Source organism: Hyperolius riggenbachi, chromosome 3, assembly GCF_040937935.1.
Source record: "Hyperolius riggenbachi isolate aHypRig1 chromosome 3, aHypRig1.pri, whole genome shotgun sequence".
Lineage (NCBI taxonomy): Eukaryota > Metazoa > Chordata > Amphibia > Anura > Hyperoliidae > Hyperolius > Hyperolius riggenbachi.
Window position 1 is genome coordinate 334,457,766 of NC_090648.1, and position 61,632 is coordinate 334,519,397.

Here is a 61,632-nt window from a genome sequence, read left to right on the forward strand (position 1 = left end):
AGCTGGCTTTTCTGAAAGTTGATGAGCCACCCGAATTCCCTCAATGTGTTAACAAGAATCTTTCTGTGAGCAATGCTTTGTTCTATCGAATTCGCTAACAGTAAAACATCGTCCAAGTAGTGGAATACTCTTATATTCTGTATTCTGAGCAATGCTATCACCTCCACTAATATCTTGGAAAAAGTTCTGGGTGCTGTACAAATGCCGAATGGGAGGCATACAAATTGGAAATGATTTTCTTGAACAGCGAAGCGTAGATATTTCTGGAAGCCGGGTTTTATAGGAACGTGCAAGTATGCGTCCTCTAGATCTATCGAGAGTAAGTAGTCCTGAGGCCGCACTATGGAAATAATGGTGTTGATTGACTCCATTTTGAATCTTTCTAGGAAAATGAATGAGTTCAGACTCTTCAGGTTGAGAACCGGTCTCCAGTCTCCCGTTTTCTTCTGAACAAAAAACAGCGTCGAATAGAACCGCGTTCCTTGATCCTGAAGGGGTACCGGCACAATTGCTTGTTTGTTTAAAAGTCCTGTCAGGTATTCTCTTAATATCTGTCTTTTCTCTGGACGAGTCGGCACTTTTGTGCGAATGAAGCGTGCAAGAGGAGGTTGTCTTACAAATGTCCAAGAGTGTCCTGTGGCAATTGTCCTCTTTACCCAGGATGATTGGACATTGTCCTTCCACATCTGTGCAAAGCTTTGTAGTCTTGAGCCGACAGGACAAAGTTGGACTCTGTAACTGTCAAAAATACTTTTTGACTGACTGTGGACCTGAGGCCGATTTCTGTTTCTGGGCCTTGTTAAAGGATGACTGTTCAGACTGCCAGTTCCTCCTATAGTTCTTTCCCGGCTTGTATGTCCTAGCATTCCTATATTTAAAAGACTGTGTTTGTGATTGACTGAAAGATGATTGCTTCCCTGGTCGTTTGTCCTGAGGTAATAAGCCGGACTTGCCTCCGGTAACTTTGCTAATGGCCGAATCCAGCTTCTCTCCGAATAGGGATTTCCCATCATACGGAATCTTGCACCATAATAACTTTGATGACGGATCTGCAACCCACGCCTTCAACCACAAGGCCCTCTTTGCTGTTACGGAATATAGCATTGACCTCGCCGAGGCCCGGAGAACATCAATGGCCGATTCTCCCACAAAATCTCCAGAGATCTTCAGATTAGAAAGAGCACAAGTAATAGTTTCTCTATCATCTTCTTCAATGGCCTGCTCCAGAGTCTCTAACCAACTTCGAATGGCCCGTCCTACCGACGTCAGGGCTATTGCCGGTTTACAGGAACCACCAGATATAGTATAGATCTTCTTTAGGTCGAAATCTACTTTCCTCTCCAGCGTGTCCTTAAATGAAATGGCGTCATCCTGAGGAAGCGTAACATGATTGGCAAGACGTATGAAAGATGTATCAACAGGCGGAGCTGTATCCAACGGTTTTGCATTTTCCACCGGAATTGGATACAACTTAGAAAATCTGTTCGTGAGGGGTAATTTTTTATCCAGTCTTGACCACTCATCTGTAATGACCGCCTGGATCTCTTCCATTACTGGAAAGGTAGATTTTTCCTTTTTCAAATGCTTATAGTACTGTTTTTTTAGTTTCTTCTTACTCTGCTCTACTTCATCCTCTGAGTCCTCCCATTCAATGGCCTCTCTGACTGATCTTATGAATGGTTCTACCAAGGCGAAATCGAACCTGATTTCATTGTCTTCCTCCACCATACTGGCCCCTAAAGAAACAACCTGGCTCTGGGCTGAAGTTGAAGACTGACACTGTTGCGGTGGCAAAGCCGCAACACAATTTTTAATAGATTCTTGTACTGCGTTCTGGATAAGTTCTGAAACATCCACAGGCTCCGACATTTCCTGCCTTCCTAACTCATGAAAACATTTCATGCAGACAGTCTTCCCGGGAGCGGCCTCCTGACCGCACCCCCAGCAGCTATTTTTATGTAGATCTGATGCATGATGTCGTGGAGATCTGGACCTAGATCTTTCTTTACGATGCTTTGATTTTCTTCTTCTCGATCTTTCCTGCGATCTGTCTCTCGAGGAACGTCTTCTCGGGGAACGTGACTTCGTTTTATGCTTCCTTCTGTGTCTGCAGGAAAAAATAGAAATGTCTGCAGCACATGCCTTTTAATCGTAAGCAGCTTTAGAGAGGAACCTACCTGACCCCCTCCTTACCTCTCTTCTTGATGCAGCTCTGAACGGGGCTTTCTGGCATCCATGCCTGGCCAACGCTTTGCAGAATCCATAGCTTGAAGGGGAAGAGTTAAATAGAATCAAAACCCACTTGGGTGTAACCAAATACTCCCCCCCCGCATTGTCCCCCCCCCTAGAGACCTGTCCAGTACCTGCCAAAGGGACTGTCGCCAGCCACACACTCCACGCCGCGCGCAACAGACACCTTGCCGGCCATAGCAACGCTCATTTAAAGATGTTGCCTGCAGCTGGTGGCGGAGATTGGGCCGTCCGAGGCCACGCTTCCGCTCTCCGCTCTCTCCCCCAATCAGCTGGCCAGGGCGGGCGAAAGTCGCATGACGTCATACGCTCCAGCTCGGCACGAAGGGGCGGAGCCAAGTACCGAATCCACTCGGCCGTAAAGCGCACGCCGAGAAGCCGTCCCGGCAGAAGAGGGGGACCCGGGGAGCCGACCAAGAGGAAGGCATGAGAATATTTACAGTGCAGTACAGTGCAGAAAAGAAGGATGCCGCCCCTAATCAAGCTTTTAGCCTGATACAATTTCAGGTAACAACAAGTGCCCAGCTCATATTTATGGCTTATGAGGCAATATATGTATACCTACTGGTGACATAACACCAGTACCCCCCTCAGAGACAGCAGAACGGGGGTTCGCCTATAAAAACTCATTTAGAGTTTGTGAGGCGTGGTACAGGACAAGGCTACCTGTACTTTAAAATAGACCACATTTTATGTGGCCAGGAGGGGGGTTATTAGAAAAAAAGTTGCGCAGGAACTAACCTGCAAGTCCTTATGAGGTGAGGACCGGAAAAGACACATGGAATGGGGAAGGGCAGACATTTATACATATTGGTCCTGTGGGGTATTGGGGGCGGGGCAATACCCGTAGTGCTGCCATGGAAGCTTGGGGAAACCATTTTTGTAACCACTGTGTTGTTATTATAAAGGCTCAATTACAATCACTGACAGAAGGTGATAAACTGGATTTTTTACTCTCCTGTAAAACTGCCAGCGTGTTAACCATATTGCCCATAAACATACACAGGGCTTTTAAAAGAATGCTACTTGCAGTGTGCATATTGCTGCAACCAACCGAGCTCAACTACGTAGTGTTTTTAGAGGAAATGCCTGGTTTACCCACCTCAGTGCCACCAACAACCAACTCAGCTTTTTTATAGGCATTTACTAAACTTTCCGTTTGAGCTAAAGCCTGGCAGTCTTTCTCCTGTCGTGCCCCAAACATAGATCCCTCTAGGATTGACATCACACCAGAGAGGGATCCATAATTGCCACACACTCAATTTTTAATAGATTTCAGATTTAAATTAATTAAAAAAAAATCAATTACCTCTGCTTCCCCAAGTGCTCCCCTGCTAATGCTGCTCTTCCCGGGGCCCTATGCAGAGTACTAGCGCAGTGAAGCACCCCGACACCTGTCCAGGCAGCACGCTCCTTTCATTTCATGATGTCTGTAGCAATCTTGGGGGGGGGGGGGAGGTGACAGACGCATCACTAGCACTAGGCTCCTGCATAGATACAGCCGCATCCCCACCAAAAACTGTCCTATTCTTTTGTTAGAAATCGATTGAACTTACGATCTAGGTGCATGTTGAGGCAACTGTCTTCAGCAGATTTAATCACAATGATGAAAGCTGCTGAGAAATGTCTCAGTGTATGGGCACCTTAACGTGTCCTGGTGCTTACCAATTCTGTCAAGTGCTATATGAAACATAATACTGATAAACCAGCTACCAACTTGCGAATGTGTGCGATAAAGTAATCAATTTACACTGGACCTGAACTCTTGCACAGGACAGTAGGAAACATAGAAATGCACCCTGCATGTATTTAGAGTTTAGCCTGTCTGATTCCCCCTCATCTGTGACTAATTACAAGCTGTAATTTGATCCCTCAGCTGTGTCAGCTGACTGCCACGGCAGGTAACTAAATGGTTAACACAGGAGGTTATCAATAGGTCTGCTTCTGTGAAAGCAGGAAGTAGACACACTACAGATTTATTGCAGCATTTGTATCAGCTGTAACAAATAAATATTTTTTTAAAGGTTATTATGCTGTTGCTTGCCTGTAGAGCAGAGAGGAAGTTAAGGTCAGCTTTAAAAAAAAAATTATATCTATCTATCTATATCAGATACTTACCTAAAGAGAGGGAAGGCTCTGGGTCCTATAAAGCCTTTCTGCTCCTCACATGGATCCCTCGTTCCAGCGCTGGTTCCCCCCGGCGCTTTCTGCCACTGAAGGAGGCTTCGGACATCTTCCTGAAAAACGAGCAGCTCCATACTGCGCCTGCACGAGCACGATCTCTCACACGCTCACGCAGGCACAGTACAGAGCCACTTAGCTCCCGAAGCCTGCTCCAGAGGGGGATTTTAACGGGGAGCCAACGCTGCAACGAGGGCACTGTGAGAGGAGTGGGAATGCTCTATAGGACCCAGAGCCAACTCTCTCCTTAGGCAACTATCTGGTTAATTTTTTTTTTGTTCTTTAATTCCCATTAGCTTTAAATAGTATAAATCTTTAGCCCAGCGAATAGCAGTTTCTGAAGATAAAGTTATTCCTGGGCTGCCATCTAGTGGACTAATAACATATTTTCACACAGAGGAAGAATGTAAAACAGAAACAGGGACTAGTGATGACAATTAAAATATTTGAATATAATTAGGCTAAAGGTTAAAAAAACACTAAACATAAGTCTGTACTTGTAGGTTTTACAGGTTATTCGAAGTAAGCAATAAGGCTTCTATGTGCCCATCAGCCAAATAGATCAAATTAAAATGGAAAGGGTGTTTAGTACAGGCAAGTAGAATACTATTGTAGGCAAAGTAGGGACATACATGCCAAAAGATGACTTAAGTGTCAGCATAAACAAGTTTTGCAATAGCTCACATTATAAATCTTTGTTTTTATACTTTGCTACAGTAAGAACCACAGCAAAAGTTGGTAGTTGCTCAGATCGGGGTAATAACCAACATGAGGAGGTCAGGGCAAAAACAGATCTGGGTAATAACCAACATGAGGAGGTCAGGGCAAAAACAGATCTGGGTAATAACCAACATGAGGAGGTCAGGGCAAAAACAGATCTGGGTAATAACCAACATGAGGAGGTCAGGGCAAAAACAGATCTGGGTAATAACCAACATGAGGAGGTCAGGGCAAAAACAAATGCAAGATTTAAAGGGTTCCTGAGCAGAGACATAAAATTAAAATCTGAACTTAACATGGAACTTCCAGCGCACCGCGAGGTCTTCCGGCATTCTCTGGCTTGTCATCATGCCTTACGCCGCAGGACTCTTAGAGCTCGTTTCCACCATAGCGAATCCGCATGCGGCGCCGACATGCGGATTCGCTTGGTACATTGAAGTGGCCGGGGCTGTTTCCATATGTGCGGCGTGCGGGAGCGATTTGGCGACGGGCCAAATCTGCACGACGGGACCCACAGAATTCGCCTGCGTCGGGAATCCATGCGAATCGCCGCTAATGTATTTAATAGGAAAAACGCATGCGTTTTTACATGCATTTTTACCCGCGATTCGCGTGCGATTTCGCACCTTTTTCAATGTTATTTTGCCCTGGCAGAGTCATGGTTAGAGATGTCGCGAACCTCCGATTTTCGGTTCGCGAACTGGGTTCGCAAACTTTCGCAGAAGGTTCGGTTCGCGGAAAAATTCGCGAACCGCAATAGACTTCAATGGGGAGGCGAACTTTGAAAAATAGAAAAAATTATGCTGGCCACAAAAGTGATGGAAAAGATGTTTCAAGGGGTCTAACACCTGGAGGGGGGCATGGCGGAGTGGGATACATGCCAAAAGTCCCGGGGAAAAATCTGGATGTGACGCAAAGCAGCGTTTTAAGGGCAGAAATCACATTGAATGCTAAATTGCAGGCCTAACGTGCTTCCAAACATCTTGCATGTGTATACATTAAACAGGGAGTGTAATTAGAGTACTGCTTCACACTGACACACCAAACTCACTGTGTAACGCACCGCAAACAGCTGTTTGTGTAGTGACGGCCATGCTGGACTACTGCGCAACATGGCGTGATTGCTCTTCCTCACTCAGTGATGTCAGGTAATGTGTGACTTCCTTCTCAACTTTCCATGGCATTGTTAAAAAGCTTACATTTTGTTTTTAATTTACATTTTCTACTTGCTGTGTACTTGTTCAGTACCGCTACAATGAGAATCCTGTGGAGGCGGGCAAGTCTGCCATTGTGACCCCGGGTAATGGCCGGGGAATGAGAGGTTTGAATCCGGTGTGGAGCATGAGCAACGGCTACCACTACACATCCAAGGAGGGCAGCGGGCAGGCATGCACGCCCGCCCGCCCCGAGGTAGTGACCAAAAATAACAATACAGGAGGAGGACTTTCGAGGCCCTGCTGTGTATTTGAATCGAATGTACTTTAAATCCTTTAACGAGAACCAGTTATGGCGGGCAAAGATGACACCACATTCCTTTCACGAGAATCATATGGAGGTGGGCAAGTCTGTCATTTGTGAACCCGGGTAATGGCCGGGGAATGAGGGATGGAATCCGGTGTGGAGCCTGAGAAACGGCTACCACTACACATCCAAGGAGGGCAGCAGGTAGGCATGCACGCCCGCCCCGAGGTAGTGACCAAAAATAACAATACAGGAGGCGGACTTTCGAGGCCCTGCTGTGTATTTGAAATGAATTAACTTTAAATCCTTTAACGGGAATCCGTTATGGAGGGCAAGTCTGCCATTGTCACCGCGGGGAATGAAGGTTGGATTGCGGCCCGAAGTGGGAGCCTGCTGAGACCCATGCTGTAGCTGCCCTGACCGTGCTTTGCAGACCAGGCATCTGTGGTCAGATGGACCCTTGAGCCAGCGGAAGACAAACCAAGTCGAAAGCATTTGCCAAGAATGTTTTACGGAGGGCAAGTTTTTTTGCCCTTTTTTTAATTTTTTTGAAAATGATAGATGGTTGTATTTTTAAATTGTTTGAAAGTTTAGATGGTTGTATTTTTAAATTGTTTAAAAGTGTATCCATTCTTCCTCCCCCCAGCCACGAACAATACCATGGGAACGTGGAGCAGCAGAAGCCCCCTGTGACGGCTGCCACGGTTGTTCTCCGCTGCTTGTCTTTTGAGGGGTGCTTCTTTTCCTCAGGTGTTTAATCTTGCCATAGCTGTTTGTGCCTTCTCTCCAGGTGCCTTCGTAAAGCACTTGTCCCTACATGACAGTTGGCCTTTCCATGGCTCAATTTTTGCTGGCAGAGACAACAGATGGCTTTGCTCCGATCTGAGACACACACGTGAAAAAATTTCCAAACCGCTGAGCACCCCTGGGGTGATGGCGCTACGGTGGCATCAGCAGCAGCTGACGTTGAAGGGCATGTGTGCTCCCTGGCCATAGCTGGCGATACATGGCACCGGACACTGCCCCCAGCTGTTTCTGAGGACGAGCTCCCTCTGCTTCTATCATGGAGTCGTCTCCTCCTACTCCTCTCTGACTCCTCCTCTGAACTGTCCCCCTGGTCATCTCCTCTATCGGGAACATATCTGGTATCCGTATAATCGTCATCATAATCCTCCTGGCCAGCTGCGCTTTCCTCAGACACCTCCTCAAGTGCACCAACTTCAGGTGGTCCATCATCCCCATCCACACACGTTAAGTCCATACTATCGCCACCTAACTCAGACGTATGAGGTGGTGTACCTGCGCCTTCTTGTTGTTGTTGCAGTAGTGGCTGGGAATCAGTGATTTCACCACCACCACCAAATAACTCCTGCGAAGTGTCTAATGCGGATGTGGTGCTTGTTGTAGCGCTGGTGGCTGCGGGAGATGAGGTGTTCTGTGTTAAATACTCAATCACCTCCTCACGATTTTGGGAAGTGATGGCACGTGCCTTCTTCTGAGCACTGTATTTTGGGGCAGGTCCGCATGAAATCACAGCAACACCACCTCGCACAGCCACAGACCTGCCGGTGCCTGGTGGCCTTCCTCTGGGTCTGCCTCTACCTCTTCCTCTACCTGGTTTGTCCATTTTGTCCATCTCGGGGGTATGCTAGCTATATGCAGTGAGGTGGGTTCTCACTCAACACAACAGGTAGTTAGATGCAGTGAGCTGGGTTCACTCAACAGTAAAGGTACTTAAGATGCAGTGAGGTGGGTTCTCACTCAACACAACAGGTAGTTAGATGCAGTGAGGTGGCCAGGTGGGTTCACACTCAACACAACAGGTAGTTAGATGCAGTGAGCTGGGTTCACTCAACAGTAAAGGTACTTAAGATGCAGTGAGGTGGGTTCTTACTCAACACAACAGGTAGTTAGATGCAGTGAGGTGGCCAGGTGGGTTCACACTCAACACAACAGGTAGTTAGATGCAGTGAGCTGGGTTCACTCAACAGTAAAGGTACTTAAGATGCAGTGAGGTGGGTTCTCACTCAACACAACAGGTAGTTAGATGCAGTGAGGTGGCCAGGTGCGTTCACACTCAACACAACAGGTAGTTAGATGCAGTGAGCTGGGTTCACTCAACACAAGGCTAGGTATATGCAGTGATGAGGTGGGTTAAGTAAACACAACAGGTACTGGGTAGTTAGATGCAGTGAGCTGGGTTCACTCAACAGTAAAGGTACTTAAGATGCAGTGAGGTGGGTTCTCACTCAACACAACAGGTAGTTAGATGCAGTGAGGTGGCCAGGTGGGTTCACACTCAACACAACAGGTAGTTAGATGCAGTGAGCTGGGTTCACTCAACAGTAAAGGTACTTAAGATGCAGTGAGGTGGGTTCTCACTCAACACAACAGGTAGTTAGATGCAGTGAGGTGGCCAGGTGGGTTCACACTCAACACAACAGGTAGTTAGATGCAGTGACCTGGGTTCACTCAACAGTAAAGGTACTTAAGATGCAGTGAGGTGGGTTCTCACTCAACACAACAGGTAGTTAGATGCAGTGAGGTGGCCAGGTGGGTTCACACTCAACACAACAGGTAGTTAGATGCAGTGAGCTGGGTTCACTCAACAGTAAAGGTACTTAAGATGCAGTGAGGTGGGTTCTCACTCAACACAACAGGTAGTTAGATGCAGTGAGGTGGCCAGGTGGGTTCACACTCAACACAACAGGTAGTTAGATGCAGTGAGCTGGGTTCACTCAACAGTAAAGGTACTTAAGATGCAGTGAGGTGGGTTCTCACTCAACACAACAGGTAGTTAGATGCAGTGAGGTGGCCAGGTGGGTTCACACTCAACACAACAGGTAGTTAGATGCAGTGAGCTGGGTTCACTCAACAGTAAAGGTACTTAAGATGCAGTGAGGTGGGTTCTCACTCAACACAACAGGTAGTTAGATGCAGTGAGGTGGCCAGGTGCGTTCACACTCAACACAACAGGTAGTTAGATGCAGTGAGCTGGGTTCACTCAACACAAGGCTAGGTATATGCAGTGATGAGGTGGGTTAAGTAAACACAACAGGTACTGGGTAGTTAGATGCAGTGAGCTGGGTTCACTCAACAGTAAAGGTACTTAAGATGCAGTGAGGTGGGTTCTCACTCAACACAACAGGTAGTTAGATGCAGTGAGGTGGCCAGGTGGGTTCACACTCAACACAACAGGTAGTTAGATGCAGTGAGCTGGGTTCACTCAACACAACGCTAGGTATATGCAGTGATGATGTGGGTTAAGTAAACACAACAGGTACTGGGTAGTTAGATGCAGTGAGCTGGGTTCACTGAACAGTATACAGTAAAGGTACTTAAGATGCAGTGAGGTGGGTTCTCACTCAACACAACAGGTAGTTAGACTTAGATGCAGTGAGCTGGGTTCACTCAACACAACGCTAGGTATATGCAGTGATGAGGTGGGTTAAGTAAACACAACAGGTACTGGGTAGTTAGATGCAGTGAGCTGGGTTCACTCAACACAAAGCTAGGTATATGCAGTGATGAGGTGGGTTAAGTAAACACAACAGGTACTGGGGTATATGCAGTACTGGGTAGTACAATGTGCAGCTCCCTGTCACACACACAGGCAGTCAGTCACTGAATGTGCTGGGCTGCTGGCAGTGGCACACACACTATCAATTAGCAAGGCTGTGCATGCAACAAAAGTGTCAGAAAAAAAAAATGTACAGGTTGAGCTCTGAAAAGAGCTGTTGCTGGGTGCTTTAAAAGCAATATTAATCAGTCAGGAACAAGCAAAGCAGCCTAGAACCTAACTAATCTGTCCCTAAGAGAAAAAGTCTGCAGCAGCTGTCCCTTTCCTCTCTCTAGTAGGCACACGAGTGACTGTAATGGCCGCCGGAGGCTGCCTTATATAAGGGGGGGTGGGGCTCCAGGGCTTACTGTAGCCTGAATGGCTACAATGTGCCTGCTGACTGTGATGCAGAGGGTCAAAGTTGACCCTCATAGTGCATTATGGGGCGAATCGAACTTCCGGAAAAGTTCACCTGGCGCAGGCGAACGCGAACCCCCAATGTTCGCCTGGAACCGTTCGCCGGCGAACCGTTCGGTACACCTCTAGTCATGGTTAATTTCGCATGGCACCCTGCCATGCGAAATCGCACGCGAAATCGCGGGTAAAAACGCATGCGGAAACGCATCCGCATGCGTTTTTACAAGCGTCGGGATGCCGGCGAAATCGCGTCGCAACAGTGGAAACGGGCCCTTACTTACGACTTGGGGGAAGCCCCAAGTATGTATACATTTTTGCTTTACATTCGTCTCAGGTACACTTTAAGCTGGGTTTGCAGCTGGTAACAACTAATACATTATAACTGTTCAGTAGTTCTGCACCTTGGCCTAAATTCACTAAGGGCAGTTTGGTAAAATAATTTAGGCCTTTTTCCCACCAGGACGCAACGTCCCCTAAAACGCAACGTTAGTTAGTTACTATAGGTCGCATAACGTGGTGTTATAACGCCTGGTGGTGTTGGAGGAGGACGCTACCAGGAGCCGCGTTATGCAGCTCTTGGTGCGCCTTTTTTGTGCCACGTGATGCCAAGACCACGTGAACCGCATCACGTGGTCCCGTCGACCAATCGCTACACAGAGCGGCCGCTCCAGGAAGTAAACACTGCACGTCACTGAGTGCAGTTGTAACACCTCTGAAATGCTTTAACTGTAAAGAAATCCTCCAGACACCATTTAAGTTCTTTTTAAGAAATATTTGTATTAAATCATATGGATAAAAAAGTTTAGTGACAAAACACATTCATAAACTTCTTCTTAGCAGATGAGTATAGGTAGGCCTCTGTATACATCCGCCTGCTAAGATCAGGGCTAGTTCAGGAACCATATTTGTGATACAGTTTATTTGCATTAACTTGCCAGAATTTTCCTCACACAGCGCTCCGCTATCTGACAGTTCTTCACCACTGTCTTTTTAAAGTGGACCTGAATTCTTGCACAGGACAGAAGTAAACTTAGAGAAATGTCTGGCGGTTACCTAGCAACATCCAGGATAGGACAGAATATGTGAAATTGATGATTGTGAATGATCACTTAACATATAAGAAGCACCGCTCTCTCCACTGTATTTTGTCTGCCAGCTGTTATCACACAATCTCTCCAGACACTGCACTGCAGTCTTCACTGCTTTTCTGTAATCCTGTCACTTGTTTCTCTGTCTCACTCTTGTATGCTTTGCTGTCCTGCTGTCTCTGTGTCACTGTAATGTCTCTGCTGGTTTCTGTTATCTCTCTCTGTTACAGGTACATTTTAATACCCTTGTCTTTCATTCTTATTGCTTACTGTTTCTCTTCTGGCTTATCTCTCCAGTATTGTTGCTCTTTACCTGCCTGTAGTTGTGAATGATCTCTCTCCTCTCATGTAATGTCTGCAGCTCTCTCTCTTCCTTATTTTAGTTTTCAGTAGTGCTCACTTGTCTGTGGCTCGGCCTTGCTCAGACTGTCTCACCAATAGCTGGTCTCTTCTTGTGTCTCTCCTATATCTCCTCACAAATCAAGCTTATTTCTTGCTGCCTCATCAGCTCAGTCTCCACGGCTACTTGGCTCCTCCTTCTCACTAGCCTTCAACTGTAAAACTCAACTCTCACTTCCTCTCTGCACATGCCCAGCTTCTCTCTCCTCTTTCCTGCTCATGGGCTCCCCCCTGGCGGCACCTGCAGGCTCCCTTTACAGCAGCACTTTCCACAAAAAGTAAATGCATCTGTAACCCTTGGTGTGTGTGTCTGTTGCAATGACACACACAGGGTTACATTCACCCCCTTTTTTTCAAATTGTAGTCCCTACAATTTTTCTTTTAACCAAGTCACAGTGTCTACATATAATCCAAACTGTTCAGGAAGCAGGGAATGTTGAGTATTTTTCCATTTTGACGCGTGGTCTAGTTCTGTTTGTGTAGAGCACCTTTGCTCTCCCTTCTCTGACTTCTCAAACTCTTTGCCTTGAGCTACCTTGACGTTTGAAAGCTGAATGGTTTCCAATGAACACTGTGTCCGTTTAGAATGCTTGAGCCGTTGAGGTTGTGGCATCGGTTGCCGATACGATTCCACTTCCTTTCTTCGAGAAGTATCTGTTCTATGTTGTAATACTTCATCTCCTACCAAGAAGTCATTAATCATTACTTTCTGACTAGGTCCTGGTATTTCTGTATTTATCCGACTACTTTCTTCAGCCTTCTCATGGCCTAAATCTTCTGGTGCTCTACCCTGAGCATGAATAATACGTTCATCTGGATTCTTACTTTTGTTTCCTTCTTTAGTTCCAGCTTCCAGAAAGCTTCCAGTGTCACTTGTTGTTCTTCCTGGTTGAGGAACAGATGAATCTGGATCACACCTCTGTCTAAATTCTTCATATAAAGTAGGTTGTACAGGGTATTTTGCTCCTCCTTGTTTCTGGCTGTACAAGAAGCTCTTCAAGTGATAATCACCATAGTTTCCCTGAGGCTTATACAGTCTCCAACATCTGGCATCCTTGCTACCTTGAACTGGAGTTCCACCAGGGCCAGTTAAATTAGCGGCTTCTGTACCTTTCCTTCCTTCCACAACGTCAAATTCAACCAATTCTCCATCTCTTACACTGTGAAGATAATGCCTGGGGTTGTTCTTTATGGCAGACCAGTGCACAAACACATCTTCTTTGGTGTCATTCCGATTTAAAAATCCGTATCCATTTCGCACATGAAACCATTTGACAGTGCCTAGAACTTTGGTTGCGATGACCTTATTTTTTCTCTTTAGCTTATCTTCCTTCCATTTCTCTGAGGCCTTCTTGTTTTGTCCTGCCATGCGGACCACCACTGCAGAATTCCTTGATTTTCTCTGAAAGCCTCTTCCACAGTCTCTTGCAGTGTGATCACTATGGTGACAGATCCAACATCCTGATTCCTCTGTGTTTCTATATCTCCACCTTGGATTTTCTGTTTTGAGTTCAGTTTTCTCCATGTTTTGTTTCATTTTGGCTAACTCTTCACTTAGTTCTTTGAGTGTTGTTTTTATTTTTCTCAATTCCCCCTCAGTATTATTGGTTATGAATTCAACTGCTGAATTTTTATGAGTAATCATAGTGGTGTTTTGTTGCAGTGTTCCCAGCTGATTGGTTTCTTCCTCCTGACTGAGCTTGATAGCTAAGCTTTGAAGTTTCCGGAAATTCAAACTTGGAGAATATTCTTCTTTCTGTTTTAAGGATCTTTTAATAAAGTTGCTCCTTAATCCCCATATAAACTGATCTCTCAGCCACACAGCAGAATCTGTGGTAGTTTGTCCTCTTTCCTTTTCCTCTTTTATCTGTAGTCCACTCATTATTTCTTGTAAGGCATTGGCGAACTGAGGAATATTTTCGTTATCCTTCTGAATTCTATCTACAAATCTCTTTCTCCACAAATGCAGGTCTGTAGGATCTCCATATATGTCTTCCAATACCTCGATAATTTGTTTTAGCGATACTGGTGTGGGCAATTTAGCATTAATTACTGTTCGTTGAGCATCTCCCTCCAAGGTTATCATTGCTATTTCCATATGCAGCTCTATGGGCACTTTATAAGCCTGCACAGCACTCTCTATTCTTTCACTCCACTCTCTCAGGGCCATATTATAACCATTGAACCTTGGTAGGTATGCAGCTAACATCCCAATAGCAGTCATGGTAAACACTGATGTGTAGCTTGCTGACCATTCTCCTGCAGCCTGAGTAGCTGAAGCATCATTTCTGGTGGGTAGTGTAGGCTGAGACTCCATCTTCCAGTTTTAAGGCACTTAGGTAATATCCTGCCGACTGTACGCCAAATGTAACACCTCTGAAATGCTTTAACTGTAAAGAAATCCTCCAGACACCATTTAAGTTCTTTTTAAGAAATATTTGTATTAAATCATATGGATAAAAAAGTTTAGTGACAAAACACATTCATAAACTTCTTCTTAGCAGATGAGTATAGGTAGGCCTCTGTATACATCCGCCTGCTAAGATCAGGGCTAGTTCAGGAACCATATTTGTGATACAGTTTATTTGCATTAACTTGCCAGAATTTTCCTCACACAGCGCTCCGCTATCTGACAGTTCTTCACCACTGTCTTTTTAAAGTGGACCTGAATTCTTGCACAGGACAGAAGTAAACTTAGAGAAATGTCTGGCGGTTACCTAGCAACATCCAGGATAGGACAGAATATGTGAAATTGATGATTGTGAATGATCACTTAACATATAAGAAGCACCGCTCTCTCCACTGTATTTTGTCTGCCAGCTGTTATCACACAATCTCTCCAGACACTGCACTGCAGTCTTCACTGCTTTTCTGTAATCCTGTCACTTGTTTCTCTGTCTCACTCTTGTATGCTTTGCTGTCCTGCTGTCTCTGTGTCACTGTAATGTCTCTGCTGGTTTCTGTTATCTCTCTCTGTTACAGGTACATTTTAATACCCTTGTCTTTCATTCTTATTGCTTACTGTTTCTCTTCTGGCTTATCTCTCCAGTATTGTTGCTCTTTACCTGCCTGTAGTTGTGAATGATCTCTCTCCTCTCATGTAATGTCTGCAGCTCTCTCTCTTCCTTATTTTAGTTTTCAGTAGTGCTCACTTGTCTGTGGCTCGGCCTTGCTCAGACTGTCTCACCAATAGCTGGTCTCTTCTTGTGTCTCTCCTATATCTCCTCACAAATCAAGCTTATTTCTTGCTGCCTCATCAGCTCAGTCTCCACGGCTACTTGGCTCCTCCTTCTCACTAGCCTTCAACTGTAAAACTCAACTCTCACTTCCTCTCTGCACATGCCCAGCTTCTCTCTCCTCTTTCCTGCTCATGGGCTCCCCCCTGGCGGCACCTGCAGGCTCCCTTTACAGCAGCACTTTCCACAAAAAGTAAATGCATCTGTAACCCTTGGTGTGTGTGTCTGTTGCAATGACACACACAGGGTTACACAGTGAATATTAATTAGCCATGTGGCTGGCCGCGGAGGAGGAGGGGAGACCTCCTCCTCCAACATTACTGCGCATGTGCAAACAGTCTAACGTGACTTAACCAAGTATAACATACAGCATGCAGCACTTTGTTTGAACGTGCTGCGTTACAATGTAACGCAACGTGGCCACTGTGAACAGCCTATTGATTTTTCATTGCTGTGCGGTGGGCTGCGTTACAGGCTGCACTAACGTGCGCTTGTAACGTCCCACTGTGAAAGCAGCCTTAGGTTGGTAAAATACTGCAGTCTGTATTTTACACTTTTTCTCCCCAAATTTACTAATATTTCCTGCATTCGGTAGAAGTTTGGTAATTTACTGAAAAACATATGCTTCAATTCACTAAGCCCTGCTTATTCAATTAAAAAGTATGCATGTGTTTTGCGGTAATGCACACCATTATACCGCAATGCACAAGCCAGACTGTGAACATCACATAGGGGTATCATTGCAGTGCGGCAAGCTGCGTTACAAAGCAGTCGTTACACAGCACCACTGTGATCGTAGCCTCACCCACATAATGAAATAATAATGGACACAAGAAAACAGAAATACATCCTGTGTGTTTTTAGAAGAGCCTATCTAATTCCCCCTCATCTGTAAGTAATCACAAGTGTAATTTGATCTCTCAGCTGTCAGCACAGAAATTCAGCAGTCTTTGGCAGACAAAGCTAAAGGCCTGTTCCCAAACAATTTTAATTAACGATTTCTCGCAGCAAACTATTTTTTTTATTGCGCAACATCGTTTAACTAAAATTGACTAATGCACAACACTCATGATCGTTTATTTATGAATGACCGACAGGTCCAATTAAGTTGTTGAGGATCGTTCCAATCCTCATTGACTTGCGCAGGGGTCGCCACGATAGTTTGTTTCCACCGCCACAAACGACGATTGCAGATGCGTCCAGGTGGATCTGGGAAACAATTATTCGGTGGCTGCGATACCCGATCCATCTGGTTGTATCTGCCTGTGGGTATTCAGCTCATTATGTAAACACAGGATGTTAACCCCTTTTCTGCTTTCATGAAAACAGGAAATAGGCACACTGCTGGAGTTCTGTAAGCTGTAACAAAGAAATATTTTTCTTTAAGGCTTATTATACTGTTATCTTTTAGAGCAGAGAGGAAGTTCTGAGTTAAGGTCCACTTTAAGGCTGCTTTCACAGTGGGACGTTACAGGCGCACGTTAGTGCAGACTGTAACGCAGCCCCACCGCACAGTAATGAAAAATCAATGGGCTTGTTCACACTGCCCACGTTGCGTTACATTGTAACGCAGCAAAGTGCTGCATGCTGTGTGTTCTGCGCGGCTAAGCCGCGTTAGACTGTTTGCACATGCTCAGTCATGTTGGGGAGGAGGGGAGAGCGGCCGGGCACATGGCTAATGAATATTCACTGCACTCAGTGACGTGCAGTGTTTACTTCCTGGAGCGGCCGCTCTGTGCGATGATTGGCCGGGCGGGACCACGTGATGCCGCATGCGTCCAAGAGTACGCATCACGGACGCCAGAGTGAGCTGCACAACGCGGCTTACTCCGACGTCCACACCAGAGAGCACCAGGCGTTGCGTTAGGGGCACGTTATGTGCCCTATAACGTCCCCTAAACGCAACGTCCTGGTGTGTAACTAGCCTTAAGCAAGAGATGACTATGTACTTTGACAGCAGTTGTTATACATAAATAAATACATAGATGTGAAGAACAGGATCATCTGAAGATGCTAGAGCTAGACAAATTCATCACACCATCATTGAGAAAAACAAAGAAATGTCAACGCCTTTTCTTATCAGGTTAGATAGGGGTGGCACAGATAAAAAATGGTTTGCTGGGCAAACAACAGCTGGAAGAGCTCTTTCACACTTTGTAGGGGTTTTCTTCTTTGCATTTTCTTTTTGAGATGACAGCTGTACTGAAATTAAATTTATTCCGCACTGACAGCCCATATAAGCCAATAGGATTGATTTTTTTCACACCCATTTATGATTTTGTAATAAATTGTGTTTTTAGTGGCTGAAAACATGTATGAATGAACACATTGGACTCTATTCACAATAAGCAGTTCAGTAAATTTTTTGGAAGGTAAAATAGTATTTTATACTTTTTTTTTTCCAAATTCGCAAACGTTTTCCCCCATGAGGCAGAAGTTCGGTAATCTACCAAACAAACTGCCTCAATTCACTAAGCCCTGGTCGGTAATGCTACATACACACTTGAAAGATAAATGAAAGATATCAGACCAATTGTACCAACTTCCATGTAGTATGAGAGCCATATTCTACACGGTCTATTCTATTGAGCTGAACTCCCCATCAGATAAAAATCTTTGCAAGATGCTGCACACAAAGATGCTGTACACATTCAAAAGCTCAGTATCTGCAAAAGATCTGTTCCTGTAAAATGCATTCATAGTCTATGATATCTGCAGATCCTCATACACACCTTGTTTAACAGACATTCATCTGCAGATCAGATGCACCAGGATGGATTTTCAGATCTGCAGATGATTGTCAGATATGCAGATGAATGTCCGTTAAACAAGGTGTGTATGAGGATCTGCAGATATCATAGACTATGAATGCATTTTGCAGGAACGGATCTTTTGCAGGAACAGATCTTTTACAGACACAGACACAATTTGCATCAACTCAGAAGTAGTAGCATCTCACTAACCATCCTTAGGCCTCCTTTCCTCGGACTGCTGATAGGCAGTGAAATGCCTCTGAAACTCTCTCAACTGCTCACTGCTGCCTAGTAACTGCTTTTTGCTGCATGATAACTGCTTACTTCTGCCTGGCAACTGCTTGCTTAGCACACAACTCAACAGTTCGTGGAAAGGAGGCCTAAGTTAGGCCTCTTTTCCACGAACAGTTGAGCTGTGTGCTCAGCAAGCAGTTGCCAGGCAGCAGTGAGCAGTTACTAGGCAGCAGTGAGCAGTTACTAGGCAGCAGCGAGCAATTACCAAGCACCAGCGAGCAATTACCAGGCAGCTGCAGTTACCAGGCAGCAGCGAGCAGTTACCAGGCAGCAGCAAGCAGTTGTGAGAGTCTGAGAGGCATTTCACTGCCTGTAAACAGTTTGTGGAAAAGAGACCTTATTTCAGTACTTACATATTATCCTCTTGACCAAATTTGACTGCCTCCTGTTTAAGGCCTCCTTTCCACTGACTGTTTGAGAGGCATTTCACTGCCTATCAGCGGTCCATAGAAAGGAGGCCTAAATGATTTAGTCTCCTTTTGTAAATCTACATTTTGTTGGAAAGCCAAGAGCTTTCATTTGCACAGTGTATGTCCCGCTGTGAAGGGCTGGAGCTACTGCATTACACACACAAAATCAGCTGGACGCTCCTGAGTAGGGATGGTAATTGGCAAATGCAGGATTATGCAAATTTTGTATGCAAATATATGCAGCTTGAAAATGGACCAATCAAATTTAACCTCAGCAGGATTTGACTGGTTTATTTCTTTTAAGCAGCATACATTTGCATACAAAATTTGCATAATGCTGCATGAAATTGAAATTATTTGCATCTCATCGACCATCCCTACTCCTGAGCGCTCTCCCTCCTGCCGCATACATTTGAAATCGGCAGAGGAAGACTTGGGCGCAGGACACAGCCGGTATATGGCTGATCCTGCTTCTGCACAAGTCCCGGCCGTGTTATTTACTATTCCCCCTCCAGGCCGCCATGGAAGGTGAGGAATGATATAATTCGGCTTCCAGCTATTGCTGGAGGCCGAATTATTGTGTTTTAAAAGCAATTTCAGCTCCATCTTCTGACAATGCCGACATTACACACTGAGCGCCGCTATAGATGTAATTCCTATTATAGTCTACGGTGGTGCCGGCTGTGCCCAAATCTTCCTGTGCTGAAAAGGACTACTCCACTCCTGCAGCCCTTCACAGTACCCTCTGCAGCCAGGCAAAATGGACACTCTTTGTTCAACATCTCTTTAAGGGCTAGGGCACACCGAGCGGGTTTGCAGGCGTTTTTGCAGCCGCTTGCGGCTGCGGATACGCTTGGTTAATGTATTTCAATGGGGTGGGTCACACCAGAGCGGGAGGCGTTTTGCTGAAACGCATACACCCGGGGTGAGGCATTTTTTTGGATTGCGGAGGCGTTTCTGCCTCCGATGTAAAGTATAGGAAAAACGCAAACCGCTCTGAAAAACGGCAGTTCATAGCGGTTTTGCAGGCGTTTTTGCTACAGAAGCTGTTCAGTAACAGTCTTACTGTAACAATATCTGAAATCTACTACACCAAAAACGCTTCCCAAAACCGCAAAATGCTAGGTGAAACGCTACAGAAAAATAAAAAAAAAGCGTTTCAAAATCTGCTAACATTTTGCGGATCTGCTAGCGGGTTTTGGTGTGCACCAGGCCTAGCTCAGGAATGGTGCATTGCATTGTCACAAGATAGGGGAAATGAATGGGGTGGGGCTCGATAAACATCATTCAAGCAAGAGGCAGTCAAAGTCAGTAGACCATTGGATTTTACTGTATCATTTATGTTGTATTAACAACATGTTAGTTACACTGAAGCAAAAAACAAAAAAACTTATGATATAATGAATTGTATGTGTAGTACAGATTAGGAATAAAACACTAGTAGAAAATAAATTACTCTCATTTTTATTTTAAGTTATATAGCGTTTTTTTTTTTTTTTATAGCATTTCATCATATTGTCATATTTGCAGTTTGCTCTGTCTGTGTGGGCAGTGCGTTTGATGAGATGTTAAGGTCGCATAACGTGCCCCTAATGCAACGCATTGAAAGACTATAACTTGGACGTTATAGTACATTCTTTAGCCCTGTGTTTGGTGTGGCGTTTTCATTGCACAGTGATGGAATGAAAACGGCGAATGCATTACATTAAAAGAAAAACATTACTGAGCATGTGCAACACACAATGCAGCAGATTTATTGCTAAAAGCACAGCATGCAGCACTTTCTAAATATTGCTACACGTTACACACAACGCAACGTGTGCACTGTGAATGTTGCACAGACTTAATATTGCTGTGCGTTAGTCCATGTTAAAACATTTTCTAACGTGCGACTTTAACCACTTAAAGGGGTTCTGTGGGGGGTTGCGGAGGAGAAAAACAGACACTTACCTTGGGCTTCTATCAGCCCCGTGCAGCGGTAATGTTCTCCGCCGCCGGCCCCGGTCTAAGTGGCATGGGATCCAACTGCAGCTGCGCTAGAGTGGACGCGCACCCGCTCGCTTCCGCCTGCGTCATCGGAAGCTTACTGCGCAAGCGCAGTACAAGAACCCGTTGTACTGCTCCTGCGCAGTAAGCCTCAGATGACGCGAGCGGAGGCGCGGCAACGCGCATTATTCGTCTGTGTGACAGCCGAATAATAGCCCGGTGCCGGCTGCGGGGAACGGCTGATGGGAGCAGGACGGCGTGGGACATTACCGCTGCAGGGGGCTGATACAAGCCCCAAGTAAGTGGCAGTTTTTCGCCTCAGAAACCCCCACAGAACCCCTTTAAAGGACTGCAGTCATAAAACCCCTTAGGCTGCTTTCACAGTAAGACGTTACAGGCGCACGTTAGTGCAGCCTGTAACGCAGCCCAACTCAATGGGCTGTTCACAGTGCCCACGTTGCGTTACATTGTAACGCAGCACATAAGTTGAAAGTGCTGCACGCTGTGCATTATGCATGGCTAAGCCGCGTTAGACTGTGCACACATGCTCAGTAGTGTAGGAGGAAAGTCTTCCCTCCTCCTCCTCCTCGGCCAGGCACATGGCTAATTAATATTCACTGCGAGTTGTGACGTGCAGTGTTTACTTCCTGGAGCTCCGCTCTGTGCGGCGATTGGCTGGCGGGACCACGTGATGTTGCATGCGTCCAAGAGTACGCATCACGGATGCCAGAGTGAGCTGCACAACGCGGCTCACTCTGACGTCCACATCCAAGAGCACCAGGCGTTGCGTTAGGGGCACGTTATGCGACCATAACGTCCCCTAAAACGCAATTTCTTGGTGTGAAAGTAGCCTTAAGGACCAGACACTTTTAGGCTCCGCCCACCCGTGACATCAATTAGCAGCGCCGGCTGGTTGTTAACCCCCGATCTGCCGCATAGAAAGCGTATAATATACTTTGTAATGTATACAAAGCGTATTCTACAGGCTGCCTCCTGCCCTGGTGGTCCCAGTGATCGAGGGACCACCAGGGCAGGAGGCAACCCCCCCTGGTAAAAACACGCACGCACGCACGCACGCACGCACGCACGCACGCACACACACACACACCTGCCCCTTGATCGCCCACAGCACTCCTCAGACCCCCCCCCCCTCCTCGATCACCCCCTCAGACCCCTGTGTGCACTCAATCACCCATCAATCACTCCCTGTCACTATCTGTCAATGCTATTTTTTAGATTAGGTCCTAAACTGCCCCCTGGGGGCTCCTGATCACCCTCCCCCCCACACGCCCTCAGATCCTCCCCAGACCCCCCCCCCCATGTACTGTATACATCTAGCCTCCTTTGTAATCACCCACTGATCATCTGTCAATCACCCATCAATCACCCACTGTCACTGCCTCCCATCAGCTCAGACCCTAACCTGCCCCTTGCGGGCACCTGATCACCTGCCCACACCCTCAAATCGCCCGCAGACCCGCCCTCAGATCACCTCCCAAGTGCATTGTTTACATCTGTCCACAATAATGCCTCTTGTACATTGTCTTTTGGGAGACACCTATGTCATTTCTCATCAAAAAATTACTTGCTGGTTAAATAAAAGTAACGAAGTCAAAATTTGCCAGGGGTATGAATAATTATGGGCAGCGCTGTAAGTCTCTGGGGGGCATTGCACACCTGTGTTGGTAATCTTTCAGTTGCAGCCTGAATAGAAGCACTGCCAATTTCTTCCCTATGGTACAAGAGACTTTGTAGCTGCAACTTCTGACAAAGCAATGCAAACAATTGCTAGTGGTAGTCAAAAATGAAATCAGTCTACATATCACAGGTTAATATGGGTGCATTCCATGCTACCCACAGATCAATAATCTTTATCAATAATGCCTTTAAAATGCTTAAATGATGAACCTGTAAAACTGTCTACTATACTGTAATCTCTTTACACTATGTTTTCAAGATAAACATTTTATTTAACTGCCAGGCTACATTGTGCAGGTTACATGATTGTAAATACTGCCAAAACTGATCTTTGAAGTAAAAACAATCATGTTTTCACTAAAAGTAATCTGAAGTGAAAAGGATATAGAGAGGCTGCTATATTTCCTTCTTGGCAGTCCTGATCCATTTGGCTACAGTAGTGTCTGAAAAACACTTCAAAAAGGCAAGCATGATGAGAATGTCAGAAACATCAGATCTGCATGCTTGTTCAAACTCTATGGCCAAAAGTATAAGAGGCAGAGGATCAGCAGGACTGCTAGGCAATTGGTGTTAAAATAAATGTCAAACTCCATATCCCACTCACTTCAGGCTCCCTTTAAAGTGGACATGAACTCAGAACTTCCTCTCTACTGTAAAGATATGCAACAGCATAATAAACTTTAAAGGAGTGGTCCAAGCTAAATCAAAATCCACTTACCTGGGGCTTCCTCCAGCCCTCGCCGCAAGCGCCTGTGACCTCTGCTGCAGAAGACTTTCGGCTTTTGGGTCGGCTTCTTGTTCGCTCCACCGCGCAGATCACGTGGTTTGGCCGATGTCAACAAGTGTGTACTTGCACCTGCGCAGTACAGACCTGATGACGTAGATTACACTACGTGACCTGCATGGTGGAGCGCACAAGAAGCCAACCCGGCGAGGTCTGCTTCTGCAGCAGAGGACACAGATAGCCACCAGAGCTGCGGCGAGGAAGCCTTAAGGTGGGTACACACGTCAGATAAAAGTCTTTGGAAAATGAAAGATCACAGACCAATTTTACCACCTTCCATGTAGTATGAGAGCCATACCTACACAGTCTATTCTATGGAGCTGAACTCCCCCATCAGACAGAAATCTTTGCAAGATGCTGCACACATGCAACAGATCAATATCTGCAAAAGATCTGTTCCTGCAAAAGATCCGTTCCTGCAAAAGATCCGTTCCTGCAAAATGCATTCAAAGTCTATGATATCTGCAGATCTCATACACACCTTGTTTAACGGACAATTATCTGCAGATCAGATACACCAGGTTGGATCTTCAGTTCTGCAGATAATTGATCAGCAGATGATGGTCCGTTAAACAAGGTGTGTATAGGATCTGCAGATATCATAGACTTTGAATGCATTTTGCAGGAACGGATCTTTTGCAGATACTGATCTGTTGCATGTGTACAGCATCTTTGTGTGCCGGATCTTGCAAAGATTTTTATCTGATGTGGAGTTCAGCTCCATAGAATAGACTGTGTAGAGCAGTGTTTCTCAACTTTTTTAAGCCAAGTACCCCTTATTGCTACTCCATCTCTACAAAATACCCCCTGGCGAGTGAGCGATGGGGAGAGGCAGATGAGGGTGCTGGGTGGGGAGAAACTGTTGAGGGACAGGTGAGGGTGCTGGCTGAGGCTGGCAGAGAGTGATGGGCGGTGAGGGACTGGAGAGGGTGCTTTCAGTGGCTGGCAGAGGGTGAAAGGTGGGAGAGACAGGTAAGGGTGCTGGCTGAAGCTGGCAGAGGGTGAAGGGTGGGAGAGACAGGTGAGGGTGCTAACTGAAGCTGGTAGAGGGTGAAGGGTGGGAGAGACAGGTGAGGGTGCTGGCTGAAGCTGGCAGAGGCTAAAGGGTGGGGGAGACAGGTGAGGGTGCTGGCTGAAGATGGTAGAGGGTGAAGGGTGGGAGAGACAGGTGAGGGTGCTGGCTGAAGCTGGCAGAGGGTGAAGGGTGGGAGAGACAGGTGAGGGTGCTGGCAGAGGGTGATGGGTGGTGAGGGTGCTGGCTGAGGCTGGTACAGGGTGATGGGTGGTGAGGGACCTCCTCTTGTTCCCATGTCACCTCTTGTGCCCTGGTTGAGAGGTCCCCCCAGTACAGACAGCCCCCCCAGTTTAGGTAGTGAGTGGTGTCCTCGGTATAGGCAGCCCCACCAGTTTAAGTAGTCAGTAGTGCCCTCATTATAAGCAGCCCCCCCAGTTTACCAATAAGTGGTCCCCGCAGTATGATCGGCCTCTCACCCGTCCCTGTTACAGACCTGTCCAGTGCCAATCATCCCCGCTGCCTTCCCATCACAGCCTCAGATTTCCGATCAGCACTGCCTGCTGTTCCAGCTGCCTCCGCGTTACAGTAGCAATGATCATTACACTTCAGATCAACGGGACAGTGAAGGCGCATGGTCCCCGCGCGGCTGATGGTTGTACTTCAAATGCGGAAGTGACTAATGACGTCACTTCGGCATTTGCAGTATTGTGCGCAGGGACCATGCGCCTTCACTGTCCCGTTGATCTGAAGTGTAGTGATCATTGCTACTGTAACACGGAGGCAGCGGGGACAGCAGGCAGCGATGATCGGAGGTCTGTGGCTGCGGGGATGGCAGGCGTACCCCCCAGGGGTACGCGTACCGCGTCTTGAGAAACCCTGGTGTAGAGTATGGCTCTCATACTACATGGAAGGGGGTAAAATTGGTCTAAGATCTTTCATATTCCAAAGACTTGTATCTGACGTGTGTACCCACCTTAAGGTAAGGCAAGTGGATTTTGATGTTTGATTTAGCCTGGATGTATCCCTTAAAGAAAAACATTTGTTGTAGCTGATAAAATATCCTACATTAAAATCTCCAGTGTCTACTTCGTTTTCATGTAAGCAGGCATTAACATCCAGTTCTTTCAAATGAGCTTTTCTGCAGTGGCAGGAAGGTGACATGGGGAGAGCTCAAATTACAACTTGTGATTAGTCACAGATTTGGGGGTGGGGGGTTAGACAGGCTAAACTATCTAAATACATACAGGGTGCATTTCTCAGTTTTCCTTTTGTCTTATGCAAGAATTTAGGTCCACTTTACGCAACAGGATCTTCCTGCCCTATCCCCCAATTTGTTGTAAATCTTTATAAAAAGAAGCGTCAAAACATTCATAGGATTCAATTATCAGATATTAAACCTCTGGTACTGTTGAGCTGTACTACAAGCTAAATGTAGAAGTTTAAAGAACAAGTGACACCCATGCTAACCTAGGAGGAAAAAAATATATATATATATACATTTATATAGATACTAGTTCTACTTACAAAACATATGTATTGCACGGTCCACACTAGGATTCTTGTGAATTTTAAAAAAGGAAAACAGCGAATCCTATTCTAGACAGTTTCCATCTTGGTTACTTTTGACCTCACATTTCCTCCTCTTGCTCATTGTGTATTCGATACCCCCCCCCCCCTCCCATAGTCTTCAGAAACTCCCACTGGAGGTTTATACTAGGAAGTGCACTGTCTTATATCATTAGAAGGAGGGGGAAATAGAGAAGAGGATTATTTAAAAAAAACAAAAAAAAAAAACATACATCTGTTTGGCAATGGCAATTAAAAGGACCAGTGCTCCTAAGGTATGTGATAACTCAAACAGAGCAGAAAAAGTTTTGAATGCAGGATAAGCATTTTTATCACTGAATACACTCAGACCAGTTGAAATTTGATTTTTTTATGGTGACAATCCCGCTTTAAAGCAAAAAGGTGGAAACCACATTTTACATATCTGTACATACACTATATACAAGCTAAAATGCTTCCCTTTCATTTTCTGTGGGCTATGGACAGGTGACTGTGCCTAAAGAAAAATCTGCATACTAGAAATGATTTAACTTTTAATAAAGGTTTTCTCTTCCTGATTTTGGTTGGGCCATTTTCAAATTGAATAAAAATTTGCAAGCAGGATTAATCAAAAGGCTAGGGTGAGACAGGCAATAGCATTAATATCTTCCATATAAAAAGTGTACCCGTTATCACATACATGCCTAAGAAGAAGAGGCAAGCCTCTGGATTCTAGAGGCTTACCACACCATACTTCAGTCCACAAGGATTACCAACAAGGGTTTGCCAGTTATCTGATCAGTGATCACGCTACGCTTAAAGAGAACCTGAGACCGAATCAAGTTTTATACATACCTGGGGCTTCCTCCAGCTCCCTCTGAACCAATTGTTCCCACAGTCTTCCACTGCCTCATTTCCTCCGTAGAAGCAGTTAGCTTGGCCAGAGCGTACCACGCAGGTGCAGAACGCTCCCAGCCGCGGGAGCGAGACAGGTATACACGCACGTGAACTTCGCCGCCTGGCCCCGACTTGCCAAGCCAACAGGGCATTTACCGAGCAAACGAGGAGGAAGACTGCAGCAGCAATCAGTGCTGGGGGGGGGGGGGGAAGAAAATGGAGGAAGCGCCAGGTATGTATAAAACATTTTGTCTCCGGTACACTTGAAAGCACAAGTGCAGCTGTACGGAGCTTGCACGAGTATAGGCACGACTGCACAATAAGCTGGAGTGGCTTGTGCTACTGTGCAGACATGTCTATGCTCGGCCAGGAGAGGAGAATGGCCTCGATCAGCCTTATGGTCCCTAGCAGAGGCAGCATGGGAAGCCACAGGAGGATCATCTCTACTTAAGGTAGTTAAGGGATCTTTCACCCGAGTGTCAGCTCAGGATTGCTTTATGTAGTCACTCATCCAGAGCACACATGCACCCGGAGAAACATAAGGTGACAAATTTCAAGTAAAAAAAAAAATAAATAAAGTACCGTTAATCTCTGTAGTACAAGTTAGAGGGGGGAGTCCATTATGATACATCTTTACCACTATTGTGTGCAGTGTCCCCTTCACCAAACCCAGGCTCTCTTGAGATCCAGCATTGAGTTAGAGCGATGCAGTTTGATTTACAGGTGATTTCAGGTAGCCAGAGGGCTCAGGGGAGTCCATATAGTAGGTTATCACAGGCATAAGCGTAAAGGCTCATACACACAGACTATAGTCTTTGGAAAATGAAAGATCACAGACAAATCTTACCACCCTTCCATGTAATATGAGAGCCATACCTTCACAGTCTAGTCTATTGAGCTTAACTCCCCATCAGAAAAAAATCTTTGCAAGATGCTGCACACCCAGATGCTGTACCGACACAAAAGATCAGTATCTGCAAAAGATCTGTTCCTGCCAAAGATCCGTTCCTTGCAAATTGCATGCATAGTCTATGAGATCTGCAGATCATGATACACACCTTGTTTAACTGACATTCATCTGCAGATCAGACAATCATCTGATCTGAAAATCCATCCTGGTGGATCTGATCTGCAGATGAATGTCTGTTAAACAAGGTGTGTATGATGATCTGCAGATCTCATAGACTATGAATGCATTTTGCAGGAACAGATCTTTTGCAGATACTGATCTTTTGAATGTCTACAGCATCTGTGTGCAGCATCTTGCAAAGATTTCTGTCTGATGGGGAGTTCAGCTCTATAGAATAGACTGTAGAGTATGGCTCTCATACTACATGGAAGGGGGTAAAATTGGTCTGTGATCTTTCATTTTCCAAAGACTATGGTCTGATGTGTGTATGAGCCTTAAGACAATAGTAAGCAGCCTTCCTGCCAGGGGGAACAGAGGATAACTTAACATGCAATCTATGCTCCGCTGATTCAGAAGAACTAGCTATGATCAGTTAGGTGATAGCTAGCTCCCTTGATTCACAACTACTGATTTTCTGGCAAACTGTGTACAGTATTTGAAAAGGAGGTATTTAAAGGGAAGGTCCAGGCAAAATAAAAAAATGAGTTTCACTTACCTGGGGCTTCTACTAGCCCCATGCAGCCATCCTGTGCCCTCGTAGTCACTCACTGCTGCTCCAGTCCCCCGCTGGCAGCTTGCCGACCTCGGAGGTCGGCGGGCTGCATTGCGTACATTTTTACGCTTTGCCGCTAGCGCAGGAACATTAACACATACATTTTTATGCATTACTGGTTCAATGTGTAAAAATGTACGCATTGAACCAGTAATGCGTAAAAATGTATGTGGTAATGTTCCTGCACTAACGGGAATGCGTAAAAATGTACGCAATGCGGGCCACCGACCTCCGAGGTCAGCAAGCTGCCAGCGGGGGACTGGAGCAGCAGTGAGTGACTACGAGGGCACAGGATGGCTGCATGGGGCTGGTAGAAGCCCCAGGTAAGTGAAACTCTTATTTTGCTTGAACCTTCCCTTTAATGAGGAACTGCAGTGAAAAGACCACACTTACCTTCGGTAAGGTCTTTTCCAGTAGTCCAGGGGACAGCACCCCTCCTCTGAGACTTGTCTCCCCTCCCAATTCTGGACAGGAAGCTATTAAACAAATTTGCATAATGGACAGCAGTACATGTATAAATACAAGCCACTTACAATGATCCTCAGTAATAACAAAGATGACCCGGACTCACCATACGATGCTTGCAAAATTTCTTCTTAATAGTTTCCCACATAGGGTGGGAAGTAGGGGTGCTGTCCCCTGGACTACTGGAAAAGACCTTACCGAAGGTAAGTGTGGTCTTTCCCAGAGCGTCCCTGGGACAGCACCCCTCCTCTGAGACGATAAACAAGATTCTCATTAGGGTGGGACTACTGCCTGTAGAACTTTTCTACCAAAGGCTAGATCACCAGTTGATAATAAATTTAGTCTGTAATGTTTTACAAATGTGTTCTGGCTGGACCAGGTAGCCGCTCTACAAATCTGCTCGATAGAAGCTCCAGCCCTCTCTGCCCATGAGGTTGCGACACTTCTTGTAGAATGAGCTTTGACAGATGTTGGAAGGACCTTACCCTGTGATTGATATGCCATTAGAATAGCCTGTCTTATCCATCTAGCAATAGTTGGCTTTGATGCACGGAGCCCCCTATTCTTTCCAGCAAACAGGATGAACAAAGCATCTGTCTTCCTCCATGATTTAGACCTCTCCAAGTATTGAAGTAGACACCTTCTGACATCCAGACAATGAAGCTGTTTCTCTTTTTCATTAGACTGTTTCTCACAAAATGAAGGAAGAAATATCTCCTGAGTTCTGTGAAAAGTTGAAACTACTTTTGGAAGGAAGGCAATATCTGGCCTCAAAGTAACCTTGTCTTCTGAAATAATACAGTAGGGAGGCTTAATTGACAAAGCCTGTAACTCTCCTACCCTTCTTGCCGAAGTAATCGCAAGAAGAAATGCCATCTTCAAGGATAACAATTTTTCCGAAACTTGGTCAATTGGCTCAAAGGGAGGACCACACATAGCCTGTAAGACTATGTTTAAATCCCAAGACGGGGTTCTCGGAACCAACACTGGACGTAACCTCTTAATTGCCTGAAAAAAACGAAGAATGAACTCCTCCTGGGCTAGTCTTCTTTGTAGGAAAACACTGATTGCCGCTGTCTGAACTTTTAATGTACTAATACTCAGTCCTTTTTCAAACCCTGCCTGCAGGAATTCTAAAACTGATGTCGATGAATGAACATTCATAGATCTCTCCAAACACCAGCTATTATAGACTCGCCAGGCCTTCTGATAAATTACTCTTGTCACTTTCTTTCGACTTTGAATCAAGGTTTCCGAAAGACCATCTGAAAACCCCTTAGACTTCAAAATGTTCCACTCAGGTTCCATGCAGAGAGACGCATCTGCTGAAGATTTGGATGAAAAACTGGCCCCTGCTGCAATAGATCCGGACGTTGAGGTAAAAGCAACGGAGGACTGATCGATAACCTCTGTAATAGACTGAACCACGGTCTTTTCGGCCAAAATGGAACTATCAGAATTAATCGAGCCCTGTCTCGACAAATCTTGCTGAGAACCTTCGGGATCTGGGATAGAGGGGGAAAAGCATACATTAGTCTGATGCTCCAATCTATCGAAAAGGCATCTATCGCCCATGGCCTGTCCTGGGGCCATAGGAAACAAAAGAGTTGACACCTTGCGTTGCTCCTCCTTGCAAATAGATCCACTTCTGGATGTGCCCATGTCATGCAGATCTCCTGGAAAACCTCCGAGTTCAGGGCCCACTCGTCCTGCTTTAGAGCCGATCTGCTTAGGTAAACCGCAAGATAATTGTTTACACCCCTCAGATGCACTGCTCTGATGGATTTTAGATTTTTCTCCGCCCACAATAGGATTTTTGAGGTCTAAGACCATAAAAGATGACTTTTCGTTCCTCCTTGCCTGTTGATGTACGCCACTACACTGGCGTTGTCTGAACGTACTAGAACATGACAGTGGCTGATGTAATTGCAAAAGTGAAGTAGGCCCATCCATACTGCCTGTAACTCTCTGCTGTTTGACGATCTTCCTTTCATCAAAGTGGACCACTGACCCTGTGCTGGTAGTGAATCTATATGAGCCCCCCATCCCCAGGAGCTGGCGTCTGTTGTCATGATTTTTTCGACTGGAGAAAACCACGGTCGACCTTCGGACAGACGAACTGGATTCTGCCACCAGCTGAGAGCTGCCTTTACTCTGAAAGGAATTAGCAATCTTCTTTCTAAGGACGTCACCTTTCTGTTCCAATTCTTTAGGATCCAATTTTGCAGTATTCTTGAATGGAGTTGTCCCCACTGGACTGCAGGGAAGGAGGAGGTTAGAAGGCCTAGAACCGACATAGCCCTTCTTAGCGTAATGGCACCTGTGGTCTGAAAAGAAAGAACAGTATTAAGAATAGCAGTTATCTTTCTCTGAGGCAAAAACACTTTCTCATCACAAGTAGAAATAACAAAACCTAAATATTCCATAGTCTGTTTAGGTTGAATAGATGATTTAGACCAGTTAATAAGCCATCCTAGAGATTGGAGCAATTCCAGAGCTGAATTAATCTTGATTTTCAAGGAATTTACTGAGTCACCCCAAAACAAAAGATCATCCAGGTAGGCCAAAACATTAATAGATCTTTTCCTCAAAACAGCTAAGACCTCGGACATGACCTTCGTGAACAACCAAGGAGCCGAGGCTAATCCAAAAGGTAAAGCGTTAAACTGGAAGTGCCTTACCTCTTCCTGAATGCTGATGGCAAACCTTAGGAACTGCTGAGACTGTAGCTCTATCGGGATGTGTAGATAGGCGTCCTTGAGATCCAGTGATGCCAGGAAGCAATCCTTCTGTAACAGACTTATAACAGAGGTGATATTGTCCATCCTGAATCTTCGATATTTTACGGCCTTGTTTAACCCTTTCAGATTGAGGATGAAGCGGAACTCCCCCTGAGGCTTTTTTACAAGAAAGACCGGTGAATAATATCCCTGACCCCTCTGGCATGATGGGACCTCTCTGATAACTCTTTTTTGTAGTAACATAGTCACTTCGTTTTGTAATGCCATTGTTTGAATCTCTGTCTTTGGCCTTTGAATTACCCAGAACCTTCGAGGGGGGGGGGGGGGGGGGGATACTGAAATTCTATGGCATACCCTTCTAACACAATTTTCTGTAACCAGAGATTTTGAGGAAGAAGGAGCCACTGCTCGTAAAAATGGGCCAGTCTTCCCCCCACCGGGATCCTGACGTCATTGTTTATTTTGCTGGGAGGTATGGGCAAAATTTGATTTGGCTTTCTGAGGCCTACTTGGACCCCATCTCTTTCTCGATGAAGTCTTGGGGTCTTGTTCAGGTTTAGAGGGACGAAAGGAGCGTTTGGGTGGAAAGATCCTCCTTTTAACAGGAAAATTCTTTTTAGCATCAGCAGTTCTTTCCAAAGTCTGCTCTAACTTAGAGCCAAAAAGAAATTCCCCCTCACAAGGTAGACTACATAATTTAGAGCGGGAAGAGTTATCTCCCTGCCACGTCTTTACCCATATACCACGTCTAGCAGAATTTACTAAAGCAGTGGTCCTGGCTGTCAACTTCACCGTATCATCTGCTGCATCAGTGAGATAATTGGTGGAATTGAATAGTTTTGGAAAGTCCTTTAATATCTCCTCCCTAGGAACACCAGAAGCAATCTTGTCCTGTGTTTCCATCAACCAGTATTTCAGGGACCTACCCACTGCTGTTGAAGCTACTGCAGGTTTAAAAGTTAGTGATGAGGACTCCCATGCTCTTCTGAGGAGATTATCCGCCTTTTTGTCAATTGGATCCTTTAAGTTTCCAAAATTTTCGAACTGCAAATCTGTTTTCTTTGACACCCTGGAAAAAGATGGGTCAAGCTTGGGAGATGTACCCCAGAATTTCTGGTCCTCCGCACAAAACGGGTATCTACGATTTAATGACCGAGGCCAAAAGGCTCTCTTTTCAGGTTCATCCCACTCCTTCTTAAACATATTTTTTTAGAGAAGAATGAACTGGGATAAAACTGGACTGGGGATCTGACAAACCTTCGTACATCTGATCCAAGGGTGTCAAAGTCCTCTGTTCAACTGTAATACCCATAGCCGTATGCATATCAGATAACAGATTCTTCATTAGGTCCGGAGAAAAAGCAAATTTCTGCCCTTTGTCTGGTCTATCAGATGTATCCTCAGCGGAAATCTCTTCAAAGGAAGATATTTCACCCTCCTCCCCAGAATTTTCTGACTCCTCTGAATCCTCTCCCCTCTTTCTCTTAGGAACAGATAGGGAAGGTATAGGGACAGTGACATCAGGAATAGCCGAAGTGCCCTCCATAGGGGAAGTGCCCTCCAAAGGGGGATGTCTTCCATAGGATCTGCTACAGCTGATGAGGATGATGCTATAGCAGAATCCTTAATTTCTTTTATGGCTGAAGACATCTCCGAGCGCATCCATCCCATTAAGTCTTTGAAAACTACTGGGGATTCATCCTTGACAATTTTATCTGTACAATACTGACATAATTTCTTAGATTAAGGAGCAGATGAGGATATGCGATTATTGCAGATAGCACATCGTCTTTCTTTGGAGGATGATGAGTGTTTACTCAGAGTGGACTGAGATGATTTATCCTTTTCCTTATCTTTGTCAGCTTTTGGAAGTTTAGGCTGAAATATATAGATAAGAAAAAAAACTATCAGTCCCCTCAGTGTAACTTAAACAGCATATTCCGCAGAAAAAGCACAAACAATGTCTCACCAGAGAGGGTTCAGAGCCAGTCCCTGCAGATTGCAGTGAGGAAAGGCCTGCGGCGTCCTCCATGATCCACCAAACAGCATTGAGTCATGGACAAACAACAGATCTTTTTTAAATCTTACCCTCCTCCTCCTTAATTGCCAGCAGCTGCCTCTGTGTCCAGCAGCCAATCGCCGTAATGATCACCGCTGCGGGCCTGCAATCAGGCCTGATCATGTGACCAGTCATGTGGGACGCCTGCACATGACGTCATCGCGCTTCCGCCGGAACTTCCGGTTAGCGCTCTGCCGTCCATAAAACTTCCGCACTCCAAGGAGAAGCCTCCACCACGCTGGGCGCATAGCACACTGAGTCCCCTGCTCAGCCCGTCATTGCCTGCCCCACACGCTGCACCTGCCACCTGACATGGGAGCACAGAGACCCCTCCATCCGCTCCTGTCCGGGACAGGAAAAACAACTGAGGATCATTGTAAGTGGCTTGTATTTATACATGTACTGCTGTCCATTATGCAAATTTGTTTGTTTAATAGCTTCCTGTCCAGAATTGGGAGGGGAGACAAGTCTCAGAGGAGGGGTGCTGTCCCAGGGACGCTCTGGGAAACAAGGAATTGCATTTTCTTTTACAATATTTATTACTCAGCGTTTGGCCATTGTAGTATCTTTCCTCGCCCTGCTTTACATTCTGAAGTTTAACACTATGCAAAGGAAGGAGATTCTACTTGGTTGGTAGTTGCAAAAAAGACATTTTCCATAATACAACAAGGTTAACAGACAGCAAACAGGCCCATGGTCATGACATCACACTGTAGCAGGGGTTTCATCACAATATCAGCCATACAGGCCCCCTGAAGGTCAACATTTTTTGGCAGGAAACGAGGTATCGGCTACTGATTGAAATTAAGTTTAAACCCTGGTTAGGGCCAATTTACAATAGAGCGTTTTGCCACAATTTCGGCAAAACGCTCAAACGGTAGCGCTTTTTCACGGCGTTGCCTGCACCATTTTTCAGGCGATTTCCCAGTGATTGCGTTTCAGTGCTATAGAAGCGCTTTCAAGTGTGAATGGGCCCTTAAAGTTCCTCTTTAACAAGGTTACACAGAAAGGCGAGAACTATAAGGCAAGATCTGGTACAAAGCTGGATGGATGGATGTATGGATAGATATAGATCTATACGCTACAGAAACATATATTAAGCTTCAGATTTCCAGTATTACAAAACTATTGACTAATACTGATGTCAAGGCTGTCTTATAGTTTGAAGGCTTATCCACAGTGCAATGCACAACAAAGCATTACAACGCAAAAAAATAATTCTGCATTACTGTTGCATCCAGTAGGTACAGTAAAGCATACAGGCAACAAAAAGTATGCTTTCCTGTATCTGTTAACATGTGCGTTGAGGTAACACACTGCAAGCAGTGCATTACCATAACGCTACACGTTACAATGCGACGCTCACGCCGCACTGAACGTCCCATAGGATTAGCATTGCAGTGCAGAAAGCTGCGTTATAAGACTTTATAATGCAGATCCGCAACGTCCCACTGTGAATGTAGCCCAAATGTCTCCTGGTTGGTAAACCATATCATGCTTCGATATACACACCTGCTTATAACCTGACCTCCAACTGGCTCCTTCCAATGGAAGCTAGCTGCTACGCCACTACTACAGCATGTCCAAGAAACTGACATTACACACTGACAGTATGAGGTTCTTGGAACGTAACACTGAACACTTACAGTACTTAGCACTTGCATTGAAGTACTTTCCCTTTAAAAATTATAGCTTCTTATCTTTAAGAGCAGCAGATCAGCTTAAATGGGACAAAATCCTTAACAAGGCATCTTCTGTCTGGATCTTCTGTTTATTTAGACAGATAGGTACATTGGTAAAACCAAATACATTTGTGGGCTATGAAGCAGAGTGGACACAACCAATAATTACATCTGAGAAGTGGCAAGTCCTACATGGTTGGATTTATAAAAACTTTTTAGCTTAAAGTGTCATTGAATCTTAGTATTTATGTCCATGTTTATTGGGTCAAGCCAAGCTTCTTCTTCAGAGACTCTGGCATCTCTGGGGGAGGAGGACGGGGAAGTCTGAAGTAGACCTTCACAGAGTCATAGATGAACCACTGCAGAGCAGTCAGGGTACCAATCATGATGATACGGGCTGTCAGCCCCTTCCAGACTCCTGCAAGTTAAACAAAAAAATATATACATAAGCTTATGGAAAATGGTGCATATTTAACTAATCCTTCCACCTGACTACTTCAAACAGTTCTGTTTAGCTTCTACTACATAGAATTTAGGGGTGCTACAATGGCCAGGAAGCTTATGGTGAATTACAATCAGTAGGCATTCATAAGAAAAATGCTATGCAGGAGGTGCCAATTCTGGCTTTGAGCTCAGCAAAGTTGTTCCTTTTATTACCTGAAGAAGCAGGTCAACATCTGTGAAACACGTTGCCGTTTGGAGCTTTTTGAATAAAGTCTGATTTATGCTGAATTTCGAGTCTGTTTGGTGAGGTAAAGCCACCACTACCAGCAGTTTTAAAGTTTTTAGTATAGTTTAGACATTTTGGCACCTCATCTGCTCAGCTATGCAAAATATATTTTTATTGCTAAAAATTTATAACCATATCAAATGGGGGGGGAAAAAAAAAAAAAAAAAAAAAAGTAAGATCGCAGTGGCAAAATAGGACTTGCAAGAGACTATAGTCCTGTTTTTCACTAACAAATGGAAAATACCTTTTGGTCCAAGTCGTTTAAGGACTTCTACAGCAGTGCTTCCCTTTTCTTTATTCAAGACAGATACCACAGAGTCAGCAGGGTGGGAGACGATGGCGCAGAACACACCAGCTAAAAGAAAACACAAATAAGAGACTTAAAAACAAGAATTACTGGAAGCCAATACAAACTAAAAAAAATTAGTAGAGGGATTTCTTAGTTTCATCTTAAAATTATTCACATTTAACAGGCCATTTAACCAGACTAAAAAAAAACAAAAACCAAAACGCATCAACTATAAATTCTAGAGTCCTGTTAACCACTTGATGACCCAGCCTTTACCCCCCCCCCCCCCTTAAGGACCAGCGCTGTATTTGCTGATCTGTGCTGGGTGGGATCTACAGCCCCCAACACAGATCAAACAAACACCTGGCAGAGCGACCAGATCGTCCCCCTTTTTTCCCGACTAGGGGGATGATGTGCTAGGGGGGGGGGGTGTCTGATCGCGCCTGCCTGCGTGTGGCTGGTGGGGGCGCACCTCAAAGCCCCCTCCACTGCAGGAGTCCCCCTCTCCCTCCCTTCCCCGGAGATCCGAGGCTGCACAGGAACGGATCTGTCCTGTGCAGCCTCTAACAGGCTCCTGCCTGTCATGTGACAGCGATCCCTGGCCGCTGATTGGCCGGGGATCGCTGATCCAGTACAATGCTGCTACTGTTAAATGCTGTAGAAAGTGAGTTCCGCACGATGTCGGTAGACATCGATGTATGTGAGCGGAGTCCCACATACATTAAGTTTGCGGCTACTGTTAGCAGCGTTGTACAAATGTAAACAAAGCGGATTATTTCCGCTTGTGTTTACATTTAGCCTGCGAGCCGCGATCGGCGGCCCGCAGGCTATTCACGGAGCCCCCCGCCGTGAATTGACAGGAAGCGGCTGCTTCCTGATTAATTAGCCTGCAGCCGGCGACGCAGATCTGCGTCACTGGTCCTGCAGCTGCCACTTTGCCGACGCGCGGTATGAGTGCGCGGTCGCCAAGTGGTTAATATATATAAACTGACCTTTCAATTCTATGATTTATACATAGGACAAACCTAATACAGAAACAATTTCAGCGATTCTCCAAATGGTAGATTGTGACAGAACCACAACGGATTCACAAACCACATGGAAACACTTTTAGCAGACAAAGCACTTGCATCAAAATATTAAAGTGGATCCGAGGTGAACTTTTACTCACTGCATAATTGTCTTCCTTTCCTATTGTTTATAGGGCATTCCTCAAGCTAAATACTTTGTTTTAATACTCTAATTCCCTGTAAACTAAATAAACCACGCCCACAGGTTTTCAGAGAGCCTTGGCAGTAGCAAGGGCTCATGGGAGTTCAGTCTGGGCAGGAGGAGGTGGTGTTACTAACCATTGATTTCAGAGGTAGAGGGGAGGGCGGGAGGAAATTAGGTTTTTTTCACAGGATGAGTGCTCAAGATACAGATAAGCCTGTCTGTGTAATGTTTACAAACAATATGGCTGCTGTCGTATCACAGGAAGAAATAATCATTTTCTATTAAAGCTGTTTTCAGCTAGATTTGCTGTGTAAACTATCTAAACTTTAGATAAGATATATAGACAAGTTACTTGTTATAGTTAGTTTTTCATCTCGGATCCGCTTTAAGAACATGTCTAGTCACAGATGTAGGGTATATAAAACAAAATGTATACCATTGATCAAATGACAAGTTTTAAGAACTTACCAATGTAACCAGCTGTGAAGGTTACCACCAACTGTTCACCCTTGCTGCATTCGCTTCGTGGCTTGGGTACCACATATTTATACAGAGCTTCCACTGTACGTTCAAAGCAAGCAAACTTCATCATGGTGTATGGGATCTGCCTCATCCACAGAGGAGCAACTCCTTTGTAGAACCTGTGGAGTTACAGTAGTTTATATTTAGTGTCACATTTGGCATTAATTGCTTAAAGTCTCTCCAGATCAGAAGATAGAGGTTGTAGCACGCATTACATTGATCGCTGTACTTAGAAGAACTCATGAGGTGAGATTAAAAAGCAATTTTTACTTTCCTGGGGTTTCTTCCAGTCCGTAGAGGTCTTCAGTCCGTTGTTGCAGCTCTGGTGGTCCCAGTTGTCCCACCCGCGCAGAATCGCTGACGAGCTTTATGGGCAGCCAGCGGAACAATCGGGGAACACCGGAGCTATGGCGAAGGAATCAGAAGACATCTAGAGCTGGAAGAAGCCCTAAGTAAAAATTGCTTTTTAATCTCGCCTACTTTAAATACTCACCACCCGACTGAGGAAGATGATCCAGCAACATCCTCCTGACAACGAGCGTTCCACGATCCATCTTCTGGCCGGCATATGAGAAGTTTGCAGTAATTTGCTATGAGTAAGGACTAGATTCATGTCAGCTGTGTGATATCTGGATTTTTATACCTGCAGTGTTCTCCCCAGGGCTAATTAGGTGGGCGGGCCGCCTGGCTGATTTGAAGCCCCGCCCACCTGTTGGCATGTGCTCGCCTGGGGCTTCTAGTAAACTTCACATAGGTTCGCTCCAATGCCTGGTTTCAATCAGCGCCAGCCTCGCACAATAGCAAAGGCTGACGCTGTACACTGCAGGAGCGCTCCTCTGCCTGTCAGCTCAAGTGTTCTGGTGAGACAGGGAGGGATTGGCTGGGCGGGTTGTAAGGGGCGGGACTTCTGCTCCGATTCTCCGAGTAATGGAATGTAATTTATAACGGTGCCCACTGCCTCTCACTCTCGTCAATGAAAACAGAACAGTAAAGCAAAAAAAAAAAAAAATACAGCAGCAGCAGCTTCCAGGAGTGAGATGTGAGCCACGTAGTCTTTCCTTCTCCTCCAGACTGCAGGTAAACAACATGCCCGAGTAGGGGGGGGGGGGGGTCACACGGAGATCAGGAGAAGTGATGCCCCTTCACACCTCTGCATGTTTATTTATTTGCTTTGGGGGCAGAGGAGACAGCAATGCAGATCATGTTTAATGACAGGCTGTCTGTAAAAAGGCAGCCCCCTGTGCACTTTTCTCCTGCTGTGTGCGTTTCTCGCTGGCCCCAGCTTTGTATCCTGTCTGTAGTGCTGCCCCCCTCCCCCCCCCCCCCTGCACACTGGGGAAACTTAGTGGAGCTGAACTCTTGCACAGGACAGAAGGAAAACAGAGAAATGCACCCTGTATTTAGACAGTTTAACTTCAGCCTGTCTAATTTGATCTCTTTGTGTCACATGACTGCAGATAAGCTCATTTAAAAAGCACTGAATGTTAACATGTCTGCTTCCAAGAAAGCAGGAAGTGTACACACTGCAGATTTATTGCAGCATTTGTATCAGCTGTAACAAAGAAATGTTTTTCTTTAAAGGACAACTGAAGCGAAAACAGATATGGAAGCTGCCATAATTATTTACTTATAAGCAATGCCAGTTGCCTGGCTGTCCTGCTGATCCCCTGCCTCTAATAATTTTACCCTAGCCTCTGAACAAGCATGCAGCATATCCGATGTTTCTGACCATATTCTCAGATCTGACAAGATTAGCTGCATGCTTGATTCTGGTGTGATTCAGACACTACTGCAGCCAAATAGATCAACAGGGCTGCCAGGCAATTGGTATTGTTTAAGAAGAAATAAATATGGCAGTCTCCATATTCTTCTCACTACAGTTGTCCTTTAAAGGTTATGCTGTTGTGCATCTTTTAGAGCAGAGAGGAAGTTCTCTGTTCAGGTCTGCTTAAAAAGGGACCTGAGCACCTATATCTGAAACAATCTGCTAGGTACACACAATGCAATTTTCTGACAGATCTACTGTCCGATCGATTATTCCCAACATGTCCAATCTGATTTCTGCACAATTTCCTATTGAAGTGAACAGTGCACGATCTGGCTGTATGCTGCCTACGTTACCTGCTGTGCTGGTTGGGGATGGGAGACCATGGTGTTGTGTTGGGGATGGGAGACCATGGTGTTGTGTTTTATTATTTGCAACTTTGGTAATGTGGTTGGCACCGCAAGCATTTACTTACCTTCATGGAGCTACTCCCTAGCCCACCCCATCTATGTGTTGACCTCCATTTTATTTCTACCTGTGCCACAAATTAAGCAGCTGCGACAGGCCACCGTGGTATTACGAGCCCCCAGCCACTGTAATACATGCCGGGGGATGTAGTCCATTGTGAGCACGTCCCAGATATATTAATTCACCTTTCAGATACTACTGAAAACCACACTTGAGATGTGTGCTGCGAAGCTCAGATGTGTAAATTAGTCCTAAAAGCAGGTCAATATGCAGTAACCCAGTGCCATAAGAATGGTGAGCAGAAAGCTAATATTTAAAAATCGGTTACCGCTTTTTGCCAAGGAAGCATGAAAATATAAACAGTACAGATTTATTCCTTTAAAGCACCAAGATTATCTGTCCACATATTAGCCAAGTCCTATTAGGGGAAAAACGGCACAACATGAAGTTGAAACCGCTGCCAACAGAACATTAATAGCCAATATGAAGGTATATTATTCTCACATGCCAATGACTCAAGCACCCTTGACTGTACAACCAAAAAAGTTGCTGGGTATCACTGAACTGGAACTGCTGGAGAGAGCCAACAGAACTCAGAACTAGTTAAATACCCACAAAGGTGGATCTAAGGGAGCATGTTTATCATATCTGGTAACACAAATAATACAAACAAACCGGTAGCAACCACCGAAGATGAAAAATGCTAGCTGGCTAGTTGAACAGACTGCAGGATAAGAGTAAGGCCTCCTTTCCACGGACAGTTGAACTGTGTGGTCAGCAAGCAGTTGCCAGGCAGCAGTTAATAGTCAGTGAAATACCTTTCAAACTCTTACAGCTGCTAACTGCCCATGGAAGAGAGGCCTCAAACTAATCAGTTATAGCATCTTTATCATAGTAATAAGCAAGATTTACTGACTAGTACACTACATTTCTGCAAATAAAAAAAAAAATAAAAAAAAAAAAAATCAGCAACTTACGCCCAAATTCCCTCTTCGGCATACATCTTAGGGACTGCCTGTCGTAGTGTGTTTGCATATCCTGGTTGTGTTTGAATACGGACTTTTGCAGCTTCCATTGGAGCCAGAGCAATATCTGCAAAGAACTCAGCACTAGCAGATGCAGCAAGGTACAAAGATGTACGCCACAAATAGGTATTTTCCTACAATAGTAAAAATTAGAAAAAAATGTTAGGGTCAGCACAAGGGAGTAGGCAGATTTAAACAGATGGAAAGGTCATCAAACCTGACAAAAACATTTGGTGTTCAGAAACTTGGCAAGGCAGGGAAAAAAAAAATGTATAATAATGTGAGCAAGTATCTAGGAGGGTTTCAAGAAATTAGAACTACTAGTACGTGTAAGTACTCTTCTACTACCCTGCATTTTGTGAGCCGATTCGGATAGTAAATGGAGTGCAAAACACAGGGTACAGTAAAACTAAGGAAAATGGCAGTGTCCATTTCCATTTGTGAGATACAATTGTGTTACAATTTTGTCCTGTGCGCAATCGTTGTTCTGCTAGATTTTGGATGCCATTGAGCTCTTGTACCGAGTAAAGTAGCTCATTCGCAGTAGTGGAAATTAGTTTGAAATGCAATCGCATTGCAGCGTGATTAGGGATGAGCGAGAACCATTTTGCAGTCTGTGTGAGGCCCCATTCACACTAGAGCGTTTTGCCAGCGTTTGGTAAAACTCTCAAACGCTAGTGCTTTTGAAAGCGCTAGTGTAATAAAACCCCATGGTCCTGTTCATACTAGGGCAATTTGCGCTAGTCGCCCAAAATTGTGAAATGCGAAGCGTAGCCTGCATCATTTTCGGGCTGATTTCCCAGCGATCGCGCTTTAGCGCTATAGAAGCGCTAAACACTATAGCGGGGGGAAAAAAAAAAAAAAAAAATTAGAAAAAAACTCCCGCAAAACACCGGCGGTTATTGCCGGCGTTTTGCCCTTTCAAGTGTGAATGGGGCCTCAGCAGGGGCTAACTCACCTAGGCTGCTGCCTCCCAATCTGTTCCACTTTGCTTTCCAGCTGACAATTCTGCCTTCTAAACCAGAACTTCTGCTGTGATGGTGGAAGTGTCAGAAGATTAAGTGCAGCCTAAAGGGGCCCATACACTTACACAATTTCCTGCCGATATATCGTTGCGCAAACGCTGACCGAACGATCGATTTCCGTCCGAAATCGATCGTTCCCGTCGATCTGTCCACGCGGAAGATTTCGCTCGATCATCGGGTCGGGAGTGCGTCGATAGCGGCGTTCGAATGTCCGACGCTAGTGGCAATACATTACCTGTTCCGCCGGCACGTGTCCCCGCTGTGCTAGGCTCCGGCTGGCATTAACTTACTTCCTGTCCCGAAAGGAAGTTTAAACAGTAGAGCGCCCTCAACTGTTTAAACTTCCTCCGACAGGAAGTAAAGTGAAGCTTGAGCCCAGAGCGGAGACCGGGGGAATAGAGTCGGCCAGATCAGGTAATGTATGAGAGGGGGCGGCGGCAGCTCCACAGATTGTGAATCAATTTCATAGTGAAATCGATTCAAAATCTGTTTGCAGTGTAGGCAGCCAATAGATCCCTCTTTGATCAGATTCGATCACAGAGGGATCTATCTGCTGTTCGATCTGGTGGCATTTGAACAGTGTATGGCAGCCTTGAGTTAACCACTGTATACACAGCCTGCAACCCACCACAGATTGCAGGAGGATTTCTCATTTTGCAAAGTATAGTTCTCGCTAATACCTGCCTGTACACGTTTGTCCATGGTACACCCAAAGCGCCAAACACACCATTTTGAATGGAGGCATTTCTCTAGCAAGTGGCTTCCAGTTACTTTTGTTTTAATTTTCAAAAATTCTAAGCCATTAACTGCTTGCTTTACTTTTAAGACTGTACAACATTTTGTTGCTTACAGTCAGAATAGCACATTAGGACTTAGGCAAATGTAAAAAACCTGCCTATGATAAGAAAGCACTTTGAACCACAATTTCCTTAGAACACAAGCATAGTGCAGTGGTGCAGCAGAACAAAGTATGGATTCTGTAACCACTTCCCATCTGTGGAATAAACTTAAATCCTATCTGAGGGCTGGTGCACACCGAGCGGCTTTTTGGGCGTTTTCAGATCCGCTTGCGGCTGCAGATCTGCTTGGTCAATGTATCTCAATGGGGTGGTGCACACCAGAGCGGCAGGCGTTTTGCAGAAACGAAAAATGCAAAAGTATAGGAAAAACGCAAACCGCTCTGAAAAACGCCTGTTCAGAGCGGTTTTGCAGGCGTTTTTGTTACAGAAGCTGTTCAGTAACAGCTTTACTGTAACAATATATGAAATCTACTATACTGAAAACCGCAGCAGCAATCCGCAAAACGCTAGCAAAACGCCTCATAAAAATAAAAAAAAGCGTTTAAAAATCTGCTAGCGTTTTGCGGATCTGCTTGCGGGTTTTGGTGTGCACCAGCCCTAAACCAGGACTGCAGCACACCATTTCACGCAGTTCTATCCATCACACACCATTAGGTCTCACTCTACTCCATCATGGCAGGGTGGAAGAATTGAATGCCAATGCAAAATAAAAAGTGGAAGCAAAAGCGAAACACATCTGCTAGGCGCATGCGTTGGTCTGTTTTGCATCTGCTTGAAACAATGATACCAATCACATATCATCTGTCACTCCGCCGCTTGTCCATCTACACTCAGCCCAGAGGCCAGCAGGAGCATGGGGCTCTCCATAGGCTGCGTTAGACCAATTCTCCAAAGCAAAAAATTGAGAATTTTCATTGGTCCACCATGAACCAATGAGAATTCTTCTTGTTGCTGAGGTTTCCTATTGGTCTTTTGCAGCCCAATGGAAGTCCAAGCCCGGCCACCGGGCAGTGTAGGAGGGAGAGCAATGGCGATGAGGCATGTAAATTTTATGTCACGGCAGCGACAAATGGGCAAAGCAGATGTGGTAACTAGCCTAGTGAGGACTGACAGTGTCCATTCTCCCAAAAGGGTACGTTTAAGTGTGAATTGGCCCTAAGTCTAGTGCTAAACTGTTCAGTACTAGCCTAGTACTAGCCTAGTGCAGCTGTGTAAAGTTCAGGTTAAAGCACACATGTCAAACTCCGAGCCAGTGGGCCAAATCTGCCCCTCGGAGCCAATTTGGCCCTCGAGTGATTTCCCCACTTTGCATTAGGTTTGGCCCACTCTAGACCACCAAGGAAGCTATATTGGAGGTGAAGCTCTAGAACACCAGGTGAAGTCATGGGGGAGGTAGGGAAAAAGCACAAAACACTAAGGAACTGTATAGGGGAGGGAGAGCCAATAGGCCACAGGTAACTAATGGTTGGAGGGGGGCCATTAGACACCAGGGAAATTTATAAGGAAGCGAGGTTGCCAGTAGACATTGAGGTTGGCCTGTGACTAACTCCCAGTGTACAATTTCGGGCCCACTTTGTATTTGAGTTTGACACCCCTAGGTTAAAGTTATATTATGCTTGGTAACAAGATGCAATTTTCTGTCAGATTTACGTTCACATAAATTATTTCCGACAGGTCCCATCAGATTTTTGATTTTGTAATCGGGCTGCCGAAAAAAAAAAAAAAAAAAAAAAAAAAAGGAAGAAGAGTAGCCCAAAAATCTGACTGAAAATTACATTGTGGTGTACCATGTATTTAACTGCCAAAAAAAACCCGTACCTCTCCCAAAAGATTAGAATACAGGACTTTAAAGACTTCATAGAATCCAAACTTGCACAATCCTTGCATGGAGTATCCAATAAATGTTGGGGCCCAACCTTTAGCAAGGCCTCGAACACCATCTTCTTTAAGAGTTACTGAAAAGCCATTGAAAATGCTCTTGTATTTTTGGGGATCCACCTAAAGAGAAACAAAAATTAGATATGCAGATTACGCATTTCCTACAGTGTTCAAAACATTAAAATATTTTGTTATTAAAGAACAAACTGCAAAAAAATAAACTTGCACTTAGTGTGAAATGTTAGCACATTTGAGGAGATTTGTTCTGAGCAACAAGGCTTCTGATAGCCATGCACAGTATCTAAGTGAAGACTACAAGCCGTACATGATGGGGCAAGGGGGAATGCAGCCATGATCGGGGGTTGCTTGGCAGACACTGGATCCTTTGGAGGTCAAGCAGCTGCTGTACACACACGCGCAAGAAGAATGTTAGATTTTCAACCAGCGCAACCTTTGCGCGCCGCAGCATATTTAAACCCAGGTGTGTACGGAGCTACTGACATCAGTGATCCTATATAAGCATCTTGAAAGTTTATTGGGTTGAGCCGTACAGCCCGTGCAGTAGCGGAGGTCCATACAGGCAGCGCACCTGCATTCTTACAGAGGGGTGTGAGGCTGCAAAGAATAATAATACCAGGGAACAGCAGTGATGTCAAGGACGATCTGGAAAGCCTTTAGAGCATCCAGCGACTGGCCACTGAAGTATAGATTTCCTTCTAAGGCCCTAAGTCACTAAGCATTTTAGACTAGTCTACATATTTTTTGTAGTCTTCTGATGGTGTGGTCAGTTGCATCAAAGGGGAATTCACTATTACCAGATGTTTTAGACCTGTTTTAGGCCTGATATAAAACATTTGATAATTAGGTCAGTAAAGCATGGGGAAATGATCAAAAGATGCAATTCACAAACGAGTAGCTATGACTGACATCCTTCTCTAATGAGCTCTCCTCTGCATACAATTCCTGCATAATTAAGGCAAAAGGTTCCATCCTCGCATCTAAAATACCGCACAGAATTACTTTACCAACAGAAATCAGCTGGTCTAATCTGTCAGAAAAAGTGGGCGTGGTTACTTCTTGTTGGCCATTGTGAATTATGTAATTCCTGAATGTTAGACCAGGTCTAACAAATTCCACCAAACCATCAGTAGACTAAAAACCCCATCTGTAGACTAGTCAAAACTGCTTAGTGAATTGAGGCCATATGACAGAGATTTGCTGTAAAATCTGTTTTGTATCATATCAAACATAAGCAGTAAAAACACTTTCCTAGCCTGTAAATGTCCAATCCCCAGGGGAAACTGAAAACACGCTAGCTGATAAAAGCAGCCAACCGCCGATCAATTAGCTGGAAGCTGATGCAACACCAACTGGCAGCTTGCTACTTTTCTATGCTAGGACAGCTTCCACTTCCTGAAATAGTTATTAATAGATTCCAACCAGTTTAAATTGAACGTCCAAGCAAAATAAAAAAAAAATGAGTTTCACTTAACTGATGCTTCTATTAGCCCCATGCAGCCATCCTGTGCCCTCGTAGTCACTGCTGCTCCAGTCCCCCGCTGGCAGGTCGGCGGGACGCATTGCGTACATTTTTACGCATTCCCGCTAGTGCAGGAACATTAACACAAACATTTTTACGCATTACTGGTTCAATGCGTAAAAATCTATGCATTGAACTAGTAACGCGTAAAAACGTATGTGTTAATGTTCCTGCACTAGAGGGAATGCGTAAAAATGTAGGCAATGTGGCCCGACTGGAGCAGCAGTGAGTGACTACGAGGGCACAGGATGGCTGCATGGGGCTGATAGAAGCCCCAGGTAAGTGAAACTCATTTTTTATTTTGCTTGGAACCTTCCCTTTAAACGAAACTGTTTTAATAGAGACATTAACTAAAAACAATGCCATCAGATCAGTAATGCAATCACTAGACATAGCATGCATTTGTGTAGATGTTTAGGGTCTTTTTAGCACAGACAGTTGAACTACGCACTTGCCATACAGTTCACACTGACCAGACTGCCAACAAGTGCTTTCTAGATGCAATTTAATGCAGTTAAAAGGCAGGGTTTGTAACCACACGTGGCTGAAATAGTGCAGTTGCAGTATAACAGGAACCAGCCTCCTGACGTGTCTAGGTGTGGCTGTCACCATATCCAGATATGCATAAATAGTACACATGTCCTGTCACTTCCTGTGCAAAGCACTATGTGTGCAACTTATAGCTGCTGGATGCAGCCGTCCATGTGGAAAGGGCTTTAAAAAGCAGTGAAACATCCGTACCATGCCGCAGGCAGCAATTATTAAAATATCATCTTAAGCTACCTATATGTGCATATTCGCCTGACTTACGCCAGTCATCCCTCAAAAGCAATGTGCAAGTTTAACCACTTCAGCCTTCAGTGTTTCACCTCATACTGCTGAGCAACTTTCACCTCCCATTCATTCGCCAATAACTATCACAATTAAATGATCTATATCTTGTTTTTTCTGTCAATTAGGCTTTCTTTGGGTAGTACATTATACTAAGAATGAATTTGAAATTTTAAACTGGGAAAGAAAAAAAAATATGGAAAAATTATTTCTCAGTTTTCAGCCACTATAGTTTTAAAATACATGCTACCATAATTAAAACCCACGTATTTTATTTGCCCATTTGTCCCAGTTATTACACAGTTTTAAATCATGTCCCTATCACAATATATGGCGCCAATATTTTATTTGGAAATTAAAGGTAACCTAAACTGAGAGGGATATGGGCGTTTCCTTTTAAACAATACCAGTTGCTTGTCAGTCCTACTGATCTCTTTGGCTGCAATAGTGGCTGAATGACACACCTGAAACAAGCATGCAGCTAATCCAGTCAGAGCACCCGATCTGCATGCTTGTTCAGGGGCTGTGGCTGAAAGTATTAGAGACACATGATCAGCAGGAGAGTCAGACAACTGGTATTTTAAAAAGGTAAAATCCATATCCTCCGTTTAGGTTCCCTTTAAAGTGGACCCAAATTAAAAATACAAGATTTTAGAAATAAAATCTTTTTTCTAAATTATAATAAATAGCAGCCTTTTTACAGCTACATGATGACGACAAATAAAATATTTTACATTTATTGGAGGAACCCCTCCCATGTTGCCGGGACAGAATCCGGCAGACTGGTCGAGTAGGAGGTGTCCAGCAAGGGATGAATTGCTGATGGCTACCATCTGTATAACCCTTGTTATGAAAAGAGAAGGGTGAAAAGCATGCACTGAAATGCTCATAGGCTTGAAGGAGTGTTTATTTATCTTTGTATGTGTCAGAGTGGTGCAACTAAATATTTTGAATTGAAAAAAAAAAAAAAATGTTTGGTTTGAGTCCGCTTTAAGGTAGGTCTTTTCAGTTTTGGGTCAGTCACTATTTACAAGCCCATTATTTAAAAAGTAACAGTAATATACCCTCTTGACATACCACCCTGGCGTTCAATTTCCCCAGGATTTCCATGCAAAAAGTGTTTCAATTAATTTCCAATAATTTTCAACTTTTTTTTTTGCAATCAATTTTTTTATATTGAATTCAATACAGGTTATGGTATTGAATTCAATAAAAAAAATTAAAAAAAAAAGTGTTTGCTGCAAGAGGTTGATGACGCTGTGTAACCCTGGTGTCAACGCCGATCGGTGGGGGACATGTCATCGCCAAGGGAGAAGTAAAATCCGCCAAGGGACATGGAAGAAGGCACTTGGTAAGCCATCGTGACGAGGGATCAGCACGCCAATGTTGAGTATAAGACCCAGATGTGTAGCCAGGTGTATAGGGAGCTGGGTGTGTAGCCAGATGTAGTCTTCCCCCTCCCGATTCTCTCCTGCTCCCACCATCTCTGAAGCCCCTCTATGGGGGGCTCCCCCCTATGAAGTGGGCGGGGTGGTCCCTTCTGTATGGGCTGGTGGCCAGGCAGGGACTCCCCCCCCTCTATGGGGGGCCTCTCTCCCTCCCTCCTACCATCTCCTCTCCCTTTCGATCCCCTCCTGCAAACCGCCCGATCTGAAGCCCTTTGAGGTCTACTCACACGAGGGCGCTCCAGCGTTGGCAGAAGCACTTCCTCCTCCATCACCGAAGTCTCCTCTGTGTAGTTACAGTACGAGGCTTGGTGAAGAAGAGGGGATCGGGAGGGAGAGGAGATGGAAGGAGGGAGAGAGGCCACCCACATAGAAGGGGACTCCCTCCATAGAGGGTAGAGTCCCCGCCTGGCCACCAGCCCGTACAGCCGCCCACCGCATAGAGGGGGAGCCTCCGCCAGGCCCGCACAGAAGGAGGGACAACTCCCATACAGAAAGGGAAGCCCCCCGCCAGTCCTGCAGAACTCTGCCCCGCTGCCCAGGGATTCTCCAGGGTGGCTGGATGCTAGTTCTGCACGCTGGGGGTAGCACAGATCGCTACCCGCAGCGTGCAGTCAGGCATCCAGCCATCCTGGGGAATCCCTCTGATGAGGGAAAAGTGAAGTCGGCGGGGCAGACAAACAGGAAATCTTCCTGGCGGTATTGACAAGCTCAGCTCATCATTACAGCTTTCAGCATGTTTCTGCTGGACGAGCCAGGCTCGTCAACACCGCCAGGAAGGTGTAAAAAAATAAAAAAGTTCAGTCCCTAAGGTAACCGTTTTGTTTTTTTTTAAAACACAAAAAAAACAACAAAAAAAAAACAAAAAAAAAAAACCACAAATACTTTTCTTGGGGCAACTATTGGAGTGTGGGAGGTAAGGGGTTCATATTATAAAAAAGAAAACAAAAAGTTTGAAATGTTTATACATGCAATTTCACTATTTGGTCACAAGATGTCCTCGCAGATATATATTCCGTATGCATATTACTACCCAAAACTGAAGTAATGCGTGGACGTGAATGTATGGGCTTTGTTAAAGACAGCAGTCTTAGACTGCATCAGTCTTTCATACGGGGACTTAGATCAATAAAAGTAAACTAGATTTTTTTTTCTTCACATTTTAGTAGTTTTAGTTTAGTAGTTGGGAGGTGTACTCAAAATGAATTATGAAATACATATTTACCAAAGGTCTGGATTGGTAGTGTGTCATGGGAAAAGGGCTGGGCTCACATTACTAGGAAGCTACCACTACTTAATGGATAAGAATACCTGCATACAGGTTTAGCAAAGTGACTAATGACTACACAAACAATTCTCCAAAAATGTTTGTGTAGCCAAATCTGTCCCCCATCACTACATACACACAAAAAAAAATTATATACACACACACACACACACACACTATTACAGCAGGCTCAATAACCTCCACTGACAGTTCCCCTCCTAAAAAACTGCTTTTTTGGAGAGACAGACTCAGGCCTGTAGTTTAGATTGTGGCCTCATTGAGCTACTTTCAATGGCTAACTTTCACCACTGTCTAGTCACATGATCTTAATGACAGGATTGTTGGGCATTGGTTTAGTGACAGTTGGGCCAATGGTAGGAGATCAGTTAGGGAGGCAGCGACTTTACTGCCTTACTAAACTGATTTTTACCAAAAGCTCTCTCCATATACAGGTGGACACAGGTCCACCTAACAGTTCTGGTCTCTCATTGTTATTTTAACCACTTAAGCCTTCGGTCGTTTTCACTTTATGCATCCGAGCAATGCTCACCTCCCATTCATTAGCCTATAACTTTATCACTACTTATCACAATGAACTGATCTATATCTTGTTTTTTCCGCCACCAGTTAGGCTTTCTTTGGGTGGTACATTTTTGCTAAGAGATACCTTACTGTAAATGCATTTTAACAGCAAGAAGAAAAAAAAGACCTGAAAAAATGTCAGTTTTTGGCCATTCTAGTTTTAAAATAATACATGCCTCCATAATTAAAACCCACGTATTGTATTTGCCCATTTGTCCCGGGTATAACACCGTTTAAACGATGTCCCTATCACAATGTATGGCGACAATATTTTATTTGGAAATAAGAGAGCATTTTTCCGTTTTGCATCCATCACTATTTACAAGAAAGAAGAAAAAAAAAAAAAAAAAAAAATTACACACACACAATGATGCTCGGATACCCCTTTTCAAAATCCTGATCGGGATACCCCGATATCCGATCCGCGCCGGATATCCAAATGCAAATCGGATATCCGACCACAGTATCCGGAGCTATCCGGGCAAATTCGGATATCCGGATAGAAAAAAACGGAAGTGGCCTTTAAATTGCTTCAAAAACAAAAAAAATAGCTGTAAATTAACATCTGGCCTAGGTTCCAGACAGCAGTCGTGCAGCCCACATTGTGTCCAAAGTCCAACCGCACAACCGGGACATGACAGTTTTCACCCCAGACACCTCCAAAAAATTACGCAGCAATTGTGTTTTGGGTTAAATATAGGTGGTATCAGTGGCCTGTGGTACCCTGGCGGTGAGAGAGCAGGGCAATGCAGCAGCAGCAGGTGTAACGTGTGCCAGGAGCATGTCGGATGTGGCACGTGCCAGTCAGACAGCAGAGGAGAAGACACTAGTGCACACTGTCACAAAGGCACTGCTCACAGCACAGCAGTTCTGTAGAAAGCTAACACAGTAGTACTACTACTCTAACAACTACTAGCACTGACTGCAGTACTACAGTACTAACTAAACAATAGAAGAATCTAGCTTAACAATAGAAGAGGTGTGGCTAGATTACAGAGAGCAGATACAGGACAGGTATAGCAGTAAAGCTGGGCCTGCTAACTACAAAATAGTACAATAATCTATCTAACACAGAAGTAGTACAGTAGAGTAGGACAGGTGAGAGCACAGGTAACTAGAGACTAGAGCACAGAGCAGGGCCTAGCTGCTGGCTGCAGCAGCACCAGTTTCCAGGAAACAGCCTGTTGCGTGGATCGGGGGTTGGCTCTAGTGCTGCGCAACCGCAGTAGCGGCCATACGGAGTGCGCAGCCGCGGCCATCTTTATACAGGCAGCAGAGCCCGACCCTGGCCGTGGGGTCGGGAGCCATTCGGGGTCATATTGAGAGGCGGGGACCCAGCGGAACGGCACGGAGGGCGCGGACGGCGTCCTCTGTGCCATACAAAGTCATGCAGGTAGTTAACTTTTACATTTTGGGGGCAGATTTTGGCCTCGGAAGTCCTTTAAGTAAATATTTGTGGTTTTTTTTTATTAAACATTTTATGTGGGTATTTTTGGGAGGGTGGGATGTAAATAGTGTTTGATTAGGGGAAATGTGTATTTTAATTTTTTTTTTTTTACTTTTAGATGGTAGTTTTACTTTTTGGCCACAAGATGGCAACCTTGAGTTTGTTTACATGATGTCACTAAGGCCCGGTTCACATTAGCGGTGGCCGTCCGGAATCGCCGTGCCGGAGCCGGACCGCTTTCAGAACGGACGGAACGGACGCACGGCATGGCAGTGAAAGCCTATGCGTCCGTTCACATGCGTCCGTTCTGCCGGACCGGAGCCGGACCGGATCCGGACTCCGGCGTCCGTTCCAACATGCGCTATTTTTTGGTCCGGCTCCTCCGGCAGCCGTATCCGGAGCGGAGCCGGACTGCACCATCCGGCCAATACAAAGCAATGAGAGCCGGAGAGCGCACAACACACTGGCTACAAAAACCGGACGTTCTACCCCACTTCCTATGCATTTTGGATGGGGACCACATGGGCCCAGCGAAGAGTGGGGCAGCAGCAATTTCATGCTGGAGCTCTTTTTGCCAGCAACATGTCTGATATGTCTGAAGGAGGCGAACAACAGAGAGAATTCCCAGGTTTACGAGTAAAAAATGCCTGGATCCATGGTCCCAACTGCAGTCTCTGTATCCACGGATGGTCTCCACACGTCCACCTGTCTCCAACAATGACCCCAGACCCTTCTGCTGACCTCCCAGACCCCAGGTAATTAAAAGGATGTTATCTCCTTAAGAAACCGGATCCGGACCGCAACCGTGTTCACACCGCACGGAAACCGGATGCAAACGGACCGGATCCGGATAGGAACCGTACGGATCAGGTCCGGATACGGTGCGACCCGGACATCCGGTGCGGTTTTTACTAAACCGCAAGTGTGAACGGGGCCTAAGCGTACAATGTATGCTCAGAGGGACATAGGAGTCAGAAAAAGCAAAGCTTCCAAGAGAAGAAGATGTCGCTTTTTCTGCGGGGGAGAGGAATCAGTGATCAAGCACCATGGCCCGATTCATTGATTCCTGTGCTAACGAATCCACGGCCGGGAGCGCATGTCCTCCTTGACGTAGAACTAAGTCAAGGAGGACAAAGTGGGTAAAGGAAAAGTATGAAAGACAGTCATGCCAAGAACACCGGGTCTGTCCTTGTAAGGTCACACCCGCAAATTGTACATAAAGAAAGTTGAGGTCATAGTTAATAGTGAAGAATACTTTTCATTGACTATGCGATACAACATGCGGATGACATGTGATGCCACTGTCCTGGTCCCTTTTTGTTCTTGGCCATGTAGCCCTATAAAGGAATTCTTAAGCAAAAACTTTTAACACACTGGTTTAACGCGCTCACCTGAATACGACATTTCACCAGATCCAAAGGTACGACTGCAGTGTGAGTTATACCGCAACTGAGGATGCCACCAAAGCCACAGTAAGCATAAAATGTTGCGGAACCGTATTCACAACTGTATTCGCCTGCATGAACAAATCAAACACCATGCTTTTTTATTTTTTAAAACATGCACAAGTCACACAGTATTTAGTAAGAAAACAACTCTGTTTAGTCAACATTAGTTTGTTTACACTAAACAACCACTCTGACATGCAAGTAGAGACAAACCTGAATTCTGCATTTAACCAGATCTAATGGGACCACTGCAGTATGTGTTGTACCACAGCTAATGATTCCACCAAAGCCACAAAGAACAAAGAATTTTGCAGATCCATAAGCACAGCTATATTCCTCTGTTTAATTAAAATGGACAAATTAGCATTTTTAGGTTCATATAACATTTAAAAATTATTATTTACGAGGTATTGGAGCAGATTTTTTCAATGCAAATAAAACTGAGTGGGGAAGCTGATAGGGGCAGTCAAAAGTTATTACCTTATCAGCAGTAACTATCTGGAGGAGTAAGACTCCTCCAGTCTTTTTTGGAACCACTTAAAAAACTAACCTAGGGGGGGTATGGAGGCTGACAATATTTCCTTTTAAACAATGCACATTGCCTGGCTGTCCTGCTAATACTTATAGCCATAGACCCTTAACAAACCTGCAGATCAGATGTATATGACAAGATTAGCCACATGCTTGTTTCAGGTGTGCGATTTAGGCCCTACTGACTAGAAAGATCAACAGGACTGCCAGACAACTGGTATTGTTTAATAGAGAAATATATATGGCAGCTGCCATAGGTCTCACACCTCAGGTTCCTTTTAAAAGGAACCTGGACTAATAGGATATGGAGGCTGCCATATTTATTTCCAATTAAACAATACCAGTTAGGGCTGATTCACATTCAGCACTTCCCCACGATTGTTATTCAGTGGGTGAAAAAAAAATAAAATGCGATTTGTGCTTTTGATTCCCATTAAATAGAACGAGAATCAGCGCGCAATCACCCCAGAAAAGCTGCATGCAGTGTGTGATCGAATTGCAGTCTGAAGGTATTCATAGAGATACATTAGCAGCAGCACTTTGCCGATTGACGTCAATCAGCAAAGCGCTGAAAAAAAAAATGCCCAGTGTGAACTAGCCCTTACTTAGCAGTAGTGTTTGACTTGCACACATGAAAGCAGCATGTGGCTAATCTGGTTAAACTTGGGTCAGAGCACCTGATATGTATTGCTTCTTCAGGATCAATAGATAAAAGTATTACAGGCAGATGCTTGTCAGGAGAGCCATTATTTATAAAGGAAATACATAGTTCAGCCTCCATTTCTCTCAGGTGCATTTCAACAATTCAGCCCCTGTATTCTTAACATACCTTAATAAAATTCAAAATTACACTCAGATCAGTCTTGAGGACAAAAAAAAAAAAAAAAAAAAAAAAAAAAAAAAAACACTAAAGGGAACCTTAGCCTAGCCGGGAAAAAAAAAAAAAAAAAAAAACAACCCACTTACCAGCCGCCTGCAGTCACTCACCGATCATACGGTCCGAGCTGTGGGTCAGTTTCACTTTCAGCAACTGGCCAGTCGCCAAAGCACCTTCGAAGCCCCAGGTAAGTGAAACTTTTTTTTTTCTGGCTTAGTTAAGATTTCCTTTAAATTGGTTATACACTGAGGGCGCGCTTCCACTTAAGCGGAAACCGCCACGAATCCGCAGTTTCCCCACAGGCGAATAGTGCGGGGAAACTCTGCCATAGGGTGCAATGGTAATGCCGGCCGAATCGCTACCGATTCGGCCGGCTTTTCCATACGAATCGGCGCGGGAGGCAGCGGATCCCATAGCCGTGCATAGCACGGCTGATGGGTTTCGTCTGCTTTCCCCGCAGACCCGGAAGAGCCACCTCGCGTCTCGCAGACGCACGCCGCTCTAGTGGAATCGCGCCCTTACAGAATTTCTACTCCATGTTCCAAAATAACAGATTCCTTTCTGAAAAGGATCAATGCAAAAGGAATCTAGTCTTACACTTCAATTTCCAACAGATTCTAGCCGGGAATGTATTGAAAAAAAATTAAAAAAAGTCAAACTGCAGAGTTGTACTGTTTAATGCAGTGCAAAGCTATAGGCCACCGATCTTGCCCCACCTAAAATTTTCCATCCTTTCAACAGATTTTCAGAAAGAGAAAAACATAAAATAAAAATTAATCTGTCATTTTGGGGAGTCTATTCCCATCAGATGAATCAAACCTGCAAGGAATCAAATGAGGAAAAATTGATGAATATATGGCCACCTTAAATCTAAACAGTGTAGACAGGAAGAATCGCTGCAACTAAGTGCCTACACAGCTAGAAAATTTGTGCTGGAGTGGGATTTTGTAACTGTGGACTTGAGAACAGTATATAACAGTAGAGATCCAGTTATAGTACTGAACTCAAAATGCAATATCTATGCACTAAAAACATATTACACAACCTTTTAATACAACTAGGTCAAGCTGTACTTCAGCGCACATTCAGGAGTAAAATATCAAGAGCCTACAATCTTACCATTGATACTTTCAAGATAGAAACAAAGTACAAGTACTATCTTAAATTTCAAATCATTTACTTGCACTCACCTTCCTCTACAGTTGCCGCAGCAGCAATGCGCCGGGCAGGTTGGATCTGGTGAGTGTTGCTTTTTCTTGAAGTCACACATTCCTGTCCCAGCTGGAAATGTGGTGCATTGAACGGGTTTGTCCGGGCTAGCTGTGCAACGGAGGAATACATTTCGGCAGCTAGGGGATTGACACAAAAATTGTGTTACAGAAAACTGTGACTGGCAAAATCAAAACAAAGTCATGAAGAGACTTTAACCACTTCACTTCTGATGGGTTTTTCCCTTTCTGTACCAGAGCAATTTTCACCTTTCATCACTCCTTCCATTCATTCGCATGTAACTATTACTACTTATAATTAAACAATCGATATCTTGTTTTTTCGCCATTAGGCTTTTTTTGGGTGGTACATTTTGCTAAGAATCATTTTATTCTTAATGCATTTTGAAGGGGTTCTGTGGAGTGCTGAAACAAAAAAACCTGACACTTCCCTGGGGCTTCTATCAGCCCCCTGTAGCTTCATGTCCCGCACCATCCTCCTCCGATCACCCATTCCCCGCCACCAGGCAATTATTTGTCCAAGACGACGAATAGTGCACGCTCCTGCTCGCGTCTCTGGGAGCTTACTGCGCAAGCACAATACAAGGTTCTCTTGTACTGCTCCTGTGCAGTAGGTTCTCAGAGACGCGAACGCGCGCGCGCGTGTGGCCGTGCAGACGCGTAATTAGACTGGGACCAGCGGCAGGGAACGAGTGATCGGAGGAGGATGGCACGGGACATGGCAACTACAGTGGGCTGATAGAAGCCCCAGGTAAGTGTCAGTTTTTGTTTATTTCAACACTCCACAGAACCCCTTTAAACTGGAAAAAAAAAAAAAAAAAAAAACGGTTTTTGGCCATTTTTTAAAATACATGCTACCGTAGTTCAAACCCATACATTTTATTTTATTTGTCTTGGTTATTAAAATGTTTGAAATATTTCCCTAGCACAATTTATGGCACCAATATTTTATTTGGAAATAAAAAGGTGTATTTTTTTCAATTTTGCATTCATCACTACTTACAGGCCCAGAATGTCATAAACTACATTAATATACCCTTTTGACACACATATTAAAAAAGTACAGTCCCTGAGGTAACTATGCATTGGTCATTTTTTATATGTATATAATTTATTTAGGCAACTATGGGAGAGGGGGGGGGGGGGGGGGGGGGGGTCCTGTGCCCTCGCAGCCACTCACTAATCCTCTGGTCCCCCGCTGCCAGCTAGTTTAGTTTTTGCCGACAGGCCCATCAGGACTGGCCACGCGTAGCTTTTTCCGCCATCCCGACTGAAATTAGCTCTACTGCGGGCCGCAACACATACAAAAATACGCGTTGCCGCATATCTATGCGTTCGTAATGTGGCAGGTAAAATTATCCCATTCTGTGCGGCTCATCAGTGATCAGCGGTGGCTGTATCATTGCAGCCAGCCGCTGTCACTCAGACACCATCTCCGCCCACTTCCTCAGCTTCCGGCAGTTGTGTGGAGGGGCGGGGAATGCAGGAGACGTCACGCAGCTCATATGAGCTGGGAGTGAAGAGAGGAAGCACGGCTCTCGGAAGGTCCTGCAGACGCTGTCCTCCTCCTCTCCCTGTACGAGAAGCTTACATGAGCTAGGAAGCGCGGCTCTGGAATGTCCAGCCAGACGCTTTGCTCCTCTCCCTGTACTCAGATAACGCGCAGCTCTGATGTTTGTGGCATATTCAGCCAGACGCTGTCCTCTCCCTGTGCTTGTCCCAGCAGCAGCATGTACGTGTGTAATCTCTCTGTGTAATCTCGCTGGCTACAATACCCCCCCCCCCCCCCCAAGAACATTAGGATGCTTGACCCTTTGACCCCACAATTCTCCAGTCCTGCCACTGCCTTCCCCAGCCCTGATTGATGCCAGAAGTGAGTGTCACTGGTGTGAGGGAGCTGCAGTTTGGAGGGGGGGGTGAGCCAGAGTACAGATAGCCACAGATTCACCCAGGGCAATGGCAGACAGAGGCACAGAGTGGTTACATGGGGATTTAGTTCTCCCTTGCAGTCATTCCGCATCGCTGTGCTGTGAACGCTGCATGCACAGCCACATGTCACCCGCCTCCTCCACCACATTCCCGTTACCGGTAGCGTTTTGCACTTGCGCAGTAACTAAAAATTGCTACTGCGCATGGGCAAAACACTCCTGGTCACAGGAGCATGATCGAGGAGCTGCGGGGCTAAGGAACAGAGCAGTGTGGAATGGCGATCATGGAGCAGGACGACTTTAGAAGAAGCCCCAAGTAACTACCGGTAGTCTATTTTTTTTCAGTTTAGTATCCCTTTAAGAGATTCCAATACAAAAGACAGAGCCTAGGCTGTCAATTTATTGGGGGGAATGGGGGGGGGGCACGCGATTCCCCACCTACCCGACCTAACCTTCCACCACCCGGCTACTTTTTCATACCACCCGGCTGGAAAAAATTTCTGGGGAGATCACTGAACACATATGGTTCCTATGTGTAAGCAAAGAGTGACGGGGGCGTGAAAAAAAAAAAAAAAGACAGAGCAGATTCTGGTGGGAGGAGTCAAATTTGTTGTCATCCATCCTCCCCATAGCAACAGCATATGTCAAACCGGTATACCACCGTGAATTCTGTACAGTTTAAAAATGTGTGCATGCCCCCATTGCAGCATTCTCCCCAGAAATTTTTCCCAGTCGGGTGGCATGAAAAAGTAGCTAGGTGCGGCGAGATGAGAGAATGCAAGGCCGGTGCTTCCGTGCACAACTCTGCTTACAGCATAGGAGAAGGTGAGCCGATGACAGCCGGGTGCGCACCAAAACTAGCTGGGTGGAGCACCTGGCTAAAATAGCCTGGGGAGAACACTGCATTGGAAGACTGGATTCAAAAATGCATTCACATTATATAGATGCATTGCAGAAAAATTCTACATATGAGCTCAATGCTCATACAGTTCTATGCTCCTGTTCACACCTCTGCACTGTAAAGGATCACATTATTCTCTCTGCATGCATGCATGCATGCTTTGAATGAATGTTATATTAATATGGGGGACATAGATTCAACAAAAGAGATTACTTTAAAAAAGTATGCCATTTTGATTATGTATGCTAAAATGTTGGAAACACCGGCTCAGTGGAACTGTTGATTTTTAGTCAGTCATAAAATAAATGATAATTTAAAATCAATATATAAAAAAATATAGTTAAAGAGAGGCCTGCTAAACAGGAATCGTGATTTTTGCAGTAATTTGGCAATAGGTTTTTATTCCTTTACGTTCTTCCTACAGATTAAAGTGCCCCCCCAAAAAAACGGAAAAGTTAGTTATCTTCTACTATATTTCAATCCACAACGACAACACAGCAGCCGGTCAGTCCCCGTCAGCCATTGCTGAGATGCCGTTAGATAGGCAGGGAGGCCCAGTAGACAGGCGAGGTCCGATGCTGAGCCCTCTGCAGAGCACACAGCACATGCTGCCCCGGCCTCGCTGTCACTATGCAGTTATGGGGAGACTAGAGCGAGCCCCTTCGGCGGCAACCATTGCCCTCTGCGGCAGTGAAGGGCGTGCGGACAATGCACAACACACAGGCTATGTGTCTCCCGCACACATACAGATCAGATGTCACCTGGAATCCTCATGAACTCCCAGTGACAGTGCCGCCATTATAGAGGACCCTCGTGTAAGGCAACACCGCCCCCATTACCAGCGCACATTGGCCTACTCACCAAGAAGATGGCGCTCACTCGGCCCTCACCCGGCTAACAGAGACAGAACGTCCTCCAGGCCTAATGAATTTGTCCTTTCGTGACGTCACGTCAACACCCCCGTTACCTTTCCATTGGGATCATTGGTTGAAGCGTGCAGCGTCACCAGCAGTCCAGATTTTCATTGGCGGTTGTGTAGAGAAAGGGCGGATTTAGTCACATGACGTGAACAAAACGACTTTTTACGTAGATAACGTAGGAGTCAGCTGATCGCTCGCGCTGACTTGGAACGTACTATATATGAGATTGTACGTGTGTGCAATGTCACCGTGGGAGGTCATCTCAGCTCTGTGACCTTAGGTGTGACTTTATTTGCTTGCTATGGGCACTCTGTTCTGCCAGCAAACCAGATACTTTTATTAAAACTTTAATACTGTAAAAATGAGTTTACAATACTTGTTCTGATTAGGTTGTAACTACAAATCGTGGCCCTTTCCTAACAAGGTTTCAAGGATTGGAACTACACCTCGCACTCCTCAGCGGGTGTGCAATGACCCACCCCTTGTACCAACAGGGTTGGAATACCATGCTGAGCGGCTTAAAAGGGCTCTTAACCCAAAACAGTGGGCTGTAGCTGCTAGGGTGACCATATTTTGATTTCCAAAAAAGAGGACGATCATAACAGCAGGTGGGCGTGGTCATGGGTGGGGCCAAATATACAAGGCCTTAGCAGTGTGCTGTCCAACTTCGCGGGCATGGAGGGCCATTTTTTTTTCCAGACCACATGGTGGAGGGCCAGCCAACCACAAAATGCAATCAGATTCGCAGATTTCCCCACAAAATGCAATGAGATTAGCAACAGATTTCCCCACAAATGGAATCAGATTGGCAGCATATTTCTCTACAAATGCAATGAGATAGGCAGCATATTTCTCCACAAATGCAATGAGATTGGCAGCATATTTCCCCCCAAATGCAATGAGATTGGCAGCAGATTTCCCCACAAATGCAATAAAATTGGCAGCAGATTTCACCACAAATGCAATGAGATTGGCAGCAGATTTCCCCACAAATGCAATGAGATTGGCAGCAGATTTCCCCACAAATGCTATGAGATTGGCAGCAGATTTCCCCACAAATGTTGAGATTGGCAGCACATTTCCCCACAAATGCAATCTTATTGGCAGCACATTTCCCCACAAATGCAATCTTATTGGCAGCACATTTCCCCACAAATGCAATCTTATTGGCAGCACATTTCCCCACAAGTGCAATGAGATTGGCAGCATACACACCTCAGATCGGCAGGAGATAGGAGCCGAGTCAGAGTCAGCCACACCAGCCGTGCTCCGGAGAATTCAAATGCAGGAAGTGACATCATCGGTCACGTCCAGCATTTAAAGTCCACCGTGCGGCTGCTATGTGCCGGTCCGGCTGGTTCCCATCATGAAGAGCTGTTTTGGGAGCCGAACGAGCCGGCTCTTTGACTAGACTCAGTCTAGTGGTGGGAATTCCAGCTCTTTAACCTCCCTGGCGTTCTATTAAGATCGCCAGGGCGGCTGCGGGAGGGTTTTTTTTAAATAAAAAAAAAAAAACTGTTTCATGCAGCCAACTGAAAGTTGGTTGCATGAAAGCCCACTAGAGGGCGCTCCGGAAGCGTCATTCTGATCGCCTCCGGCGACCAGAATAAACAAGGAAGGCCGTAATGAGCAGCCTTCCTTGTTTTG

General features: G+C 45.2%; 1 protein-coding gene and 1 non-coding gene across 3 annotated transcripts; both read right to left on the reverse strand.

Annotated features, from left to right (window-relative positions):
* Positions 1–35,392: 35,392 nt before the first annotated feature.
* SLC25A3 (solute carrier family 25 member 3) lies at positions 35,393–60,043 on the reverse strand. 2 transcript variants are annotated; one of them, XM_068276890.1, is made up of 8 exons: positions 59,927–60,043; positions 56,198–56,356; positions 53,813–53,937; positions 44,980–45,159; positions 41,289–41,470; positions 38,025–38,197; positions 36,297–36,407; positions 35,393–35,740 (listed from the first exon to the last, which is right to left on the reverse strand). In XM_068276890.1, exons 2-8 carry the CDS (start codon positions 56,346–56,348, stop codon positions 35,580–35,582), a joined length of 1,083 nt encoding a protein of 360 aa, XP_068132991.1. In that variant the 5' UTR covers positions 56,349–56,356; positions 59,927–60,043; the 3' UTR covers positions 35,393–35,579. The 2 variants fall into 2 exon arrangements, with proteins under 2 accessions (XP_068132991.1, XP_068132990.1); XM_068276889.1 differs by lacking the exon at positions 53,813–53,937 and adding an exon at positions 53,543–53,667 and having other exon boundaries at positions 59,927–60,038.
* Positions 40,707–40,951, reverse strand: LOC137564864 (small nucleolar RNA SNORA53). Its single transcript, XR_011030927.1, has one exon. It is a non-coding gene; the product is annotated as a small nucleolar RNA SNORA53 (small nucleolar RNA).
* Positions 60,044–61,632: the final 1,589 nt, after the last annotated feature.

What these genes read in the sequence shown, in the direction of transcription:
- SLC25A3 (XM_068276890.1), bottom strand. Translation starts at nt 56,348, where the DNA reads ATGTATTCCTCCGTTGCACAGCTAGCCCGGACAAACCCGTTCAATGCA. An exon ending in TGCGGCAACTGTAGAGGAAG is followed by an intron (nt 53,938 to 56,197) that starts GTGAGTGCAAGT and finishes TTAATTAAACAG; the next exon opens with AGGAATATAGCTGTGCTTAT. An exon ending in TAAACGACTTGGACCAAAAG is followed by an intron (nt 35,741 to 36,296) that starts GTATTTTCCATT and finishes TTTAACTTGCAG; the next exon opens with GAGTCTGGAAGGGGCTGACA.